Raw genomic sequence first — 72,089 nt, 5'->3', positions numbered from 1 at the left:
GCACCCAGTGAACATTGTTTCCGAGAGTTCTTGTCTTACTCTCCCCAGCAACTGCAAGCAATACACAGAAGTAAAAGGCCTTTTTCTGTTTTGGAGCTGCGGGACCTTCCTTCTGATCCGAGCACTCTGAGGTTACTGCACAGATGTGATTTATGCAGTAATTAAATCTGCAGAATATAGTTAGGCATCTAAATGCCTCTTAAAATGGTATTTAAAAGATGAATCCTTGAGGCCCTACATTCCAAAGCCCTGACTCCCCCTGGTTCTCACCGAGGCCAGTGGAACACTTGGTGCTTAAGCCACAGCGTGGCCTTGAGCCAGAGTTGAGTGCCATGATCCCAAAATGTACAGCTGTGGAATGATCTTCCAATGTGCAGCCATGTATTTTATGCTCATTTGTAAGATTCTGAAGCAAGAAGACGGAATGGGACAGTCTATCCCCTTGCTGAAGAGCACCCTGAAAATTATTGCATTACTCAGGTACAGGAAGACTGACAAAGGAAATGTTGTTTTCTTAGGCCTGCCAGTGCCAGCTCCCTGATACCTTGCTGTATTTGATCTGGCATTTGCCTGGTGTGACTCATTCCCTGTGGCCCCAGGAAAATGTGCTCTCTCTCACCATTTTAGAGGCTCTATTGCTCAGTGTTAGGAAAGAGAAGAAAATTCCCTCCAAATGTGTTCCACCAAAATGGTGGGCTAAACTGTCGTAAGATACCAAGCCTGTTCGGATAAGATATGGCATACTTGTATGACCACAAGAGAAGAGGAGTTTCATTTGCAGGCAAAGGCTGCAAGATGGTGAAAACATATTCTATTTTAAAAAATAACATTTTTCTATATATTCCAGAGAGAAAGGGATTTCATGCTGGCTCTTTAGCACCCTGTCTTGCTCCCTGCCTGTTTCCTGCAAAGAAGTGGAAAATTTGCTCTTGCCTTTAAAACCAGAACTATGTGTGCTATGGTGACACTATTACCTATATTCTGTTACTCTGTACTATACCCATGCAAGACCTGGCATCCTGTAACAGGAGCTGCATGGTGTGTGTGGACTGCTGCTGAATGGTCTGTAAAAAAGGATCCACCTACACTGGGGGAGCTGAGTTCCAAACACCATTTGTGTCTGGTCTTCATGGATCAGGTTTGGACAAGATAGCAGAGAAAACATCTGAAAGACAAACTGGCCTAATGAATTCTCCCTATTATTCAAAAGAGAGGTGGTTATATTTTAATGTAAAAAACTTTGCACTATTTGAGCTGAACTAGAAAAATGGCTCTACTTTATATTTGCAGTAGAGTGTGACAAAGTAGAATTATGACTACCTTTTTACCTCTCTTTGGGCCTGGATGGTGCTGAGTGTTCAGACCTCCTCAGCAAAGACTCAGTGTGAAAATCGCTTTGTCCATGTACCTGGGGAGGAGGGAGGAGATGATGAAGATATTTGGGCCAAATATGCTCATTAAGTCCTTTTTTTCTTTTCAGGTGTTTCTGGTTTGAGTACGAATCAGGACTGGGATGGGACAACTCAGCAGGTTTAAACAGCCCATGATGCTGCAGCGGGGCATGCTCTCTTACAGCATCCCCAGCTTTTTCCCATGCCATCACAAGCACATCCTGTGCTTCCATTCTTTCTTTCATTCCAGTTCCTTCAAGGAATTGCCTTTCCCAGTCAAGCACTGAGTACTAGGCAATGGTTAGATGAAGCAGGCTTGTTAGAAGATTGAGCTGATGAGGGATTTAGCAAGGAAGGAGATTTAGCAAGTTTCCCCTCTGTTGACCTCATTCCCAACTGATTTCTTTTCTCTGGAGCCAAGGCCCCACACAGGGCAGCTTCTCCTGCTGCTAGTCACCTCCCTACAGATAACCTGACCTTTTCTTTCTCCAGTACTAATAGCATTTAGAAAGAAATGATGCACTGGACAACAAACAGTTTTTCTTGGTGGTTTACAAGTATCCCATCAAAGTGGGACTGGGGCAGTTCTGGGGAGTGTAGGCAGCCAAGGGGCTGCTGCTGCTGCTGAAGTATGGTGCCCACTCCTCCCTGGGACAGGTGGGCACAGCTTCCCCAGCACTGTCACTGCAGAGCTGATCACACAGGGGGTCTTATCACACAGACTCCTCGAGCCAGGCAGGCATTTCGGCTTAAGTCCCCACCACAGAAGCTGACCAGAAATAATTTTAGTATTCTGCAGGTTAAATCAGAGTTCCTTTCTTCCTTCTTTGTGTGTTTTCTGATGAACGCTGCTTTGTCTTCGCAGGCGATTGCTACTCCTAATTTGTATAATAAAATCTGTTGTCTCCTTAGACAAGAAGTTTTTCTTTGAACTACATAGATGCCAATTGTTATTGAAATGCATGACATTAATTTTGTGTGTTTGTTCTCAGGAAACAAAATGAGCAGATTTTTCATTTTGTTCCTGTGGTTTTGCTAAGCTAGCAGGCCATACTTTATCAACACCAGACCGGTAAGCATCTGCTCTTTTGAAAAATTTAAACAGAATTCCTGATTTCCTCTGTGTAAATATGAGGGGAAAGGAGGAGGAACTGTGCATCTACTCTTTATAATGTCTCATTATAAACTTTTTATAATGTCTCATACAGTGAGTTGCATCAAAGCAGTCCTGAGAGGGAAGCACTGAGATTATACACTTTTATAGGTGAGGAGACTGAGGCAAGGCTTAGTGGTAAAGCAATAGAGCTGAGATGTGAGTCAAAAGCCCTGTGTTGCCATGCCATGCAGCTCCCTTCACAGTTCTTGCGTTAACAAGGCCTGACAACCTCTTCTTCAATGCTACTGAGTTTATCCCTGTAACATATCAATGAGGTACTGATGCTTTGCTTGTGTAGGTGGGATATTGAAGCAAATATACGTACATGTGTGTGTGCGTGTGTGTACACTTTATGAGCAAGGGAAAGAGTTTCATACACACACACATACACACATACACAGAAGGAGGGAGATACATATTGAAAACTGATCTACTGGGGAAAAAGAAAACTGTAATAATTTTAAACATTCATCTTCTTACTCTGCTTTGTTGGGCCCAAAATATTCCATTCTTACTATGGCTGTTATTGGCCTGAGGCCCTGGTCTTCAGTGAAATGTATGGTTCCTCTTACTGGCACTCTCAGGCTGAGTCCAGCAGCAGGCACTGCCCAGGGTTGAACATGGACTAAGAAACTTGCACCACATGAATTTCTACAGACCTGTGTCATTTTTCTACGGTGCTGATGGGGGTCTCTGCTGTGGAGAGAAGTTCTGTCACATCCTGAACCCTGCTCAATGAAGTGTCCCCTGTGCAATCACAGTGGCTCCCCAAAATAGCCTCATTTTATACTTTGGCCAATGGAGAATCTTTCTTTGGGAAGGATTGCCCCAGAGAGTGGAAACCACAAGAAATCTGCAGTGTAGACTAAACATGGGAAAACATTTGCTGGTGTCAAGGAGCTGACCCAAAATTTTGTACCCCTTTATTAACTCCCTGGGGAAAATAGGTTGAAAAACGCCACTGAAATACCTCTGAACACCAAGCAGAAGGGTTTCCTCCTTAAATTTCTTGCTGGAGTAAGGAAAGGGCACGTAAAGCCATGGATTTATATTTGCAAAGATCCAATAATCTCAGGGTTTTAAAAAACTGATACGGGAATGTATTTGCTGCATGCTGGGAGAGAGAGAGCAAGCAGATCTATAGTCTGGCTTGTGAATTTGTTTCACTCCTGCAAGCATCCCCTCCCTTCATGCAGAACCTGATTTTCAAAGGTTCATATGACTGCAGCAAATTTCAGCTTATAAATATATTAATTTTTGTGTTGTGCACTTTGTACATCATTGCAGTGCTTCAAATGTTGTCTCAGCATGTTGTTCATTACTGAATCATGCAGAACATATAGTAAGAAGTATGTGGGCTGAGAAACATTTTGTTTTTGTAATGCTTGGCTTGAGAGTGTGCAGCATTTAACTTACAGTCAACATTTGAAGCGTATGGGTTATAATAATGTTTGACATGGGTGTCAAATCTGTTCATCTAGCTAGAAAAAATCCCATTTCTCTTCTACATTTGTCTTTATCAGTCCAAAAGCATGGGAAGATTTCTGTCAGAAATGAAGGCATGGAGGTTTCTCTCTTCAGAAAAGGAAAAAAAGAATATCAATGTATCTATTCTGAGGTCAAAATACAAGACTAAATGCAGAGTTATCATAATTTTGACAGCTGTGTTAGCTTTCTTGTAGCAAAAACAAAATAAAACAAAACAAAACAAAAACCAACCAACCAAACAACAACAAAATTAGGATACTAGAAGGATTTTTAAAAATATTGAAATTTTTCTTTTTCATGCCAATATGTCAAACTACTTTGAGAAAGAAAATGAAAGAGAAGCAATGAGAAATTACTGTATTAGAATTTGATTTTATTTTTTGCTAACATTTCTGAAATCTACATGTGCAAGTCTATAGGTTACAATCTATCTCCATATTTATGCCTGGAAATGTAAATAAGATAATGCTATATGAGAAGTTGGTAGGAAAAAAAGAAGGTGGGAGATGGAAAACTATTGTCAAAAATCTGGACAGGAATAGTTGTTCAAAATATTTCTATAACAAAATATATGCTTTCTATTTTTGTGATTTACACTTTTCAAGCTATCTTAGAATTAAAAGAATGTTGTCAAAATATGTAAAAATAGAAAAAAAATTTCAAAAAATCCATTGTTTAGAGCCCTACCTTAAAATACCGAATAATCAATGCCTATCTGATATTTAGAATCTTCCCATATTTATGTGACTTCTGGTTATATTTTTCATATTTTTATTAGGCTCAGCTAATAGACAGGTGAGGTGAGGCTTACAGGCTCACTGGCTGAACTGCCTGTTTGCAGAGACTTACCAGAGAGGCTCCAGCCAAGCTCATACAGGCAGAAAAGGAGAATTTGTCTTGGCTTTAATCTGGACTGAGCTCCCTAGAACGTCAAATTGGAGCTGGCTAGAAAACGGAGACAAATTTTCATTTTAAAATTGGCAAGAAAAAAATTGTCACCAGTTTCTTCCTCCCTTGCCCTCAAATTTCAGCAGTGGTAATGTGGACAGAGGAATTGTTAAGCTGGGAAAATTTATTTAGAGACTCATTACAAAATATAATACTGGGGTTTTTTTTGAAAGAGTGGAAAAATGGATTTATACAGGAACACCAAAATACCTTGAAACCACTCCTCCTTCTGTGATATACGGGTAAATGCCAACAATCAGCTCCAGTACTTAAGTTAATGCTGACCTTGGCCAGCTGCAATTTATAGAATTCTTCCTTTATACTTCCTAATGCTGGGGAGATTACTGCTTTCTTATGAAAAAAATTGAAAACTTATTTCCTCAATTTGAAGCTACAGCTTAATGCAAATACAGGGTAGGGTTGCACAGGCTTTCAAGCAAACAACCAGGGATGAAGAAGTGACACACTTAAAACAAGGGCATCTTTCCTGAGAGACAGGTAAGTACCTGTAGGTGCTGTAGCACTGACCTGACTGCTCACACTGATGTTGCCACTGCTTTCAGTGGGATTTGTTACTCCAAGGGTGAGAGCTTTTGTGAATCAAGTTCTAGAAGCAGAGGCTGTTTCTCCCAGAGACTTCTTCCCCAAGCATCTCCCCCTTGGTCCCTCATCACTAAGATGAAAAAGATCTCAAGTTTCCCATTAATGCCATGCTCTGCCAAAGCCCACAGGCCTGAAAGCAAGAGCAGCAGGTGAAATACCAGTGGGGAGGGTCCAAATGCAGTTTAAGGCTTAGCAAAAGGAATACAAGAATGTAAACACCTGAACTCTGTTTTCCACTGGATTGTGAGCTCTAATATGTTCTTTGATAGGACATTTTGGGGCTTTGGGTTCCATTCTGGAAACTTTCATGTGAACTCAGCAAAAGCAAGTCCTCACTGGAATAATTAGAATCTTCTGGGACACAGACTATAATTCCTAATTATTGTCAGTGGAAATGGTACATGAAAAGTGAGGTCATAGGCTATTTCCAAGAGGTTTTTCATATCAAGGAAAATTAATTTTTCAGTGCCAACTAGAATAATTGCCAGGCCCTAATAATCAAGGAGAGATTCTTGACTGAAATATTAAATGTCCAAATACAGCAGATATAAGTCTGGCAATTTGAAAGGACCCTTTTGTATAGGACTCTACTGGGACATCAGCAACTCCCAAAATGAATTAAGTTCACAAATGTAGCTGGGCAGGATCAGTTGCCCACCTTAACTTATTTTCTTTATTTGAGGCTTTAAATATTGATCCGTGGAAAACTCAAAGTGCATTTCCAGGACTAAACTCAGTTCTGACAGCTGAATGACAAATTATGAGTTCAGTGACACATGTCCAGCTATTTTTTCTTGCATAGATAAGCTCAGATGGATCTGGCAGGACATTAATGAGCAAATCAATAATCAATGCAGAAGAATGAATAGAAACATGGCTCTTTGAATAAAACTCTGGCACTACAGAATTTCTGGATGAATCACATTGGAATTTGATGTGGAATTTTTTTTCACCTGAGCCTGGTTTGAGCACTCCAGACACTGCTGCCTTTCTTGGAAAAGAAGACATTGCTCTATTTGTTCTGTTATCTGTAAAGGTAGTTTTTTGGGAAGGGTTATGAGGAAGTGATACAAAATCCAGTCCACTTCCATTAAAAAAAAAAATAATCTCTCTCCCTTGCATTTTTATGTTTTCACATAAATCACAGTACATTTTTGGAAGTTCTTTTTTAAACTGAATCTCCATCTTATGCTTCTTTATGCAATTATAGTGCATAGGACAAAGACTGGGAGTTTCCTTTCTGCCTTTCTGCCAATCCCACATCAAGGACACTTTCAATGACAGAAGGAGATGGCAAAATCAACACTGCATAAAGAACATATTTCTTCATGCAGCTTTTATGCTTGAACTCACAGCTTCGCCATAGCATGGAGGCCAGAACTACACAGATTTGTCCCAATAAGGATTGAAACTATATAGGGATAATAAAATAGAGTGATATGAAATTGTAAAAGCTAACATTTTGGAACACATTTAGCTTTATTTTTCCCTCTTGGATTTGAGTCAATCAAATACTATTCAAGATTAGAAGGCACCAGAGATTGGAGGTGTATTAAAATCCATCTGCCAATTCTGGGTTGTCTTTTGCCTTCTGAAACAAGGGACACCATCTCTTATTAGAAACTGAACTGATGGACTGGAGCACATGGATTTTTGTTTTCCCATACTGATATGAAAAAAATAACTGCAGGCATTTGTATGTCTGAAAAAATGTATGCATATGGTCCTGGAAATTTAAATTTATTCATTAATTTATGAAACTTAGGACTTGTATTTGGAGCCCAAGCTCTAAAGTGGACTGAAGATGGACAACTTTCCATAAAGCAGCAAAGGAAGTTAGCTTGTTTAATGACACTGCTGGCTGTTTAGTTATGCAAAGGAATTATCTTCTCCACTTCAATGTTTGTAAAAATGAGCTTGCTACATTCAGATTTTAAGTGGCATATCCATAAATTTAAGTTTAATGCTGCTGTACAGAAGCTTTCCCAGATAATTCAAAACCCTATCTCCTTGAAGTCATAGACACTGTCATTCTGACTAACAGATTTTATGTTCTGTCTGTAATAGCAGAGATAGGTGATATGAGCTGTGCTGAGAGGGCTCTCAAGCTTTGGGAAGATCTGTGTGGATATCTGGTTTTGGCTTTTGATTCTTCCAGTCTTTATACACTAGTACCAGATATTTGAGTGCAGCAATGTTTACCTAACACCTGCTTCCTGCTCTGTTAGAACTGGTACAGATCAGCGTAATTACTTCATCTTCAATAGAGTCAGAGTGGTTTATACGGCCAGGACATTTTGCCCTGCTGAGGTGGAATTCAAGGCAATTCCTTAGCTGAACTGTTTTTATTTATCTAAAGTTTCATCTCTATCTAATTCAGTTATCCATTAATTCCACAAGGATAACACACCTTTTAAAAGTCTGAATTTCCCCACTCAGCTTGATCAAAATTTCTCTGCCAGACACAGAAAAGTTGTTGCCCAGCTCTTCAGCGTGGGCAGCATTGCATCAGTGAAATGACTCTCCCAGTTCTATTGGGACCCTTTGAGGTGAAGACATTGGTGACATGAATGTACTTGGAAAGGCATGGGAAAATGCACATAGTAGTTAACATCTGGAGGAGGAAAAACTTGTTCAAACATAAATATTTGTTTCAGCACCCTCTTGTTAATGTTCATCACAGTGCAGAGGGATTTACTGACTCAACTTCCATCAAATATATATTAATGGAAGTTGCGTAGATAAATCCCTTCGCTTCTCTAGGAACAGCTCTTCTGTATTTACTACTCCTCTTGAATTTCAATGCCCCTCAAAGCTTAAGGAAACTCAGATTTTATTTTACTTCGCTGGTAGTTTCAGTAAGTTGTGATAACATCCTGGGAACATGACAAGTGTGACAAAGACTGTACTCTTTATTGGACTGATCACATCACTTGCATATTAAGGGAGAATATTTCTGTTTCTCAAACTTCAGTATGTGTTGATACAATATTTGCATCAGCAGCTATCTGCAACCCCCTGAGAAAGGAAGAAACTGTGAGAAAGGGTTCTTGGGTAACTCATTCTTAATGTTGAATTTTTCCAGTATTGGTATGACTTCTCTTAAGAAATACAAATTGACCTGTCTAAAAGGATGAAGTAAACTGGGTAATGTCATTAGCTCTGGGACTAGCAAAGGTTAGTAAGATTAATTGCTGGTTTCTCCAGATACTGTCCCCCAGATTCCTCTTGATGTCGTCCCACAGTTACTGGGACCACCCAAGAGTCACTCTGGCAGTCACACGCCCACCACTGGAGCCTTTCACTGCTGGGATCAAAGCCCCTTTACATGAGACCCCACTTGACTCCCCACACACCCCCCTCATGCAAGTCACTGGGTTTTCTCACCAATTCCACCCTGGGTTTTCCATTGAGAATCTCAGATGTCTCATTCCAGAGAGCAATTTATTCACAGCACGGGAACACAGAAACAGCTCCAGCTGGTGCCTCCAAGTAGGGACCCTGAACACAAGAATCTCTGGGCTTTTATCCCATCACAGTTTGTTGAGGTCTCACCCTTCACAAACATCTAAGTTTGTGGAAGTCTCACCCTTCCTCCTGTGCCATTGGATCCTGCTGTGTCTCTGAGTGTCTGGTCACCTGGCCAGAGCCACTGATCTCTGCATCCTTTGCTGTGCAAAGGGTCAGCAATTCATGACCTCTTGCCTTGGGCTCCCACCACACAGAGCTCCATCTTCAGCTCACACTGCAGCTTGTATTCCTCAACACTAGCAGTGTTATTTCCTTCTGACTGATGACATTTGAAGATATAGAGTTATCTGTCAAATACGAGGCTGCTCATAATAGCTGCTAGGTTAGGAATGGATTTTACCTTACTATTGATTAAGGTCATGCTCTTCCTTTCCACAAGTTGCAGGGAAGAGACATGGTCTGTGAGCTGTCTGATTGCTTTACTCCTTTAATACTTTAGTACTCGGCCAGAGATTCAAAAAATATTTTTGTTCTTCATGTTCATCATTCTCTTCCATTCTCAAACTTTCAACTGAATTTTCATGTCTGCAGAGAATTGCCCCCATTCATCTCTGCTTTCTGGAACTGCTGTGCAAAAATGTGTAGCCCGAGCTGTGCAGAAAGGTAATCCAGAAGCTGCAAATGGTCTCCCTAACCTATTCATCTATGTATAGCATGTGTAGGTTAAAAATGGGTTTTGAAGAGAAGTGTGCTTTAGTTTTAGTGTCTCTTCAGTTTAAACCTACCAGGGAGAGGTTTCACCTGTTAAACCAAAATTGAATGACATTACATGACACTTTCACACTTTTCAGCTTGGTTTACCAGCATTCAAAGGCCCTTTCCCTCTGAGGCAGGAAATAGCATGTCACAGGAACAATCTCTTGGAAGCGAAGCAGTCTTTGTTTGTCAAAAAGGTGTCATACAGAGCACAACGAGTAAAGGCAGTAAAGATTTATATGATGATGATTCTTTCATCCAAACTGTAGTTTTTCTCTCAGACAGTGAACTATCTCCTTAAAAGCACGTAATGCTCAGGATCAGGCAAGTGCCTTTAAATTGCCTGGTTCCTCTCTAATCACATCTGCTTGACCTAACTGAATACCCTGCAACCTGAAAATTACATCTACACTGCTAAGTGCATATTCTCCTGGGAGTAAAACCTGGCTCTCAGGTCAGATGGTGTGGACAGGTTTTGGCTGCATTACTGTGGGCAGATTTTGAAGCACACTGACTGCATTCACCCTACACAATCCTTGGCCCCAGACCTCTTCTATGTCCCTTGTCACATCTCTGTGATTTTAAAATACAATTATATTTTTGCGTGCAATTTATTAATTTCAGTGTTCAAAAATAGTGACAAATGCCCAACTGCTGAAATTCTAGCAAGCTTTCCTTAAAGACAAGCTGTACTGTAACAGGAAGCTTTTAAGGTGTTAATTCCTTCTTTTTTCACTGGTGCTAGATTTAGTTTTACTTCCTTACTTGGCATTTCTCCAGAATTACCCGTGTTTTTTTCTAGACTTTTATTTTTATCTCTCTCTCTAAAGCAGGAGGAAGCTAGAAACAGAGAAACATAGTAATTAGGAGTACTGGACAAGTTTGAGTTTGTGGACACCTTTGCATGACACAGGACTAAAAGAGTTTTCTCAGCTTGAGTCTGTATGAATTTTAACCATGTTGCTATGGTGCTCTGCCTACCTAATAGTGTGTTAGTGCTAAAGGGTTTTTCCCCACCCAGGCTGTCGTGTAGAACCATATGAAATGTCTTACCTGTTAGGGATCCACTTGTTCAAGAATTCCTGTACCATTTTGCCTTTTTCAGGCAAAACTTACTGTTGAGGATCCAATGTGTTCTCTTGAATCATTACCACTGACAAAGATACACAAGAAAGGGATATCTTAGTGTGAGCTCTGATATTCCAAGTAGAGTTTGCATGGAGAGTTCCACAATGTTTATAAAGTCAGTGTGTTTGATCTGGAAATTGTGAGAAAAAGCAAACACAGAATCCTATCACACCACGTTTTTTTCAAAACTAAGCCACAATCCCTAGTGTAAAATATCCTAAAATATGTTAAAAATTCTTGTTATTAGCACTACAAAATGTGAAATGTAGAAAAATAGCAGAGTCTGCTCAAATCACCAGAGGTCAAGAGCACACTGAATATTCCTTTGTAAATAAAGAAGTAGTGTGGGATTTTTATTCGATTCTTGCAAATGTATTCTTGCAAAGAATTTTATTTTTTTAGCCGTGATCTAAATCAGGACTAACTCTCCTTTTATCATCAGTTGTGCCTAGCTATGTCTAAAAAAGGTCATTATATTTTAATGCTGTAGTGCATGTTAGAAAATGAATGCTCTTGGGAAAAATATCAAGTGCAAAACCCTCCTTGTAGATATCCCAAGCAATAATAAAAAATAACAAAAAGACACCAAATTCTTCATGCCTGTTCCATCAGTTCAGAAGCTTGCAGGAAATGGACAGCCTGAAGTATACTAAAGTGTTGCTACTACTTTAACCGAGGAAGGTAAGTGAGCTTTCAGAAAGTCTTGAATTTACTGACCTTCTCTTCCAATTCGAGCTAATTCATTAGCTTCATAAAAGCCTTTCACCACTCTCTCAATAATTATTTTTTTCCACATAGTTGAGTACTAAATTAGTATTCAGTTCTCTGAAGGAAAGAAGAGAGTGTTATAAACATTCTTTCTAATGGGTGGATCTGAAAATCACTTCTCCTGATGGCTGTGATAGATCTGTGGGGAGTTTTCCGTGATTCCTTTGGGTATTTTTTCTACAGGACCACTCAATGCTTTTATCTTGCCAAGTGTTCAATGAGGCAACATTAATATAGCACCAGAATAGATGACCAGTGATCTACCATGGCTACAGGTTTCCTTTTTGCTTTCAAAAGTATTAAGTATGTGGAGTTTTTCCTTTCCCTGAAGGCAACTTAGTGATACTCTGGGGATCCTCGGCCTGCCTTTATTCATAAAATGGGATCTATAATGACTAATATTTCCACACTTATGGGCTTCTAAGCTTTCTTAAATGACCACTTGTACTGAAAGGCGATTTCTGTTTCACTTCTTTATCATTTGGCTGAGAGATGACATATTTCCATTGGAGTAGGTGGAGTTCTGCATCTTTCTAGTGACAAATGTCACTCCAGTCGTTGGAAGCCAAACCATAGCTATCCTCTTGTTTGCTACAAAGCCACCATATATTATGGCTATGGTATCCAAACTATTTGTTACCAGAATGTCATTAAGGCTGTAAAGGTTCAGTGGAATTTGTTCACTTTAGATATACAAAAAAACTGTGATCTGAGCTCTATTGCCTGCAGAAGGTTTTTACTGCCTGAGATAGTGCCTGATAAGAAGATGTGTGAAACAGAGGCAAGAACAAGAGATGCCTTCCTTACCTGCATGCTGCTTGGCTGGGAAAGGGTGTTATGAAGTGGTTTGTTGCTGAAATAAGCAAGATTTTAGGTGCAAATAAAAACCTGAGAGAAGAATCCTATGTTGGCTTAAACTCCATGGATCACTTCTAGCTTCAGCCTGGTCTGCTCTCCAATGGCTATTCCTTATCCAATTTTAGACACCATTAGATGGCAATATCCCGGGACAGGTCTAAAACTCTGTCAAGGGTAAAAATAAGCTAATTTTTTTCAAAATTCTATTCCTACCTTTTCAAATTATTAATGTTTTCAACACTATTGTAAATCTGATTTGTTCCAGAAGTGCCTATTTGTAGTGGTTACACTATATCCAAAGTACTTCATAAATCCTGCCGTAAATGTCTGTATCCTTCAGTTTAGAGCAGTATTGCCTCAAAGTTGAGAAAAAACCTCAGGGTTTTGCCTACAAATCATTACCTTTCTTTGTGTCTTCAAAAAGTAGTTGCTTGTATATGCATTAGTGAAAAATATTTTTGTGACTATATCTGATTTTTGATTCTACTCTGCAATGCCATTTGTGTGTGCATGTGTCTATGATTGCTTGCATGATTATAATTAATACAACATTGAGTGTTAATGTTGTGGCTTGAGTGGGAAAATGGGTATAACCAACATCCATAAACTTTCCTAGTGATACAATTCCTAAATTGTGCTGTATTGAAAGGAGTTTGCAAATGCATCAGAAGACCAATATAATAGTATTTAAAGCTGTCAAGTCTATTTCAGCCTTCACTGAAGGTGAAGGAAGGAAGCCATGAGAAGTTTGAGTACTGAAATTGTAATCAAAAGTAAGAAAAGTCACTGCTGCAGGAATGGTGGCACCCAGTGATAGCAAAGCAACAGTGAGAATGGGAAAGGGGTTCCTGACACTGGGTATGAATTCAGAGACTAAGAAATTGTTTGAAAAATTGAATGTGTGGGAGGAAGATAGGAGAAAACCACCAATAAACTAGAGAAATAGCTGGGAGTGTATCCCTGAGGAAAAACAGCAGGAAGAGCTTTTAGGGAATGTAAAACACTGAGAAAGTAGGTTTGGAAATTGTGAGTGAGAGATCTGTGTGCAGTAATTTGGTTTTGCCTATTCAGAGGACAGAGCTGTGTTGGTCCCTTGCAGAGACAGAAGGTTACATCAAAAACTATACCAGACTTCCCTTGAAAAGGAAATATTCCCACAAGTTCCTATTTACTTACTGAGTGCTTTGGTCGAAGTGCTAACAGTATTTAAACCTTAAGGAAAAGTGCCAAAGTGACCTGGGGGAGACTCTTTTGATCCTGCCCAGCAGTTTCCTCTGTGTATATGTGCTGGTAATTTTACTGCAATGAGCACTACCACTACAATTGCTTAGTTGCCAGCTTTTGATAAATGAGGGTTGGGAGCTCATGGGGACGTTTTAACAGAGCAGTTCCTGCAGCTAACACTTTTCCATATTTCAAGCTTTTGTGGAATGTCTAAACTGCTTGGCAATGAGCACAAAGGATTTGCAATAAGGCTTACCTTAAATCACTTCTTTTTACATAGATATCACTTTTAAGTAATCACATGTCTCTTATTTAATTGTGTAGTGATTCTCTAAAAAGAAAACTATGCTCTTTGATTTACTCCAGTAGCACTTAAACAATACTGACTGAGTCTTATTCCCACTGCATAATATATGGACTATGCAGGGCAAAGAAAAGAAGAGATTTTTATTTTGTCTAATTATGCACCTTCTCTAAAAATTTGAGGAGGATCAAAAGGTCAACTTGAATGTGAATGTTACTGAGTATGTAGAAAGGACTTTAAAAACAAGTGATACAGACAGAAACTCATGACAATCTAATCAATATAGTTAACAGAGCATTCAGTGAACATGCTTCAGGAAGCAGCAGGAGCTCAATTCAGCGGGTGAGATAGAAATAAGTGTCCAAGGGCCAGCTCAAGCCATATTTGTCAGGCCTTTAGGGCTTCCTCCAATAACCAAAAACATGTCAAAGGGCTCTGGACATCTAGGCTGGGTGAGGCTGAGCTGTTAAACTCAGTTAAACTGCTGTATGTTGTTTCGTGAGGAGGACTTTAATTTAGCTCTCCATCAATAAGTATTTCATACAGTTTGAAGTATCCTTTATTGCTCTGCCTGGTCTTCATCTATGACTCTCAAAGAGGAAAGGTCTCCCATAGGTTTCTTGCCACATCTACCAGCCCCACACAGGTACCTCAGGCAGCCTAACCATGCCTTTATAGCTTTATACCTCTGTGCCTGGCCAGCTGAATTGAACATCAGTATTGATATCTTAATTTCATCTGCATCTCACCTCGTGTTTCTCAGCTCCTGATCACTCAGTGGCAGATGAGATGCCCAGTGCCATCAATGACAATTGCCTATCACTGGATTCCTCCTTCCTGACATGTGCACAGACATGCTGGGGGTGAAGGAAAAGACGGCCAGGTCAATGTACCTTGTGACATCCCTGAAAAAAAGCAAAACACTGAGTGGTATCAGATGAGGGCAGTTAATGATCAAAATGGGCTCTCATTTAATTGTACACCTCTTCTACAAAAATAAAGTTATGATCTCTGACTTAGTGGGGGGGGGCATTTAAACAATACTGATTGGGTTTTATTCCAAATTAATGAATTAAGCAGGGAAACATTCTTTTGAATGCATTATGTACTGTTTATTTATTTATTTTTAAAATTCTTTTAACCTTCAAAGCTTAAGTAAGCTTAGGGTGTTATGATGAAATGACATATGCTAAGGCATAGTTCACTCCTATAATGAACATTACTGCTGAAAATGTGGGGCATAATGACATGGGGCCAAGGCCAGGTCCCCACTCCCGCTGTGCTGGAAGTTCCCACCGTCAGGTAAAAATGTCAGGAAAAGGAAGAGAAATGCAAAGTAAGACTGCAGAGCTTCTACCCCTGAGCCTTCCCCTTAACTATGTTGCAAATATTTTTCTACATTGTTGATTTAAAACAGGCTTGACAAAAGATATAATGCTTTAAAAATTAAGGCAGTAAATAATGGATGCATTACTGGAAGAGCAACACTATAGAGGACCAGTGTGCCATTTACTTCCTGAAGGCATTTAAAACAAAAGAACCACGGTCCTAGAAAAAATAGGGGTAGAAACGTGACAGAAACCATTGCAATTAGTATCACATCAGTCTGATGGGCACGAAACACATGAAGAGGAAGAAAATGTGACATTTCAAACCACACCAAGGAATCTGGCTGAAATGAAGAAGACTTTCTGGAGAGATATTACTGATGTGAAGACACGATTCTTTGAAGTTGATTTTTCCATTTGGCGTATTTATAGTTCAATCAAATATTCTTATTGATCTGAGAATGTGGTATTTTCCTTAGGAAAGGGATAATGAGCATCTAGGTGTCTAGTAAATCCTCCAGAGAATTGAGCTGCCTGGATGCTGATTAAGGCTGACACTGTTGGAACACTGACTGTGTTGCTCTGCCTGGCTGCCTACTGTGCCCTGCCTTTAAAGATCAGGTGTAGACCAATTAGTTAATTTTAATTGTGCTTATATTAATTTCAATTAGTCTATCAGATGTCAGAGAAGCTAAGAGAGCTTTTTACTCTCATTCTAAAAATCAGTAGAATCAAAGAATGTCTCAGGGAGAGTTTGTATATGTTTCAGTATTTTGGAAAAATGCAGAGCATAAAGTCTTGCTGGTCACAGACAGAACTGAAATGAGACTTTAATAGAGTAAGACTTTTAAAAAAAGCCAATTTTCTTGACTCCTGGTTCTTTTTTTTTTTTTTTTTAAATTTTTTTTATTCCATTGCAAATAAAATAATTGGAGTTGTGTGTGTGATTTAATAACTTATATCTCAGAGCCACAGAAGAAACTAGGTTGAAAAAGACCTTTGAGATCACTGAGTCCAACCTATGGCCGAACACCACCTTCTCAACAAGACCATGGCACTGAGTGCCACATCCAGTCTTTTCCTAAATGCCTTCAGGAACAATGACTCCACCACCTCCCTGGGCAGCCCATTCCAATGCCCAATCACCCTTTCTGTGAAGAACATCTTCCTAATGTCCAACCTAAACCTCCCCTTCTGTAGCTGAAGACTGTTCTTGTCCTGTCACTGTTGCCTGGGAGAAGAGGCCAACCCCCACCTGGCTACAGCCTCCTTTCAGGGAGCTTAGAGAGTGAGACCCCTTTTCTCCAGGCAAAACACACCCAGCTCCCTCAGCTGCCCCTCATAGGACTTGTACTCCAGACTCTTCACCAGCCTTGTTACTCTCCTCTGGACACACTCCAGCAGCTCAAGAGCCTCCCTAATGTACAGAGCCACCCCTCCACCTCTCTTACCCTGCCTGTCTCTTCCAAGGAGCATGAAGACACCCGCTGTAGCACTCCAGTCATGTCTCCCTGGTAGTTACTATGTCATAGCTTTCCAGCTGTACCATGGCTCCCAGCTCCTCGTTTGCTGCCCATACTGTGTTCATTGGTGTAACTCCACCATTCCATTTCTCTTTCACTCTCCCTAATACTCCCTAGCCTTTCCATTTCTTCCTTAAGCTCTGGCACTAGACAGAGCAGATCGTTCACCTCCTCATACCACACACAATCCTGTCCTCCAGTACAAACACCAGGCTCAGACACTCCCTGCAGCCACTGACCTGGACAGCTGCATCCTTCTTGGGGGGGTTGGTTCTGTTTGGGTTAGCACACTCTTGCTGCATGCAGCAGCAATGGCTTTTGACTGTTTGTAAAACACAGCTGGTTCAATTCAAGGCAATGGAAAAAAACCCCCAAACCAATAAAAAACCCCAATCCAAACACCACACCCAGGTAACACCAGGCACACCACCAGCAGCCAGGGTTGTGTCTGTGTCCTTCCTGGTGTGAAAACTGCCGCTGTCATGGCCAGGTTTGCCTGCTCATGTCCCAGCACTCACGGAGCTGTTTAAATCTCCTGCCAATGTTCCTGGCACTGCCCCTTGCTTGCCTGTTAAAAGTTGGTTTTGACACAGTAGAGTGAGCCTGGAAATGACTTTTAGTGAAACTTTGGGTCCATATGAGTCTGTCTTAGACAATGACACTCATCTTTGCAACTCCGAAGTTCTCTGTCAAAGCCTCAACAGGGTATTTTTGAAGATTCCCTTTGCCCCAATGCTTTGAGACTGTATTCAGTACCTTGCAAGTCTGATGAAGTGAGATTTCCATGCATTTGGACTGAAGTTCTTGGCTTCGAGTATATGACTCTTCATGGGTCAGTTTATGCAGTGGCATGGATATTACCAGAAAGTCAGCAGATGAAGTCTGCTTGTCTTTGTGGGAAGATAGATAGGGATGAAACCAAGTTAACTTTGGTGCTGTAAAAAGACGCCCCTGGATCAAATTCCATCTTCTTTAATATCTTATTCCACCGGTTACTGACACATTTTATCCTGTATTTTGTATATGCTGCTTATCATTGGAAATACCACAGTGAATGATGTTGCTGTTATCCTGTGCATGGGAGAAAATACCATACTCCTGCAGGTGAGGGATATCTAGTTTTCATACTGTCCTAACTCCATGGAATCCCATGAAGCTAAGCCAGTAAAACTCTCCATAATGTTTAGCTCATTAACATTGATCAAAGCAATGGAGCTTGCTTTGGGATACTTGGGTTATATTTTGTGATAAAATTTTGCAGTTTTCTCTACCCAGACATTTTTCCATGTTTCTCTGGAACATAAATCACAGCTTGAACCAAAAAAGAAATTCGGTAGCAGTTAATTTTTTTTTTATACAATGCCTCTGTTTATGCTGACAAAAACTATTTTTCTTCTTGATAACTAGGTAAATAAATTTTAAAAAATATAATTTTCTGCCTGGGAAGAGATTCAGATGCAAAAAGCAGTAAATGAATTCACTTACATAGAGATATTTTGTGAATTGTTTTGAAGACTAGACCCATAGCGTGAAATGATGCACAGAGCCACTAGAAGATGTTTTGATGACTGGTTTGCACCTGAACTTGACTCATAGGTAAGAGATGTTTTAACTACCTTCAGATTACTATTTAAACTAACAAGCAGAAAGTCTTTTGCTCAAGTGCTGATAAATCTCACTAGTGAAATGATAATTTCATTTTCAGAAGATTTCTCTCTTGGAATTCAAAATAACTCGGGCCAAATCCAGAAAAAAACCCAAGAAGCTGCAGTCCAGAGTCGTCTCCAAGATCACAGCAGCTGGAAAACGCAAACTCTCAAGGTTCCACTTTGAGGACCTTGAGGAAGGCTGAAGAAAGTGGCCCCAGCCTCAGGCTGCAGCACACTTTTACTCAGCATAGCCCAAACACAGGCAAAATAAAGCTGTATCAAAATTCAGGACTGTTTTAATTTGTACGTGTTTGCAAATAACCACTAGTGAAAAAGAAAACCCAAGTGGAATTGCTGATGTCATATCCCCTTCACAGAGAGCATAGGTGATAGAAAAGTAAGAAGGTCATGTTCCAGCTACATCTCCTGAAAGTCCCACAGTTATGGATGCTCCTCTGACCAAGTGATACTGCTGTGTAATTTGTTCTGTGTCTGTTGCTGAAAAGGGTTTATTTAAATATTTCCTTTGCCCACATTTGCCTGTTTTAAAGCCTGTGCTAAACCTCTCATGCTTACAGAACTGCTCTGCCAGTAAGGTGGCTTTGCTGAGTACACACAGTATTTTACTAAATGGAATTTGTGAGATTCTAAGGAGAGAAGTTTCAGCAGCTTGAAATATAAATGTTTCAGGATGACGGTGATAATAAGGTGTGACATAAGACATGCTCTGATACACTGGGAAATAGTGAGGAACAAGTTTATGGCTCCAGAAGGTGTTACTGGAGAGGGATCCAGCTCCCATATATCTTCTCATCTATATGAGCAGAATTATGTGAGGATGGACTGAAACTAGTCTGAGCTCCTACCAGCATGAGTTGGCTCTGGATACCTTCCCTCAGAGCAAGGTCAAACATATTTAGAATATGGCAGCTCACAGAGAGGCAAGCTGCCATTTGGGCCAACATCCTGGGAAATAGGCCAAGAATGGCTTGGTCAAAAGAGAGGGCTGTGGGTTATCAGCCAACCAGACCACTGACAGCACCATGTCATCTGTATACCCTGGAGATCATGGATGGCTGCTCAGTTCTGCAGATCTTGTGCAGCAAAAAACTTTTTGGGGCTTGTTGCCTACAGGGCTAAAGCAACCTGGAAAATAAAAAGTAGAGAGAGAAGTGTGTGCTTTTCTGAGCCCTGCATGTGATACCTTTAGGGGTTTAATTTGGATGCCAGCTGTATGTTAGGATTTTAGCAGCTGTGATTTTCAAAGAAACAAATTAAAGCTACAGAAACTAGTCTGAGAGCCTTGTTTTCCCTCAAACCTTACTGTTGCTTTATTTATTTAGTCTTCTCTCTCTTTCCACCTATCATTTTGTCAGGTTTAATAGGGCCTGAAAATAAGGCATCAGAAAACACTAGTGGCAATCTGATCTATGTGTGATTAGCCCTTGGCTACATTACCTGCAAATTGAAATATATAAACAACATATAGCTCTTACATGAGTGTTCTGACCATAAATAGCTTCAGGTGCAGTAATGTAAAACAAAGCTGGAAACCACCATATGGTAACAGACACAGATAATACTGTTTGAAAAATCCCTGCATTTTGTAATACCATTCAGTGGGAAAAAAAGGCTTGAAGCTACCTTTGGAATATCAGTCTGAAGAGCAAATTATACACATTTTATATAGCTTGAATAAAAAAATGTTGTTCCTCTAAGCCATTTTTCACATACTAATTTTGCATTCATTTTGCTGTGCAATGTTAGTAGGAAAAGAAATCTTGAAGTTTAAAAGTCTATTGATAAACTGTTCCACTAAAAAAGTAATTATTCTCAGAAGCTTTTTCTTCTTTAAAATATACTATTTACTTAGAATGTCTCTTACATTGTTACCACATACATAATGAAATAATGGGCCATTTAGTGGGCTAATGTATTTTTCACTTGCTTTTTATCAACTTTTTTTTTTTTTTTAAAATCACTGCTGAGGGTGAAATAGTATAATAAGGTTAATGAGTAAAGAAATAACACAGAACTGCTTTTATCGTACTTAGCAGCTCTAAATCACAAACTGGGCGAAACAGATGCTTTGGAATGCAGCCGAGGAGTTGATCAGTAGAAGCTGATTATCTAGTAATGAGAGGTTTTTAGTGGTGTACCCTGGTGTCAAAATCACTAGACTCCATTCAGGCAGTCATCATTTGCAAGTGCCACGTATATGAATCACTTGATTGATGTACAAAATTCAAAACAGATTTCCCCTGGTGCCCTATGGGCTGTCATGCACTGATGATCCCCTATCTGTTTATGTTAATGAAACAGGGTTTTTCAGTAAATAAATATGTGTAGTATTTAATTAAACTCGCTGCTGAGCTCTGTGTGAAAATGTAGCCCCATTGTTCACAAGTATTTTTTGACTGCATTTCTTTGTTTTCACCCCAGCTTTCCTTCCCTGTTGCCTCAGTCCCCTGTCTGAAGATCATTTAGGTTTGTCCCATGCCAAGATGTTGTGAACACCACTGCTCACAAGAAAAAGATGCCTTTGACTTCAATAACGGCAGGAACAAACCCTCGGTTCCCATCACCAGCTCCACAGTTGGCAGGATTGCAAACGGAGGTCTTCTAGGAGTGAAGTGTGCTGGCATTCTGCAAACTGCCCTGCTGCTGATTCCCTTTGGGGTCTGTGCAGTGACTGGGGAGCTGGTTTTTTCATGCAGTTTGTTGCTACATTTAGGAGATGAAGATTTTCAAAGTATTTTGAGCCTGAATGGTTAAAATAGTTTTATGAAAAAATATACATACTACTAGAACAGGAGTGAAGCTCCTGATTCCTCCTTCAAGACCCTAAAGGTAGGCAGGATAATGCAAAAGAAGCATGAAAAGGATAAAAATCAGGCTTAAAATAGAAGCCTGTAAAAATATCTCCCTCAGCTGTAACAACGATCTTATGACTTTTGTCAATGAGGAAGCAAAAGTAATATTTAAATTATTATTATTATGTCATCTCAATGACTTTTGCCTCTTTTTTTTTTTTTTTTTTTTTTTTTTTTTTTTCCCTGAACAGAAATAGAGCAGTTGCTGATACACGCTGCAGCACTCACAGTGAGTCCCGGCATGATTTGTGGCCTTTTTTATTGAAGAGCTGGTTAATAGTTTACATTTATTAGTGGCTGCTTGCCCTTTACTGTGGCATGTGTTTGCAATTTAATGCTGCCATGTATCAGTAGTATTTGCATGTTTGGTATTTTATTAGGCACCAGCAGTGCTCATGCATTTTATTTAGGCCATCCTATAACTTTCCTCATTTGCTTGTGGGACTCCAATAAGAAAGGCTCAGTATACCAGTTCCCTTCTTCACATTTCTAAAAATCCAAAAGCTGCAAAGGCCAGTCTAGTTCAGATTTCTCTTCTTACCTGGTAAGATATCAGGGGTCTTTCCTGGACTAATAGGGCTGGGAATACTTTGCTGAATATGATCTTTTCTGTTGCGGAATCATTAATCGACTGAGAAAGCAATTTAAGTGGGATAATGGATTCTGCTTTGACTGTTTTATCTGGTTTTTTTTTTTCCTGAGGTTTGAATGAATATTGGTATATTCATGAAGAGGTGCTCTTTCTGCCATAGTCTCACTAACACATAAATAAGTATTCCAGAAATCCTACTTGATCACAGGTGTTTTTTGTTTGGTTTTTTTTTTGTTTGTTTTTTTTTTTTTTTTAATTATCAACAAAAAAAGATTTCAGCATCTTTCCAGAACAGTGATACAGAGCACATGACCAAGGGAAGCAGCAAAGCCACCTCCAGCCATGGCTGCGCCTACACTCTGTCAATATGTATGAGAATGATGGCTTTGTTCCTACAGACAGCAGACCTTTCCCCTAAATGAATAAACATGTTACCAGGAGGTTCTTCTCTTGTGCTGAAGTTCTGCTTTCACAGAACTGGAGGAAAACATCTCCAAAGGATTTATATTCTCTTTCTGGAAGTAGAGTAAAAGCACCAACTTTAAGATTAGCATCACTTCCATTCACTTGTTGTTTTACTGCCTATCATCAGATTTGTGGGAACTTTTTAGTCTGCTTGGAGATTGGTGGGCAGAGCTGAAGAAAATGCATGGAATATTACTTGCAAAATAGCCTTCAAATTAAATTCCCCAATTGCCTTTTGCTGTGTTTTTTTAATCACCTACTGGTTTTGTTTACAAACCTTCATGCAAATGGCATATCAAAACATGGTTATTTATGAAGAAAACAAATCATCCAAACCTACAAGTTCTTTCATATAAAATGGAATATTTTTTACATATTGAACGCATTCTCTATTTCCAGGCCCTGAGCTATCATGAGACTATCTTAAGGCTGTGGTGATATTTTGTTTGAAACATCACAGAGTCAGTGTTCTTTAGTGTTCATTTGTCTGGTTTCAGAGCTCTCTAATATTCACAACTGTAAGCTTTACTTGCGCCCATGTGCACTGCAGAAAGAGAGACTCTCATGGCCCTCTGGCTCCTGAGAGTCAAAACTCTCAAGGTAACAAAACCAGTGTGTTCTTAATGAGGAAATCATTAAATTTGGCAATTTCTGAAACCTCACGAGGTCGATAGTAAAATCTCCACTGATTTTTTTATGCAGCCCAGATTTTGCTCCATGTGAAATCAAATATTTAATCAAGTTTTGTAATGCTGTAAAAAAGCGCAGCAAAAAGAAAACAGCTGTGAGTACCTCTATAATTGTTTTTGGTACTGGATGGCTACATTCTGCATTCAAGTCTGACCTCTACTTCTTCAAAATTCTTTTGTAACATGTAAGGCAAGAAAGACCTGATATCACACTTTTTTGTTTTTCCTATCTCAACCTACATAGATTTACAGTTGAGATGATTTTCCACTAAGATTCCTGATTATAGGACCTGAACAGAGAGACAGTAGGTCTCCTTTTTCTGGTTTAGGCCTTAAACAAAGAATAACAGCAGAGGCACACTAAATAGTCATGCAACCACTAAGCTTTTTAAAAGCTTTGATTTAAATTCAGCCTCCAAACCTAGTCTTCCTATGTAATTCTTATGACAAGCTTTCAGCTGAGTGCCCCAGCCAGGTAAGGTATTCTTAGGTGGCTCTCTTAGAGTCTCTCATCTCAAAAGTATTTCCCATCTAACTAGTTAATCATCACTGCATATGGCACAGGAATATGAGCCACTGTGGGAAAGATGATTTTTCTAATGGAAAAATCCCCACATCTGTGGTGATTTTGGGCAAGTGGGGCCAGTCCTTAGCAAACCCATTACCTTGAGAAACAGATTTTTTTTCAGGGGCTTTTTTTTGTCTGAACTTTTTGGTTAATATTACACAGAGCTAAAATGAATTTACTTCGTGTTATGAGGACTAAAGCCTTTTGTTGCAGAGAAGAGCCAAACTGTTGCAAATGAATAAGATTGATTTGTCCATTTCTTCAACAGCATCCTGTTTTTATGGCAGTGGAAGTCCTTCGGCACCATTTCCTTCATCATTGCCTGTAATGGGAATAGGGAAATTTGAGGTAGATATTAAAAATTCTGAGCCCTCTGTGGGTAAAAGCAATACCACTGGAAAAAGAGAGTAATTCAGAAAAAACCTCATCATTTTCTTAGAAGTTACCTTAAGTCAATATGGCAACCAAATGTAATTTTCCATGAGTGCAAGAGTAAAATCATGAAAAAATCGACTGCAGCTTGATGTGTTATATGTTACAGGAGCCTGGTTTTCTAACAGGTCAAAGCATGTAGGAAAGTGAAATTAAATTACAACCCCATTGATGTGCCCTTGTCTGACAAGGTGTTGCCAGTCAGGAGATGTTTGTTTGGTATGTATTTATTGGAATTTTATATATATAAGCATAAAAGCATATATGCACTCTGAAAGTCTGTGTGCCTTGAAGAATTATTTTGTGTCTCTTTGATTTGGAGTAGCATGGGTCACACATACAGAAGAAAAGGTCAATTTATGTGTCTTTAATCTCTATGTTCATAATGGTAAGGAAAGGTAAAAGGGTTATTTGTAGAATTGCAGATGTTGAAAGAGGAGACTGGTTTAGACCAGCAGAGATGTTCCTGTGCAGTTGATCTGTAGCTTGAACATTTTGTATCTTAAATAACTGAATAATTAAGCCCCACCACTAGCATTTAAGGTGAGGAACACAGGAACTGACAATTGTCATGGGTGTCCTAGTTATCCACAGGACAAGGCTTTAGGTCTTTGGAGTGCCTGTCTGTCAGCTGCACCACAAGAATGATGGAGAGGAGGACTCCCATGCTTTGACTTCAGGAAGAAGAGGGATAAGCTGGCTTGGCTTTTAAGCACTGCAGGAGACTTGTGAGGCTCCTGATGCTCACAGGACTGTGCCCACAGGCAGGTTGAAAGCCAGCACAAGATTCAACATCAAAGACTTAATTGCATTACTTTTCTTTATCAGGAATATAATAAAATTGCTTTGGATTTTTACATTTTTAAGGCAGTGGTGAAGCTTTAGAAAGTGAATCTGAGGTGATGGCCTGCTGAAATATTTTATGTTAATTGAAAGAATCATTCTTCTAAATTTACGGTCCTCCCTGAATCATTCTAGACTTTCCATAAAAGGTGTATCATAATAATCTTAATTTTTTAGTCTTTATTTCTCTGAGTGGTTTTTCATCTGATAGAGCTTTTTTAAGAGTACCATGAGAGAAATTATCTCTTTCAGACTGTCTGCATTAGAGGGCAGTCCCAAGGCACCCAGGAAAAGAGAGATACTTTAACTGTGGCTGGTAGCTAAGGAGTAACCTCTGCATCTGTCTTTACAGGGAACACATCATTGGGTTTGTGAGTCAAGGAGGGGTCTGGGAGTGTGGATGTGTGCACAGCTGAGAGCAAGGGACTGGAACGTGCACAGAATGTTTCATATTCTCCACATAACCACCAGCTGCTGAACATCCTCTTGTGTATTGTAGAAACTATATCAGAAGAAATATTCTCCACCTAGGGCTCTGGTGTACAGGCCTGTCCCCTCTGTGGTCTTGCAGCTATTCCTGACCAAGAGAGTAGAAGTGCTGGGAAATCTAATTCCCTTTTTTTTTCTACTCAAAATGGATTAAAATTGGCAGAATTGGAGAAGTGTTCTGATAAAACAGCTTCTTCTAACCATTCTGTTAAAACCAAAACTGTTTAGCTGGGAAAGCTCAGAACAATTTTAGAAAAGTTTCTCAGATTTCAATCTTAATTTGTTTTTCTATATGATGTTCCAATTTGAAGAATGAAAATACTTTCTTTCAAAAATTAAATTGATTGCAATAATTAGCTATATCAACAAAGAGTAGTTGAGGTGAAAGCAAATGTTTGAACTAAACAAAAATATTTTAGAAAAAAGTAGTTTACTTTATCTCAAACTTTGATCTGTGCAGTAATTTGGAGAGATTAGCACGTACAAAAAGAACTTGAAACACAGGAAAATGTTGGGGTTTTTTTTTTCTCCAAATGAATGTGTTTCTGAATATTTATTGCCTAGATTTTCATTTTTCATTTTCTCCTAAAACCATTCTGATTATAATGCAAATGGTACACAACTGGGATGCATTTCTCACTATCTTTTTATCTGTATTTATTCTTTGTGACCCTTTTAGCTGTTTTGATATTATGTTTCTTCAAATTCAGTGTGATCACATCCACCAGGAAATTGTCTGACAGTGTCAAACTCAGTTTTAATACAGGCTTTGTTTCATGACAGGCAGCTGGAATGTACAAGGTGCAAGTCCAGATTTCCCCAAACATTGCTCGGCTGCTTTCAAGTCATAGTAAGCTAAATATTGGCTTGACAGTGATTCTATAACAGGAGCCTGTAGAAGTTATGGATCCTTTTACTCAATGTACTCTTACTGTATCTTGTGAGATTCCAGGAAAAAAACCCCAAGGAAATGCCAAGTTAAGATATTTTTACAGAAATATCTTTTCAGGATTGTTGGGGGTAGCCTTGATTCTTTTGATTCCCCACACAGACCTGAGCTCTTTCGGGCCCAGTTTTCATAAACTGGTTCTGATTTTTTAGGAACTTTCCAATAACCTACTTTTCTGTAAGGCTCAAAGACAGACATGGTAAAATCCATTTAAATTAATGTTGGGTGTGAGTTGTAGGTGTTTGTGTTAGAGCTAATCACTGGGTGGCTTTTAAAATCAATGCAGAGAAATGGGTTCTCTACTGCATGATTCATCTTATCCCAAGATAAAATGTAGAATAGACCAATTGTATCTTGCAGATGCCTATTTCTCCCCATTGACTCTAGGAAGAGGTTAGATGGCAGGATGCTCTAAAAGTAGAAGAAATGGTATTGCTGAAGGAGTCTTCCAGAATTGCAGTGAAGACAGATTTTTCTTCTTATCTGGCTCTGGCATTACTCCAGATATAGATTAATGCCTCACATTTGATGGAGCAGTGTGCAGGGAGGTTTTCACAAAAGTCTTGCAGCAACAGTTAACACAGCATGGTATTTCCAGAAGCTGTAGTATATTTCCCTGTCCAGAGTGGAGGTCTCCACTGTGCAGATAGACCAGGCTATATACCTAGTCTGAATACAGCACTATTAGTGCTTTGAGTTTTAAATCACTAATATTAATACCTTATTTTGTACAGCTTATTATAAAAACAGTTGTTGAAGAAGTTTGAAGCCTAAATTGGGCTTAAAAGGTTCCTCTAATATTATGTTTTTAAAAGACACAAAATATGAGGGTGAATACATGTACACAAACACACAAATTAGAAAGAAAAACTTTTTTTTTTAGCATAGCTACTTCTATAGCTGAACTCAGCACAGTGCCTGAGGAAATCTATAGTCATGGGTTATATTATCTGAAGATACTTTTCCACTGAAGGCTCATTTATTATAAGATCTAATATAAAATAATGAATATTTGCTTTAAGTCAGGTCAGGACCAGAACTTATCTCTCAGGGAATATGTGCAATTTTTTGTGATAACCAGAAAAGACTTTCTTCCCCTGGAGTGAACTCCGCTGGATTTAGCGCTGCATTAGTAGGCTGAGCATCTGAACTGTGCTTATTGGTAATTTAGCTTCTCTTCAGCAGAGCACTAGGGTGTTTCTTTTCTTAAGCATGCACGTTGTTACAGAGATTGATTTCAATGGAACTACTCAGGAAGTCAAGATGAAAATTATTTCTACTTATTTAACAGATCTAATACTTCTGATTTTCGAGGAATATGCTATTCTGAAAATTGGATTTTAAGACCACAATAATAATTTTTGGTTCTAACCATCAATCTCAAAGTATTACATAAATATTAGTACTAATAGAATTAGTATTAGGAAAATTAAGCTGCCCATCAGAATTAATTTGATAGAAAAAATTATGCCATTTACATTTGGATTAAGCTTGTAAATGTATAGAGGGGCTCTTGTACACTTAAGATGCTATATACCTAAAATTACTTTCATTATACTTTTTTCTATACTGTAGCCACAGTATTGAAAAAACTTTCAGGTTTCAGTTCTTGCTCTAGTTTGATAATTCACCATAAATGCTCTAACCCTCTAGGTTGGTTTTCTACAGCTTGAAGAAGAGGAATCTCACACTACAGATTTAATAACGTCTCACTTGGAGAAAGGCTTTTTTTTGGAGGTCTCTTGGTGAGTCCTTTACTGAAGAAAGCTAGTGGGGAAAGACAGGCTTCTGCTTTGTCCTGCATTGCTCCTACTCAGGGCTTGGTCCTGGGGCTGAAATTGTCTAATGCCTTCAGTAATGAGGGGGAAGACTGGACAGACAGACAGCAACCTAAGGAGATGGGTCATGCCAAACTGAGGAGCAGTATACGTCCAGGGCATCCACCTGATCTGATTCATTCAATGACTCCTATTTTTTGCAATGAACTGCAGAAGTGTTGTGCTTTAGGACAAAGCTCAGGTGGTACTAATCTCAGTTTGACAGCAAAGCTCCTAAGACACTGACTTTTATAAGTTACTCCCTCTCTATATCCCATAAAAGGTAGTTAAACAGCTTCATGTCCTTAAGTTGGTCCTTTTTGTTTGATGGATCCTAAAGTCTTCAAAGTATCTTCAATAGAATAGGTCCACCTATTCATCTGCATCTCATTCTACAGCTGGTGATTTTAGCAGCCCAGGGTTTCATTGTCATAGAAGACAAGCTTCTGTCTTCTGCTTGTCAAATGTCATGCTCAAAACAGGCTTTAGTTTTCCAAAGGTGAGCAGATGCTGTTGGAGGTAAGCTATGAGTGTTGCAACAACCAGGTTGCAAGGTTTGAGTTAGGCAAATAACACACTTTTAGATTCAGCACCTCCACCCCACAGAATATGGTGATCATTTATACAAGCTTGGGTCTCACATATGAGACTGACTGAAATATTTCCCATATTTCAAGTTCATAAATTGCTTGAAGAGTATTATATCACCATAATAATCCTAGAACAAAAATTTTTCCAATGAAATTGAGTCACAAAACAAAAATACCCTTATGTGGTTTTGGAAACACAAGGCCTAAAGATCTTGAGCAGGATATATAATTTAATGGGGAGATTAGGCAAAAACAGGTAATAATGGGGATATGACGATGAATACAGAATATTTTCATGAAAAACTGTGAAGACCATATCTCAGCAGAAAATGCCTAAAATCTGTTTTCCACAGATTGAGAAAATTCAGTTTTAGCAGATTTTTGTTTATCTTACAGATACTCAGCTTTAATTATAATGAAGCTGACAACCTTTGCGATGTCCTGATAGTTTCCAAAATGCAAACCTTCAAACAGAGATGCTGAAAGAATAGTAAGTGAGAATGTCTCCTTTTTCTCAGCACTGATTCTAAAGCCCAGGTATCTAATTCTAACATTTAATTTACAATGGTAATTGTCAAATAGTTTTTGCATGTTACTGGTAACAGGCTTGTTCTGCTGTTACATAGAGGTTACAAATGTTTACAAAAACCTTACCCAAATATTTTGAATATTCAAAACCAAATATAAAGAGTGATGAGGGTAAGAGACATAGTTTCTCGTGTTAGAGAACCCGTCAGGTTTTGATGTGTCACAGCAGTACTATGAGGAATATATGGAAGAACTTTAAAATCTCTGTTGACAGGAGGAAAAGTGCCAACAAAACCTCAGCTCTGGGTATGAGGAGAACAGACTTCAGGCTGCTCAGGAAACTAGTAGATAAAGTACCCTGGGGAAATGATTTTGTAGGTGCTGGAGTCCATCAGTGCTGGTCACTTTTTAAACATCCCTTCCTATGCGCACAGGAGTCGCAATTCCCAAATCTCAGAAATCAAGCAGGTGAGTGTCATGGGTTTTGTAAAGAGCATATTATTCTATTCTATCTGGGTGGAGCAGAATTGCTTATCTTTGTCCAAATGGGTCAGTGTCGCTTATCAGATGGTGGAGTGCTACTTATCTCTCTTCATTGTTTCACTATTTCCATGGGAATGTCTTCTGCTAATGGACCATTAAGAGCTCATCAATGACATTACACATTACACTGCACTACTGTAAGCTGCTCCACACAGGGAGGAGGAGCCAAACCATCTTAACCTAGATAAAAAGGAGCCACAATCCCACTAGGTATCCAGTTTTTCCACCGGATCCCTGGAGGAAGACCGGACACATCTCACCATTACTGGACCCTTTTTCTTCAATGGGACCATCTCTACTCCAACAGAACCACATCTGCCACTCCAGGAGGGCTTACTGTGGACTGTTTCCAACACCCTGACCAACAGGGTGTCAGGTTGTATTTCTTACTCTGTCGGGGTTTTCTAAGATTTCTTGTTTGTTTATTTGTTTGCTTGTTCTTCTGTACTACAACATCTGTATTTTTATATCCCTAGTAAAGAACTGCTATACCTATTCCCAAAATCTTTGCCTGACAGCCTTTTAATTGCAAATTTATGATAATTTGGAAAAGGGGGGGAGGGGCTTACATTTTAAGGGGGACTCCAACCCTCCCTGGCAGACACCTGTCTATCTAAGCCAAGACAGTGAGGCAGAAGACTGGCTTGGCTTTTGCCTTTGGAATAAGGCAAAAAAGGAAGGTGTATGCCCAGTGGAAACAAGGCTAGGTGATATGGGAAGAGTACTGAGATGCTACTTGCCACTGGAGGGAGAAAAATTGTGTGGCCGAAGTTCAGCTGGAGGTGCACCTGCCAGAAATTTGGGGGAGTTTCTTCATATACATAATTGGCAAAAGGCAGTGCAGAAATAACATTGGCCTGTAACAAGATTGTTGGGGAAGATGAATCAGGGAAACTTTATAAAAATGATTGTTTAGCAAAAGATTTTGAAAATATGAAACCTATAATCGAAATAGAAATAGAAGCTTACTTTGAGTTGTAGGATACCGAGTCTTAGTTACTATATAACCTGAAAACAATAGCCTAGCCAGCTGAATGAGAATCCCTTTTGATTGAACAATACCTTTCTGCTGGCTAAGGAACCAAAGGTCAATGTAGCAAACCAGAAAAGTCTAAAGAGTAGTTTTTAGAGTTTAAAATACAACATAGTATAGTAATGTAGTAGTTCTTATAGGCTATATGTAGATTCCATAGGATTTTGTGTCTTGTATTGGTTGGTCACTGTAAATTAGAATATTCATCACAAAAGGAGATATAATGCATTATAACAAGGACCTCGCTCTCTTACTTCTACCTCTTTTAGCTCTTACTTCTACTTCTCTATTCCTGGCTCTTACTTCTGCCTCTCTATTCTTGGCTCTTACTTCTACGTCTTTTAGCTCTTGCTCTCTTACCTCTTCCCCCTGTTCTCTGACCCCCGCCACCTTGCTCCCTTGCTCCTTTCTCTCTTAACTCGTACCCCCTTGCTCTTGCTCTCTCTCTCTCTGGGACTTTCCTTCAGCCAAGGCTGGTGTCTGAAGGCAAGGCCCTTTTTACCCACGACCCGTGCAATAAAACCACGTATTCTAGAATATCTCAGGTCAGCAAAATTCCTTCTCCCTGCTGTCCGCAGATGCTCCCACACAAGATGAGGATGGTCACCTCACAAACAGGGACATGGACAAGGCAGGGATGTTAAATGCATTCTTTGCCTGTCTCCAACAGGGATGATGGAGCCAGGGGGTCACAGAACCCCGAGCTTGAGGACTATGACCATGAGATTTATCAACTTGCAGTCAATCCTGAACTTGTGTAGGATTTCTTGCTCCAGCTGGATCTCTACATATCTATGAGGCCTGATGGGATTCATCCTAGAATCCCCAAAGAGCAGGCGGACGTTATTGCAAAGCCTCTTTCCAGGATTTTTAAATGATCTAGGGAATCCTGAGAGGCTCAAGCTGACTGGAAACTAACTGGTGATCACTGTCTCCATTTTCCCAAAGGGTAAAAAGGTTAACCCTAGGAACTGTAGGCCAGTCAGTCTCACCTCAGTGATTGGTAAAATTATGGAAAATATGGTTATTCTGGGAGGTATTGAAAAACAGCTGAGGGACAAATGCTGCCATTGGTCTCAGCCAGCATGGCCTCATGAGGGGAAAGTCCTACTTGTTGAACTTATTTTCCTTTTATGACAAGATAACCCACCTAGCTGAACAAGGGAAGCCAGCTGATCTATCTTTTTTTTTTGATTTCTGTAATGATTTTGATACTGCCTCTTATAGGTTCCTCTGGACAAAATGTTCAGCACTTACCTGGATAAACACACCCTGAGGTGAGTGAGCTGGGTCATGGCTTGGTCAGAAAGGGTTGTAATGAATGGGGTGACATCAGACTGGGGACCTGTAACCAGTGGGGTTCCACAGGGCTCCATCCTTGGCCCAGTGCTTCCTCAACATCTTCATAAACAGCCTGGATGCAGGTTTTGAAGAAATACTAAGTTTGGTGATGATACTAAATTGGGAGGAGCTGTTGATTCCCTTGAGGGCAGAGAGGACCTGCAGAGATACCTCAGAAAATTAGAGAGATGAGCAGTCATGAACTGTGTATGAATTTTAACCAGGGTGAGTGCCAGATTATTCACTTGGGACAGAGCAGCTCTGGTAGTGTGTACAGAGCAGATAATGAGAGGCTGGAGGGCAGCTTTGTGGAAAGGGCCCCCCAAGGAAATGGTCCCAGCACCAAACCTGACAGTTCTAGAAGCATTTGGACAAAACTCTCTGACATGTGCTATGAGTCTTGGTGTGTCTTATGCAGGGCCATTAGTTGGACTTGATGATCCAGATGGGTGCCTTCCAGCTCAGCATATTCTATGGCTCTACGATTTTGAAGAGGATAGCTAGATCACAGAGGTGTCAATTGGTGAATTCCAGCTGAAACTGGATCTAGCAAGAGCCTGAATATATTTGAAACTTTGACATGTAAAGACATGTACCAGATGCCTGCAAAATAATACAGGTGCTCCACTTGTGTGTCCCAAGAGACACTCAAAAGTAATTGATTTATCTTTTACTTCTACTTGTAATAGTAGAAAATAATAGAAAATTGTGCTTAGTATGGTCAGTTTTCAAAATGCTTGCTTGACTAAAATTAAATAGATATCACAGCATCCTCAGAATAATTTACAGAATAACTGTTTATTAGTTAGTAAACTGGAAAGAGGGACTGAAATTACTTTGCCGAAGCCACACATCAAGTCAGGATTAGAACTTGTATTTCCACATTCTCAATTTTGTGCTGTAACTGCCTGATTATACTGCCAGCAGTTTATCACCTCGCCAGTGCTGTACTGCTCCCCTAGGTCTCCTTCTTCCTAATAGTGCTTAACTCTCAGACCCTGTTAAATGCTCATTGGAAATGTGGATCAAGGGGACTGGCCAAAGCTGTTACCCTGACTTTTTTTAGAGTTTTTAAAGCTAACATAATTTTTTTTATTCCGTGGATGCCCAGAGTTACATTATCTGCCCAAATTAACGTAGACCTGATTTCTTCAGAGTTGTTAAGTACCATAATGCTTCATTGAATCAGTGAGTGTATTTATTGTTGGTGAGCATCCCTGAAAACCAAGAAACTTTTATTTAGTTGTCTGAAGGCAGACGCTTAAGTCTAAAACTCAAGACCTGATTTTTAAGTGGTAAGATTCATATCAAGTGAGAAAATACTTTTCTGTACAGTATGTTTCAGAGTAGTGTTGGGAGAATTTCTTTTTTAAAAGAAGAAAAGACAGACTTCCAATATTTAGTGTCACGTTCTTAAATCAGTGAACTAAGAATAAATGTGAAGGACTGTTTCAGATGAATTTAGTTTGTCCCTAAACTTTGTAGGCAATACAGAATGTCTGTTCTTATGAGAACAAGTAGCATGTATGAGATACATTCTTTTAGATGCAATGAGGCCATTTGTTAACACTTCCCCAGAAAAGTTCTGTAATCTTTATCAGTTATGAGGACTGGTTTTCACTGTATAAGGCTGACCCACTCCTATTACAGCAGTCCAGTAAAAAGAAAGAAACCACATGAATGCAATGAAAGTTCAAATTCAGACTTACAGTCTTATAGCCTTATAGACTATGTGCTAAATAAATAATAATAAAAAAAGGTTATTTGGTTTCTGTCCTGTATCTGCTTAGAAAAGTTGAGAGCTAGCAATCCAAAGCTTTAATGCAGAAGCACTTCTAGGGCCCCATTGTAAGTGGGCCCACAGCTCTGACGGACTGGTAAGGAAAGAGTAAGCATTCTTGAAATCGTTAAAGAAAATTCCGTTAAAACTCTCACACACCTTAGGTCTGTGGAATGACAGTATTAAATGTCATCCCTCTGCTTCCTGCCATCAGACGTCCAGTTAAGGACCTGACTTTCACAAAACAACAGGTTAAGTATGTGTGTTTTACTCGTGTTGAAGTTCTTTTCAAGAGGCCGTTATCAGCAAAGGAGTTTTTATGTTTATCTGTCCCAACCACACCAGGCACTATTGCTAAAAAAACCCATGAAATAGTAAAAAATGCGTACAGACATGGTCATGTCCATTAGGAAATTAGTCATGACAAAACAAGGACCACCGGGCAGAAGCAACTACACCACAACTGCTGGTACAAGTGGCACCAATGGAGAGCAGCCATGGGACTCAGACCTGATGAAAACGTCACCAGGGCCCAACCCAGAGCTCAGACAGCTGTAGTGCAAGAGACTGACGGGGTGGGAGGAGGAGAGACTTGTACCCACAAATCCAGTGCCAGGCTTTGCAAGAATCAAAAAGAGTTTATGCCATGTGCTCTTGGTGGTGTATTACTCTCCCCCTGTTTACAGGACCATCTGAAGTGTCTGTGCTGTCAAGTCTTCCTTCCTCTGGGCTGCGTAAGGACAGCTGTGTTTAAGAGAGATTAAAGCAATGGTCAGACCTCTCCACTGTGCCTCAGCTGCAGTGAATTTCCCCACTGGCAGTGCTGGCAGCCTGGTGACATGGCAGCAGCCAGTGCCCCAGGGACTGCTCTGTGTGTGGAAGCAGCAGAAAGCCTGAACAACAGACCTGCTGATTGAGCTGAACCCAGGGGCAGCAGCTGCCAGGCCAGTTTCATCATGTCAGAATGGGATTTTGTCAAAGACAGTGTGAATTTGGGATGAAACCTTTCTCCATTTTGCTGTGATGCCTGACCTAAGCAGAATACATGGGTTTGCTGCATTTACTGGAGCAGGTAACATTCCACTACCCCATCCTTGGCATAGGTGCAAGTAGGGGAGATCTGACCACCACAATCCAGCTTTTCCTGTTCTCCTCTTGCAAGCGGAGCTACAATATAAGCACAGCTATAAGGAGAGCATATTAAGCAGCCATGTAATTACAGTGACTTAGTGGTCCTTTGTAGTGGGCACATAATTAACTGTTGGCACAGAGTAGCACAGCCCCACTGCATACAAAGTGAGGCAGAAGATGGTGACACATGGCAGCAGACTGTGGCTGCACCAAGGACACCTACTGCTGTTTGTTTCTCAAAGCTCCTGCCTTACCAGGATGATGGCTAATGAACCCTTTACGCCCTCCATTATAGAAATGACTTATTTCTCAGCATTACTGAAATAAAGGAAAACCTAATTATCCAACAGTTCCTTCCTCTGCCCTATTTAAATAATCTTGCACATAGGAATTTTACCTGTTTCCCAAACCCTTGTTAATACAGTCTGATTTAAATTGAAAGCAGAAAATTCAGTGATTAGATACACCAGTATTTTAAATGAAATCACATCCCTATCTTTGCATCCCTTTTAGGCTTACTTACCATCAAACCTGAATAAACATGCCTGGATCTTGCAGACAAATGAACATCCAGATAGTGCTTTACATCCAAGATCTCATTCGAAAGGGTCTGATTATTCAATGAGACATTTAAATTAGCTGTCTGACTTGTCATGGCCTATCAAAATGTGTTGGGATAAATTCTGAGCTAACCTAAATCATCACAGATCCATGTTACCTGTGGACCATGGACCAAAGCTCACTTCAACAGCAGCAAATTTGTCTCACTGCTATTTCAGGCCTTATGAAAGAGTTCCTAGCCAAGAATTATTCATAGGAATTGGAAAATAACTTCAAACATAAAATAAATCAGACAGAATAGAAATCTCTCTGCATTCACTCCGTGAACACAACTCAGAATTCATCATTTCTGGGAGAAGTTTGCATTAGGCAGAAGTGTCTGCCAGAGCACTATCTCTGCTGGGTAGCAATACCATTGCCCCAATAACTTCATGGTCAGGGCATTCTTCTAGGTGCTGGGAAATGTAGATTCAATTTCAAGTAGACTGGGGACCACAGTGACACGGTGTCACAGTCTCCCTGTGACACAGCCAACAGTTGGACAGGTTCCCATGTGTTCCCTCAGTAATACAGTGGGTCAGTTTCAGTGTGCTGTGTTAAAATCTGTAGCTGTGTGATGGTTGACTTACAGCAAAAATGGGAACTTATACTCTTCTACTGGGATGCTGGGGCATTTTAAAAAATAAGTCAGAATTGTCCCTTTGTTTGTCAGGATGTTTGGCAACTCTGCTTTTAGCAGCTGCCTCATAGGCTTTGGTCCCAAATGGACTATCCAGAGATGCCCAATTCCTATTAAATCTAGGTCATCCGTTATTGACACTGGCTTGTTTTGTCCAAACTGCCCTTCAAGGCCATTGTAGCACTATTTCCAGATTATCATAATTAAAAAAATCTAAGTCTACTTTTCTTAAAATTGCCATAAATCCTTCAGTTGGTTTAGAATAACTTTACCAAGGGGACAGGACTGAAACAATTTGAATAAGCAGGTTTCTTATTTGCAAACTAACCTCTCTTTCCTCTGACTATCACTTTGCTGGAGTGAATCAATGGCTTTTGACTTCCACCAATACAAATAATCCATTTTTTAGCCAACTATATTTATTATGTCTATTTATACACCAAGCACACATTTATCTGAAGCCAATGGCACTTTATCCTTCATGTGAATTCTAACGTGTGGAGAAAATGAAAGAGATTGATCTTAGTCCTAGAAAATCCAAAATCTGAGAAAAAAAATTCTTTCATGGAGGGCCATCTGATATCTCAAGAAATAAATTCTGTATCTCTTCAATGCTGCTTTTGTGCCTATGTCTATTGTAGAGTCACATGTACAGTGAACTTTCTATTTCTATACATGACTAGGCTTCTTCTTTATTCCTTTTTTTCTGATGTCTAATTGTGAGATGCTAGTTAAAATTCTCTTAAAAATCAGAAAGTCATACCATGTGTGACCTTTCTTTGTTTTCCATAAAAAAGATACCTGCTGTTTGACCTTGTCATCTAGACATTTGTCGCTGTCAGCTTGGGATTCCAGAAAGGTTTGCATTTTCTTTGAAACACTGTCCTTCTCACGTTGGCAGTGAACCAGTTCTTGAGAGGTCAGTGTGGGCTCTTGATACTTGCATTCACAACAGACCAAAATTGTAAGTGTTTTTTGCAAATCAAATACTGCATCAACTACTGCAGCTGTCTCATCATGTTCTGCCTCCTGGGGAGAATATCTACTAATCTTTCAAAAAGTAGAGAGCCAAATCAAGTGAATCAAGAGATCTATCAGCTCAACCAGAGTTGCTATTTGGAATTTTCTGGCCTGCATTATGCAGGAAGACAGACTAGGCTGGTCTAATAGTTTTTTCCACCTTAAAACTGATGTCTCTGTCGTCAGCCATTTCATTTGAATTACCTTAAGTTGCATCAGTTGACATTCTGACCCATTTCTTTCTTTCATCCTTTTTTTTTTTTTTTTTTTTTTTTTTTTTTTTTTTTTTTTTTTTTTTTTTTTTTTTTTCCCCCCGGGGAAGGAACAGTTTCTATGCCTGTAACTCTATTTAGTAACTTTGAATTTTTTCCTTCTTAGAGGAACAAGTAAAGTTCCCCATACTCTGATACACTATGATTAATTATTTTCCAAAGATCAGTATTTTTTCTGAGAGAGGAAAGGAACAGATAAATGGAAAGGTCACAGATTTATCCTGTATCTCCTCTCATGAAGCACACAGTGTGCCTAACACCTTCTGGAAAGTCTCATTGTGTAGTCTGTTGGTATGTTACACACATTTTGTCTCAGCATTTCTTTTGTTCAGATTATGGTAGTATTCTGTTCTCAGTTACAAAATGGTGATCTTGAAACAGTTTATAACGGGATACTTAGATTTATTTTTAACATGCTTAAATATTTCCAATGCACTAAGAATTATAAATCAAGCACTAGCTAGACTAGCACAGTTATTCACAAGGCATTTGAAAACAAATTCTTCATTCTGTACACTTCCAGAAACAAACACATCCACACAAATACATATTTTACATACTGTAAAAATAATGGAATAAAATCAAAGTCATAATTTAAAAGTACAATTTAAAGTGAGAAAAATGTTAATGCTACTGTCTCCTAAACAAATTGCACAAATTTTGTAGTCAAAGTTAAAGTTAAATGTAGAAGAAATTAAAGGTATGGAAATGTACAGTTAAGGCATCCAGACAATCTCAATGTGTGCCTGTGTAATAGGAAATAATATCCATTAAAATCAATTTACTTGGGGTTTTGCCCCAATTTGTATTAATTTGAATTAGCAGACTTACTTTTCCTGTTAGTTTTCGTTTTATGATGTCACTCAAAGGTAGAACTGAGAATATTTTATTATCTTATCTGTGTGGAGTCTGGTTCAACATGTTTATTTTATTATTTTTTTTCAGAGTGGAATAATTCATCAAGCCTAAAGAGCAGACAAGAAGTCACTCAAAGGAAAAAAAGTTATATGGAGCAAAATGCAGAGAATGGGAACGAATACATGATACATGTATACATACATAATGGGAATGAATTCCCTGATCGACTTTCCCTTGTTTTCTTTTCCCATGATAACAAAATCGAACAGCTTTATGGACTATGGCCATATATAATCTAAATATCTAAAGGTATTCAAGCTGGGGTTAATAGCCTTAACCCATATTCCCTAAAGAGGGCTAGCTTATAAGAGAGCAGGACAGGGACTTCTTACAGGAATGTGTACAGACAGGACAAGGTAATGACTTCAAACTGAAAGGGAATAGATTTTGATTATATATTGCCAAGAAATTTACTGTGAGGGTGGTGAGGCACTGGAAGATGTTGTCCAGCTAAAATCTGGCTGCCCCATCCTTGGAAGTGTTTGAGGCCAGGATGGGTGGGCCTGTGAGCAACCTGGGGGTAGTGGGAGGTGTCCCTGCCCATGACAGGGGGGTGATTTTCATAATCACCAAGGAATGGTGAAAGTAATTATTAATATAAAGGTGTGTATAAAGTGACCATTCAATTAATTTTTAAAAATTAGGTATAGAATAGTGGGTTGTAATTTAGACATTTTACAATTTCTGAATCAAAGTAAATAATTAAATATTACATTACAGTTTCTGGAAAACATTACCTATATTGTAAGTAGAAAGGAAAAAAGAGTGTGAATATATTAATGTGGAGGTGCAAAGATTTATGCCTTCACTAAAAGAAACAGTAAACATTGCCATCATCATATGAATCATTTTTATCTAGAAGCATAAAGAATAGGACATATGCATCCATTGCATCTAAATTTTTAATAAATCTTGGCATATTTCACCTTTATGCATGCAAACATCTTGTCATCTTCTTGCTGTATTGTAAACTTCAAGATGGGTTTTTTAGCTAGTAGTCACCTGTTGAGCACCAACACAAGCCATTTATTTAGACTATATTATAAAATATACTGCAGTTTAGCTCACGGGTAAGTTAGAATTATGTTAAACAAATCCTTTGTGCTTCCCTGGTTGCTTTTGCATCAATGATTCAACAGCAATTTGCTCTTTCACTAGCTAAACAAAATTTTTGTCACCAGGTGCAATCTTTTGTATTTAAACTCATAAATAGTAAGTTTCTGCACTGTAATATATATTATATATATTATATATATATTTCCAGTTAGTGAGATAATTCTTTTTTTAAAGTACGTTTTGGTATCAAGTTGGTACAACAAACATTATCTGTTATGAATTAATTCTGTGAGTTCATATACTGCTGTTCAGACTTCAGTATTAGGATACATGGGGTTCCATTTTTTCCAGGGGTAAAACTGAAGCATAAATGTTTGCATCATAAATCTCAACACTGTAGATGCAGACATGTTTTGTCCTTAAATCATAGGAATGTGCAGGTTGTCACATCTTATTCTAATTGTATTTCAGGACTTTGGCTGTGTTGAGTATTTCACCCTTGTGAGTTAAGCAACTACACAATAACTTAATTCTCATTAGGGATTAACTGTGTTGCTTGTTTAGTTGCAACAGCAACTATGCAAAAAAGGGGAAGCTTAGACAGTAATTCTTTTTTTTCCCCTTATTTTTCTTTCATTTGTTCATTCAGTTTCTACTATTTTTCTTATGAAATATATACCCCCTGGCCTGAAAACATTTTCTCCATGGTTTAAATATTACAGGTGCTCTAAATTGAATTAGCATAAGGGAAAATAACAAAAAACCCCCAAACAAGTCCAAAATCATTGATAGCACAGTCAAACATCTTGCTGTTTTTTTTTTCTCAGAGGTCCTTTTTAATATTTAATGAGCTTACTGCTGTTCCTGGTCTTTTGGACTACAGTACCATTAGTAAGGAAAACTGCCATTTGACATTAAAGGAATGTAAAGAACAACCAAACAAAGAAATAAAATGGCCTTTTATGAAAAAAAAAACTGTGAGCTTTCTAGAATAACACTGGAAAATAATTTGCAAAACCATTTTTCCTGTTCCTTAAAGAACTTAAGTAGGTTCTGAATGAGTATAAAGAGACAATTTTTGTCTAAAAGTAGTATAACTCTTCATTTGCATCTTGTCTCCATGTTACAATAGTAAAATGCTATTTAATTTTAGATCGGTAGCATTGAAAAAAGGAATCTCTCTTGTCTTAGTTACAACTCAAGTGTAAACATCTGTAACGAATAATGACCATGTTCTAGGGCTCCTCCTGATGTGAATGAACCGTTTTGCTTCAATATTATAATGATTTACTTATGGATTCTTCTTTGCATCCCTGATGATCCACTATAATCTCAGTAAACACAAGTTTGCAGTTTCATACATGGTTAATACCAAAATATGGGTGCATAATTCTGCATATAAGCCAAAAAGAATTGTATTTTATAACACAGAAAAGAGAACATTTATTCTCTCACCTGGTGGTAGTTCCTAGGCATCCCTGTTGTGACCAAATATTTGACAGTGATGTGCAAATGAAAAAAGACATCTTATTTATAACAAAACTCTTACAGTCAAAGGACAGCCCCGCCTTAGCTTAATTCCCTGTGAAAGGGAAAAGTTTACTCCCAAGACATGTATAGCTTGATGTAAAATATTGTCTTCCTCTGTTAATTCTAAGAGATATAAACATGCTGATGTAATTATCTTCCTTCTGAATGTCTGATTTATCTAATGCACTCTTGCTTCTGGCAACACTGAGGGACATAACCTAAAGGATATTTAGATATGAGACATAAGTTAGGAACTTCAGTTCTGACACAGAAAAAACCTTGGAAAGTCACCTTACTTATTAAGTTTTCTCACCCAAGGTCTGTCTTTAGAGAGGAAGGATTTTGGTTTCTTAGCAGGTGAGGATGATATGTGAAACTGGTAGGTAAAATTCCTAGATCAGTGCACCCGCTGTCTTAGGTTGGATCAAAAATATCCATTATCATTCCACATATTACCACTATCATATTCAGTGAAAACCCCGTGTGTCAATAAATACAGAGGCCAGCACTTCCTCAGTAGTCTTGACATTTTAGCAACAGCAGCTTTACAGCAACCCAGAAGCCAGGCATGTCTAGAACTTTGAGGCATCTTGAATTTCAAGAGTGCCATCAAATGCACTTCAGTGTCTTTCAAATCTAAATTATGTTTAATTTCTTACATTACTTCCATTTAGTCTGGTAAAAAACCTGCTGCATCTGAAAATACACAGCATGTGGCAAAGTAGTAGAGAACTTGGATCCATCTAATAGATTTTTGAAGGGCTCTGGGTTTGCCAGCCCAGGTGCTGACATAATTTCACTGGAGGCCTTTAACATGGACATCATGCTTTTGTGATTTGTTTGGTCTGTTGTGTGCGTTTGGTACCCACAACAGCCATTTCCTCACTGTTGATATCTTGTGAACTGCAAATGCTACTTCACTGATGATCACTGACAGCACCTTTCTCTGTCTGCAAAGCCTCCTGTGTTCAGATATCAGTTTTGTCTTTTGTTCTGGTTGAAACATACTTTGCTCCCACCTCCCTCACATAACCTTGTGAAGAGGCACATCTGCTTTTGTTTATTTTGCCATTCACCTCAGCTGTGTTTTGCTGTACATTTTCTTGCCTTGGCTACATCCCAGCCTTTGTGTTCACAAAGGGAAGTCAAAGGGAACCTGATATGCACTAAGCCAATTACAGCCCTGTCTTGGGGACTCAGCTGGCAGTTCAGCTGCAGTACGTGGAGCACAGTATAACCCTGAGAACTGTCATCCATTTCTTCTCCAGGGCAGAAGAAATTGCCAGTACAATGAGAAAATGTCTTTACAGACACCAGAATATTCTGAAGTAATTTTCTTGACTGACTTTTCCCAGTTCCTGTCATAAAGATTAAAAAGTTAAATTTCTATAAAAATCATTCAAGATGCTCCAGGTGACTGTCAGTGGGATGAGCTCAGTACCTGTCCAAAGCAGGCACACACTAATTTTGCACTGGAGTATGTTAAAGGTCCACAGGAAGCAAACATCAATACTACATCCCTTGGGGTCATATTTGCTGTTGAACTTGGTCACCACACAGTGGTCTTTCAATTTACTCTTGATGCAGGTAAAAGATACCCTACTCCACAATACTTTCACCTGTCCCTGCTGCTAAACATCACGGGTTTGCAGAATGAAGCCTGGTTTGCACACAGGTGTCTCTCGGTAGAGAAAATGATGGTAATGACTCCCTGCGTGCTGCTGTTGATGCCCACACAGTGTGTCATGGTCAAATGTGAACTCAGGTGGGAGCAGATATTACCCAGCACAAGGAAGAGGTGCCAGACTCCCTCCCCATTGCACACCTGTGGCACCAGCCCATGACATCTTCCTGGCATGTGACAGGGCTGGCCATGATGGTCCCACTGCCTGGGTACAGCACCCAAGGATGGAAACATCACAGACAAGTCATGTCACTATTTTAATGTACTCATCCAAACCTGCTTATTCCAAGGAAATTGGGATGAGACTTGATTGCTTTTTAGAAAAATCATGTTCCATGCACTGGTTTTTGCTGCAGGAAAGGGAGAGTGGTGCTGGACACCCTGCTGACCCTCAAGCAGAGGGATCCAAAGACATTTTCCAGGAATGAACTTGTGTAATGCCACCAGATCAAGAGCATGCTTGGTGCTTAATTGTTGTAAATATAGAAAGTAAAAATATTAAAACCCAGATTTCAAATAATGCAAGGAAAAATTCTTCTGGTTGCTGTTTATATTGCAAGTGTATTTTAAATAACTTACTAATGGCTTCATAGGGGTTAGCAGCCTTTTAGAGATGTGAACAAGTAAAATTATACCTGGAAGATAAAATATGGAGAGCCTTAATCTCTGATTACAGCTGTAACCAGCTGGATCTGTGCAAGTATGAAACCCCTGCATCCTTATTTCACACCAGCAGTTTATAGGAACCATATCTGCATGCATTTGAGTATATGGCTGTCTGTACCTGTCTTTGAAAAGTGGAAATGTCTTCTTATAGCCGTTGTTCACACCACAGTCAGGGAGGTTTCTGGGTTATCTATCTGCCTGCAAAACATGCGCCCTGTTAATTCTGTTGTGCCAATGAAAAGATGTGGAGCTCACACCAGGGATCTGGTTGACTAAGATGAGAACTTCACATAAACTCACACTCTTTTAGATTTCAGGTAGCTTGAATGTCATACTCATTGTGAAAAGAAAACAAAATTATATTCTAATTACACTTAATCCACAGTCTTATGTCTTCTTACCAGAACTGTTTGAACTTTTTGTGGCTACTGCTAAAATGGTACTGTTTTTAATAACAAGTGTCCAAATAGCAAAAATTTTAACATCAGATAATTCTGTGTCATATAACTCTCTACTCATAACACCTTCATGTCCTTATATTTTGTAAGCCACAGAAGGAACTTAATAGGTCTCCCCATGATCTCTGGAAACTCAGCAGAGTAGACATAGAAGGTAGAAACAGAAAATATATGCAGACACACTCCAGAGATGCAGTGACTCAGAGCTGGGTACCAACAATAACCAGCATTAGAAAGTTTCACACAAAGTCCAAGAAGTTCAGCAAATTTGGCTGTAGAGAAGAGAGGGGAAAAAACCCTGATGCACATGATTCAGTTCCAGACAGTGACTGTAATTATAATAATATATAAGCCATAGGTAAATGCATAACATCTCCCCAGGTACTTAGAAACAATCCTGGGCCAGGGATTTCTGATTAGAACCAAAAAGTGCAAGTACAAGTAGTAAAGAAGATTTTTCTCAGAAGGAATGCTATTTCCTATTACGTACTTACAGCATCTCCACAACATTAATCCCAGACTATCGACAGGGTCCACTCTACATTAAAATCAGCAGCTTGGCAATTAGAAAAAAAAATGCTGTGTTGGCTTGCAAAAAAAAAAAAAAAAAAAAAAAAAAAAAAAAAAAAAAAAGTGATTTGTGAAGCTCTCAAGGTTTCAGTCCAGGGGTTTTGTTCTAAATGTGCTGCATCCACCACTTTCAATACTCAGATGAAAACAAAGTGCTGCTCTAATGTGACATGCCATTTTGCATAGTGTATTTTTGGGTCCATTGCTCTGATTATTGTCTTTCTAGGAATAATACCAATGTCTGCTTGAGATCTGGAAGATTGGCATTAACAGGATAGAAAAGAAGAGAGCAGCTTTTTCATGATGGCATTTAGACAGATCATCTGTCTGCTGCCTAATCCACATATCATCTACATATCCAGTCAGCACAATGCAAACTGCTAAAAAAGTTTATGTGAGAAAACACTCCAAATGTAGGTTTGTTTCCTTATCATGCTGCCCTTCCTACAGACAGAGAAAGATTTCTGTTTTGTAATTTCACTAGCCAGCCTGCTTCAGCTCTTGATGTAGGATAAAGTTTGGCTCTAAAAAGATATCCACACATGTGTGCATGAAATTCTGTAATATTAAATTCTCAGGCTTCTGAGGCAGAGAAAAGGCCTTTCTAGTTGAGCTTTCACACTTTGGGGCAGTTATTTCTAAAGACTCATAGAGTCTTGTGAAATTCTTTTGTTGTGATAGGCATAGTCACAATTGTTGTGGTACCAGATTTGATGGCTGTAGAAGGCTCCCTAGGGACCAGGAGCTCAAGCACAATTTAATTGCAGTGGGGTCTGTAAATCTCAGGAACTTGCTGTAATCTCAGTTTACCATGAAGTCTGCTGTCTCTTGCTTACCACTAATGCCAGGTGTGATCATGTTCTCTAGATGAAAACCATCTTGTGACTGAGTAAAGCTCACATTTTGTTGTGATTGTGGTTTGTTTTGTTTTGTTTTTCTGTTTGTCTTAACAAAACCATGTAAATAGAAAACTTGACATAACCATAAGGAAAAATGTAACCAGGTAAACAAGACTATTTAGGGGAAATTAATTATCAGTAAAAGAATGGAACAATAGGAGTTTTCACTCAAGTGGAAAGCTCTTAATTATACAGCATATTTTCAGGAAAGGAGACTGGAAGCTATTATAATTTACGTGCATTCAGTGCTTTGGGTTCTGTACCAGCCAACATTTCCATGCTTTATATCTTTTCAGAATATAGAATTTTGCCTGCTGAGAAAGCGTGTAACCTGGATTGACTAAAGCATGGAGCTGCACACAGACATCACTCATTCCTTCTTAACTCGTTGCAGCCTTTTTGAGAATTACTGAGAGTTGTTGCACTTCAAAAGCCTGTGTACCTCTCTTAAAATCCCCAACCCTCTTCCTTTTTACTGCTTAATCAAGGTGAACGAATACACTAATGAATAAGAATCGTGAGCCTAATGAGTAAGAATTGTGTTTTCCTTTCTGTAATGATTCGTTTATTGCAGCTTTCTACAAAGGGCTCCTGGCACGAAAAAGCCCGGGTAAACAAAGCAGACAAAAGCAGGCTTCATGCTGTGAGGAAACCAGGTTGTTTATGTTGGTATCCTTAGATGATATTTTCTTTAAAGCATACCTTTGGTTTAACGACATTTAAAATTCTGTGTATTATGATATTCTCCTCTTGTTCCTTGTGCTTTTGTTAAATTTTAGGAAGTTCCTTGAATAATGCATGATATCATACGAAGCACAGAGTAAATCTGTTAATCGATGAGTATGAAATTAGAGTTGAAAACAAGATAAAAGCATCTTTTCAGTTATGTACTCCATACCCCTGTCAGAAGGTGGTTTATTCCCCCTCTGCAATCACCATCGTTTTGTCCCATTTCATTTTCAGTATAGTAAGAACTGAGAATTTCATCATTGCATTTGTGGGAATGAATTGGAATTTATTCTTTGTCCAAACCCAGCATTTTTCCATGCTTTTTGTACAGCATTTAAGTTAGATCTCTTGAATATACCTCCAACAAATGATATTCTGTATGGCTTAATTCTATAGAAAAGGGTCCACTCTTCCTCTCGCATTTAATTTCTTCAAATGTAATCTCAATCTGCTATTTATGGCTCAGAAATCTGTGCAAATTTTGTGTCTACACAGTGAGAAACTCTAAATAATTAAAACTTAAAATGCTTTTCAGAGAAGCCTTTTGGAATCACATCTGTTGCTTCATGTAGAAATTTTCCTCACAGATGTTTCTTTTTTTTCTTATTTCTTTTAGGGTGCTAATGGCATTACAAGCTTGTCCTATACCAGACACAGCTAATAAAGCAAATCTTCATTATAAGCTTGTCTAGTCACAGGAGGACAACTGTGACAATAGACAGGATATGACAGATGCTCTGCCCCTCTTCCTCCAGTGGCCACCATCTTCCTCTAGATGTTTTTATACTGCTCTGGCATTGGCTGGATGACATAATTTAAACACTTTATAGAATAATTTGTGTTGGAAAGGATCTTAAAATCACCCAGTTCCCAATCCCCTTCCAAGAACAGGGACACCTTCCATTTGACCAAGTTGCTCTGATCTCAGAGTAACCTCTGATTGCCTGTTTCCTTTGGACCAGGAATTGCTTATATATAAATATATATATACTTCTATGTGTGTTTATATACACAGAGGCAACACCATCTGTGTATATAGAAAATCAGAACAAAATGCTGTCTTCAGAAGCATGTGTTGTATGAAGACAATGAGATAAAGCACTCCTAAGCAAGGCCACCCAAAACAGAAAAAACAGGGAACATATTTGTGAATTGAAAACTGTATTTTGAGAAGTTTTCTGCAAGTAGTGGGGAACTCCCCCTTGGCAGTGCTCTGGCAGAGCATATTGTTGCCTGTAAGACACTTGTTGGGGCTGGTGCTCTGTCAGTTTCCTTGCCTTAATGTTGATAATCTTAGAGGAAGTTCCATGAGCTCTGGATGAATGACCAAGGAGGGAGAAGGTAGAAGTGTGCTGTGGCAAGTCCTCCTCCAGACCTGTTCTAGTTGAAAAAGGGAGAACATACAATATGGAAGGAAAACTGAAAGAGATACTTGAGAGGGAAAAACCGACTGCAAAAGCCTGACCAGGGTTTCACTCACACTCTGTGGCCATTCTCTAGCAAATGTCCCTGAGTTCTGTTCCTCCCCACACTGCTGGGGCACAACCTCATCATACAGCCCCTGTCCACCTATGGCACATCCTGTGTTTTCCTAAGCTTACTTTGGTCCTAACTGGCTGCCCCAGGGAGCCCTACACTGACCAAAGTCAGGCCCCCTCCCTGGGTGAAACCCTGATCCTAGACAGTCTGGTCCTGACCTGCAGCCTCCCCCAGAAGCACCAGTCTGGGGTGGGCTCCTGTGGGGAGGCAGGATGGCCTTAGTGGTTATTTTGAAACCACCCAGAGACAAGCAGCTGCAGTTTCAGGCTTTACTGCAGATTTCTTTCATGTCTTCTTTCACGTCCTTCTGGTTCCAATGACATCCTGTATGTTACCTGAGGGGAGCCGTGGTTGGTGTGCTCTTTTTTTATGGGTATCTGTTTAGAACACCTGTTCCCATAGCATACACACCACCTGTAAATATTTGCATGTGGAAAAGCAGGTGTCTCACTCAGGCCTGTTACCCCTGGGCTTGCTCTTCTGTGAAAGGTCAGTTTACTTGGTGCAGACTGGCTCCTTGCACCTTTCAGCAGAACTGTATGGGTCCCTTCTGCCACTGTTTTTTTCCTGTTGTCTTATTTACAGGCCATTCATCTTTCACTCAGCATCTGGGTACTTGCACAGAGTGGACACTGGAGAGACCACCAGCCTTTGGTGGAATTTCTGGAGTTTTTGCCAGACATCAACATTAAATTCAGTAAAAGTAATTGTGTAATACAGCACCAATCCACAGGTTTTGTAGGAAGCACAGAGCAGTCACTAAATTACAACCAATAACACCTTTACTAGTAACAGCTTCCTGTGGGAGTAAGTGTCTCAGGGACAAAATCCTTCCTTAACCTCACAGCTAGGGCTGCAAGGATTACTGTCAAAAGACTAATATCCTCTTTGAGTTAGGCAGAAAAGAGAACAATTAAATAATGGCTTATGTTTGAAGAAGAATGTTTTCATGAAGAGATTTGATTCAGAAAGAATATACTTAAACTTTCTTCTGTATCTCAGATATTTCCATATCCATTTTCTCTTGTAAGTATTTCTTCTCTCTAGAAGCTCTCACTACAATCATGTCAAGCTATAGTAACCACCCAATACAAAACCCTGGATGGCACATATTCTTTCACTCATTCTCCTTTTTGACTTGACTATGACCTTGCAGCAATTTTCACTGTTCTTCTTTCCTCCTTCCCCTTCCCTGAGCTGCCACTTCAACAATAACCCTCTTCTAACTCTCTCTACCTAAAAAGAAAGGATGCCTTTCTTTACTTACTGACCAGGTAAAGAAAAGCAAATACAGTACAACAGTTAAATGTAACAAAGATGTGACAACCTGTTTTCAGTGCCATATTTCTACCATTATGAGACGCCTTTGGCAATCAGAATGTACTCATTCGGCTTGTATGAGTCCAAATGGCATCTCCATTACCCAGCATGTTTAGGAGAGCTTTTTGAAACACGTGGGTATGCCCACTGTGGCAAATGCGGAAAACAGAACAATCTATTGTGTCTTTAGGCTACTTTCTGCCAATCCCTTTCACGTGTGCTTTTCAGACAAGGACATGGATCAGCTCATGTGTTGGTTAATTTTTTCTTCCAGCCTGCTCCCTCATGGCCCTCTGCCTCCCTGGGCAAGAGTATGTTTGCATGACCAATGTGTGTAGGAGTTCCTTCTGTGGGACCTGTGCATGTCTATCCACAATGACAAATGTTTGCATGGCCCATCACCCGGCCAGCTGAAATCTGCATGTCTAGGAACTACTGAGGCACCTGAAGTATCAGTGACAGAGAGATGTAGGACAGAGGAAATTGCTTTAGTGAAAAACAAAGAGAGCTTTAAAGTACTTATGTAAGTTTACTTCATGGTACAGACTGTTTTTTTTGTGGGTTTTTGATCTTTTTTATTATTTTAATTGTGAATATCTACAGTTTAACTGGTAGGGTGAAAATATTACTCAAGGTAATATCTGTAATACCCATTGTGTGGTTATGATCACATCACTTTCTAAAAGTACATTTGTGTGTCTGCATTAAATTGCAAAGAAGGTACCTCATAGAATTAGGATAGCCTTACATGTTTATTAAGATAAGCTTTTTGCCAAAAAAATTACCTCCTGGTGAATAATAATGCAGCACTAGGAAATAAATTGAGAAGCTATTCAAATTTTTAATCTCCAAGGTGACTATGGCACAAGATACCGGCTATTTTTGAGGAGTAAGTGAAAGCTTTTTTAACCTGCTGGAATGCACTGGAAACACTAAAGGAAGTGGTGGGTGAAGGAGAATAGATGAGTATAATAAAATCGAGAACAAAAGACTGTTGAAGGTCTTCACAAGAGACTATTTAGAAACTTTGGTGGTCAGAGGTCAGATCCTGCCATGGATTAAAAGTGGTTAAAAGATAGACAATGAAGTCAAAATAAATAACCAATTTTTCAGAAGAAAAGAAGGTTAATAGTGAGTTGCCCCAGAGCTGAGCTTTAGGAACTACCACCCTGTTATGAAATAGGTGTAAAAGTGACCTGAAGGAAGAATTAGTTGCACACCAATTGCACAATTATTTTAGGTAATCAGAAGAAGATGGGAGAAGTCTGGACATTTTCAAGACATGAAACACTTAGATTGGAAAGCTTCAACAGACAAACCATTAAACTGTGAATCAGGAGGTGCTGACCCCAGTGTGTAGCCAGAAGAAAATCAGTGAAAGTATTTCAGTTCATATTGCCAGTATGCAGTTACGATTTTTCAAGCTGTTTGCACAGATCTACTTGTTCTGAAGAAATTTGTTTGGTAATATAATAAGATGGTTTAGCATTAGGATTTAATTTCTGTTGTAATTCAGGAACTTATGCAGACAAGAAAATAGCCTGGTGATTGAAGAAACTACCCAGTCTGTAGACCTGCTTTTCCTTATGTGGATTTTGGTTTGTCTTTATCTCACAAGAAGATGAAAGAGTCATCATATGACTTTTAGCTATTTTTAGTTGATATTTTGTGTTGTATGTCTGATGTTGGCTACAAATTTTTTATTTTTTTCAGTAGGAAATTTTTAGCAGTCTTGATATCATTATTGTGAAATGTTGATTTTTGAAAATTTGGAAAGTCTCAACTTAGAAAACAGTAAATGTAGCCTTTGATGAGCAATTTCCAGCATTGTATATTTGTCTCAGTCCCTGGAGGTATCTGAAATACTTTATTGATCTTTAGTCACCCATTTTCAAGAAATTCTCATTTTTATACCAAAGTTGAAGAAACAGGGTTTAGCATGAATAACTGGATTAAGTCTCTGCTCTTGCAGACCATATATTTGAGGTTTAGCTTTCACCTGGATCTTTCTCCAATATGATTCATTGAGGCTACATAAATGTATGCACACTCTGGAAAGGGAGGAGGGCTCTTCACCTCTTTTAAAACCTGACATGATTTCTACCTAATTTTAACACAATGAACACAGAGCCTTAAATCATAAGAATTTGCCTTGACTTGATCAGAAAAACAGCTATTAAAAGTACTACTACAGGTAAGAATTGTCATGAGAACTAATCATATCTGACTAAATTTAGATGAGAAATTAAAAGACTCTCAGATTTGAAGACCACGGTGGAGATCAGAGAAGAGCAAGAATGTGCTGAGGATGGAGTATGGAGGGAATCTGCAACTTCAGCAGGGACCAGTGGGGATGCTTAGAAGACACTGCAGTAGGTAGCCAGCCCTGACTGAACCTGGTAGGTAATGGACAGAAGCCTTTCTTGGGAGCCCTTTTCTAGAATTGGGTGCAACTTCTACAAACCAGGAAAGTACTGAACATTTCAGGAAAGGAGGGGAAAGACTGACTGACGAAGGGCACAGTGTCAGAGGCACTGTGTCTGAGTGTGTATGTGTGCATATACATGTGTGTGCCTGTGAAATCCGGACACTTCCATCTGCATCACCACAACAGCTACATTTTTCTAGTTAAAGAGGATGTGCTGAAACTTGTTTAGCATTGAGATGAAGGCATGGAGTTCCTCTCTGCTTTGAATTTCTTGGAATCTGGCCATGCCTCCACAAGATGCCCGATAAAAACCATGCAGATTTTTTTTCTGAGTGTTGTTAATAGGCTGTCTGCAACCTGGCTTCCACACAGATAGTCTTTCCTTGAGCTTATTTTGTGTGGGACAGGATAGGCATTCTTCACTGACTTACTCTGCCAGTTCTAGCACTTTTCTGTTTTGGATCAGCAATTTTATGACATTAGGTCTTTACAATGGATCATCTTTTACTACAGGTTTTATTGCTTGCATCAAAATAGGTCAGTGAAGGTTTTGAGATGCCATGATAATTGAAATGATCAAAATATGCAAAAGAACTCATTATGTCTACTGGTATGCTGTCAAAGTCAGAAGGCTAAATTAATAGAAAAGGGAGGACATAAAATAGCCATTTAATGTAATTGCATCCATTAGTGGTATAAGACGTCCTTTGCTTGACACTCATTTGATGTTGGTCCTCAGTGCTACAAAATGGACAAAAAAGCTTGATATAAAAATGCCCAGTGGCTTAGATGAACAATACAGGTGTTCAAAATAAACAAATATGAAAGAAGTTTAACACCTATGGTGTGCGGTCCTTAGTTACTACAGAGATTATAAATAATTTGTATTCTGCTTCTTCTGGGTGATCCCATGCATTTGAATATATTTACAAGTAGATCATGGTAATAAAATACCAGTCTGGGTAGGAAAGGGTCTCATTTGGAAGTGATAGGAGAGCTTCAGAAAATTGATGGTGTAGAGAAAGATGCAAAGATGTGGAAAATTGTTCATTAAAATGAAGGTTGTACAGATATTTGGGAAATCACCTGTGCTTAAGCATTGCCCTTTCCCTGTGGACAACCCTACCTACTGATTCTTCCCATCTCATTCCCACTTTACAGTATCAGTGGAGGCTAAAGAGCAATGAATCACCACTGAGATGGAGATTTATCTATATGATACCTGAAATCTCTTGGAGGAAAAAAAGAAATTAGTGTGTCATGAAGCCCTTCCCTTGGCAGGTGGCTAATGCCTTCTTGTACTGAGAACAAAATGATGTACTTTATATACTTTACTTCTCTGGCAGACCAGTATAATGTCAACATTTTTAAACCCTGCTGAGGAGATGGGCACCCAAGCCCCAGAGAGGGACTGTCTGGAAGGGAGGGAGGGAGCATTGTGGAAGTGTTTGTTGTTCAGATGGCTGCCCAGGATTGCAGATGTGCTTCTGGGACCCTCCAAACACCCTCTGCTCTTCTGTGATTCCTCTTTGCTCTCTGTCCACCCTGTGTGTTTTGTTATAATTCTTTTAGATATCTAAAAGTGTTCTGTTCCCTTTTTCATACTAGTGAAGAGCAGAACTGGAGATGGGGCAGATGTTGGGCAAAATAACATTCTCCTCTGGTTTAAAGTGGCTTATTCTTTTATGTTGCTGTTGATCTTGTGCCAAATATTGAATGCAGAGAGTAAAATTCAGCTTTTACAATGGCCACTGGGAACTTTCTTAAGGGAGGCATTCCCAGAAACACAGAAAATAGAGAAACCCTCCTGTTCTTTTCCTCTAGAGATTGTTTGCAGTACACCTGAATACTCAAAATACTCAGATGCTTCACTCAAAGACATCTCTATCTGGAAAAAAAAGTTAAGGGGATACTTTTCCTAATATTTACATAGAAACTGTGAAACTTCCTACTACAAGTTAAAAGCTTTGCAACATTTCTTAAGGGTTTGGTCATTTGGGTACTAATAGTTATCTCCAATTTCAGAGACAAATAACAGTTCATCTCTGGCATATCTTCTAAGATAGTTGATACTACATTGGAATTTCAATAGATCTGAAGGGTCACTAGTCTCAAAAGTTTACACAGGAGTAAAGCACAGTATAGGTCAAAAGTAGCTTGGGCCTTTGCAGAGCAGAGGGTGTGCTAGCATGAGCTGTCCATGAACAGAAGCTGTAAAAAAAAAATGGCTCTTCCTTTTGATTTTCAACTTTCCTAGTCTTCCCTCTCTCATCTTTTTTTTTTCTCCTCCTTTCCTCTTCAGCCCCAACATTTCAATCTTTCTCTTCTCATTATCCTAAGATGCAAAGATTTCTGCTCCTGCCATAAAGTCTGTGCTCGATGTATTGGTATTGCCCATATCAAACCTAAACAGGTGAAGACACTTCTTTATCATCTTCCAAGTATGAAATCGTCTCTGTAGAGTAGTCATCAAAAGACAGACTCCCTACTAAATTGGCTTCTCAGAGGGCTTTTTTTCCTTAATGTAATTATTCCAAAGGAGATATTCATGCATGCAAAAAATTGCTGTCTATGATGGTGATTGGACAACCTACAGGAGAGGAGGGATGGCTCCTGTCTGAGTACAACTTGTCCAAAGCTTGTACTCTCATTAGGGACACATCTCTTTCAGGCTGTTCACCTTGCTTCTGGCCCTGCCTCACAAAGTGATGAGGCCTTTAGAGAGTATTAGGTTTGAGGGCTAAAATGAGGTGATAACATCTTCTCCCTCAGAAAAAAAGATGCTCTCCTTTTTCTCTTTATTAGCTTGATTTGTTAGCATAATAAAAATCTTGTTCGGATAACTAAGAATAGAAGAGAAGCTTATAAAGAATTATGAGAGGTGAAACTTTGAATTTCTGTATAGACAAAACTGGAAACCAAGAAGGACTGAAGAATCTGAGTGTGTCAGCAGACTGAAGGAATTATTCTGGCAAACAGAAGTCTGTGTAGCCAATTCTTTCAGTGTGTTTATTGCTGATATTTTTATGCAGTAAAGCAGTTTCATATCACCGCTGCCCAGTCATTTTTCTTTGGGAATGTATGAATCAGAACAACTTTTGCTGAACCTTTTAAATGGGTGACGGTAACAGAGTATTGCTAGGGGTCTGAACTGCAGTGGGGTAGTGTGAGCTTTATCGTATGTTGTTGTATGCAATGATAATATATGGGCTTTTCCCTCCAGTTTAGATTCTTTAATGAAAGTAATTAAAATAGAGGTGATACAGTTGAAGTTATATCCTACTTGGCAGATGTAAAAGCCTCATACTAGCACTGAGATATTGATAACCGATGACTTAAATGTACTGTACTAGAATAGCATATCAGTGGGTTTGTTTTTCATTTCTTTTATGTGGGACAGCTAGTTACTTAACCAATCCATTATTTCTTACATTTATTGAGCATTTTGATATGACATTTTCTTTTATCAGTCTCCTTGAACTGATAAACAGACTTGTTTGCAATAAAGGAAGGATCCCTCCTTTATTGTAATGACTAATTATCTGTCTTTGGAGTTGTCAGGAACTCCTTCATGCTTGTAAAAGAAGTAGACAGAAAATTCTAGTGCATCCTACAGCACTTCTACAACAGGCCACATTAAAAGTTCTGTTTCCAAAAGATGAGTTTTCATCACATTGCATAGAAATCTTGTACATGAGAGGCTTTGGTGTCTTTTCAGAAGTTAACAAAAAAGATACAGTGATGCAAAAAATCCAGTTCTGAGAATTATTTTTATGGGTAATACCTGGACTACTCCCCAGGCTTCCGTGATTCCAGTGCCACGTCTCTCTCTTTTATTGCATCTTCATTTGTTCCACAAAGCAGTTGCAGGTGGGCAGGTGCTGAGCAACAGGTATTGTCCTCTATTTTCTTTGCCTTATGATTTTTTCACTGCTTTTAATCTTGGTAAATATTCCTCCCTTACACTGTAAACCTATACATAAGTCATCACCCTGGGTATGAGTTTGTTGTCATGTTCCTCATTTCAGTCCAACTCTCAGTCATCACTCCTGGCTCTGTGAACAATTTTCTCATCTTTGTTCACACAGAGACAGTTTGTAACAGCAGTTTCTCCTTTCCAGTAGGAAGCTGTGAGTTCCCACCTGGAACAAAATCGTTCACTGATTAGCATAAGAACACATCAGTCTCTGCCCTATGGAATTCAAAGTCTAGGTTAAAGTCAGGACTGAGACTGGCAGTGATTAATGTTTGGGACTAGAGAAGGGAGTTGAAATAACAGTAAATAGCATGGGGACTAGCACACAGGTTGTTATCTGCCCATCTCTTGTCATCTGGAAATACCCCTTACTAAAGTCATAGAAGAAATGGTAATTGATTGAGGGTATGGGGTGTAGGATTTGGGACTCATTGAGATAGGGGAGATCTGTGTTTAGGGACAGTTTAAAGAATGCTTGGGAATGCTTGGGTGGTTTCACTGTAGAAATTTTGTAGATTACAGGTCTGCTTCAGTCTGTTTCTATTTATTTTAAGTGAAGCTGTAACTCTAGATAACCATCTTCTTAACACATACATCTGATTGTGAAGAAAAAACAAATCCTGCTAAGCTCTTAGATTTGGTGATATAATGGGCTGATTCATATAAGGTGATTGTGTATAGTGGGTGAAATATTCCTCTGTCCTAAGGGCAGGCATAGAGCCTGTGAACTGTTGGAAGTCTCAGAAACTCTCAGGATAGGGAGTGACAGCTAAAGGAGAGCCTAGGCCCCTTCTGCTGACTTTCTGCAAGGGGTAGATTTCAACATATGCAAAAAAAATTGAAGTATTTGATCCATTTTAATTATGTTGACTTTCTGTTTGGCTGAGCATCTCCTCTTTTTGGTTTGTTTTGATGGTGTGGGGGTTTTTTTTGTTAGTTTTTATACTGAAATTGATATTTTTCTCTTTTGGCATGTGTAATATTTGCTGTTTTTCTACACCAAGAAGTCCTAACCTTTCCCTTAGGCCTTGGAAATGTATCTCTGCGTTTATTTCTAAAAGACTTATTTTTCTCTTCCATCTTTTGCCAAGGTAGAAAGAACCATTCTGAATACAGTTTGCCTACGGGGGCTGAAACCAGGAATATACTGCAACATTCCTCTGAAACACTTGCTGCTAACCACCAGGAGACGCTGAGAACCTCACGTGTGATCCAGTATGACAACTGCTGTGTTCCAGTACAGTTTTAAGACTTAGAGGATTCATTGCCTGTTCCTGTAGGCTTCAGGGATATAGTTCTAACTACAGTTGGACAAATGAATATGTATAAATTAATTGACCCTCCCTTTCTCCATTTAATGGACCAGTTTTGATTTTAGCTCAAATAAAGACTTATGGCACAACCCAGAGAGTCATACATGTTGATAGTACATAGTGTTTCCAAAAAATTTCATGAGCTCCTTCTTTTGCCATCTGCAAATGCTACCTGAATCACCTTTATGTTGCCTTTTATATAACCTGCCACCTGAATGCTGACTTTTATATAAGCTTTCATTCAACAGCCACCAAGGGATTAACACAAATAAAAGATGGCAAAATAATAAACATAAATGTGGAAAATATAAACATGAAAAATCTTAACTAGTGCAAATATCTGTGAGTATTCGAGGGTTGTAAGCACTAAGGGATGCATTTATTAGCTGGCTGAATTTGAATAAAGATTTGCAAGCAACTAATTTTCCCAGTGAATAGCTAGCTTTAACCTTTCAGGGAAAGAGGTGAGGCAGAACAAAGGACCTCTTGAAGCAAAGTTTTGTAATAGCTTTAGCTGACTTTAGGAAACTTTTGAGCAGCACATGGCATCATGCAGCAAGAGGACACCAAACATACGTGCTTTGGAATATATGTTTCTTATCTGAAGAAAGATTCTCTACATTGTAAATCATATCCTGGCAGAAATCAGAATGAAGGCTAGAAATAAACAATTCCAGAAGGAAAAGAATAGTTCTTCACAACTGAAATTTGTGTGTTACTTGTTTGGTAGCCGAATTTAAAACTATTTTTTGAGTGACAACTCAGGTTTTTACCTGTGATATGCCTTGAAAAAGCAGGAATCTTATTGAAGTAATTTCTTTAATGGAAGAAAGATGGTGCTATTATAAAATGTGACAGTTAACAGTATCTTTGGGTGGGGGTGAGAGAAAGAGTCTGCAACAAAATTACTTGACTTTGCATAAGAAATTGCTGGCTCACATTATGAATTCATAAATATAAACTTGCAGGGGGGCTACCTCATTAAATCAAATAAAAGCAGTTGGGGGGGTGGGGGGCGGGGAAGCACTGAGAATCACTTTCCCTACTTCAGGCCCACGGGAAAAGCAGAACCATGTGAGGTGGAACACATGCCGCATTCAAATTTTTGCTTCCTTTATGTGTGTGTTAATAATTTAAATAATTTTGAATGCATAAAGCCAAAATTTCAGTATTAGACAAAGCTGGCAAATAATTTATCAACTGCAGAACAAATAATTGCCTTTAATTGAAAGGAATCTTTCTGCATTCTGCAACAATAACCTAATGGCTGGGGCTGATAATAAAACTATCCAACTTCTTTAAGCCAGATTTCTAGAATAATGTAATATTCTAATATTTACATAATTAATTTGTTTATCCTTAAAATTCATTTTTGTACAGTTAACTGAAAGCTACATAGCTAATTTTTCTCCCTCCTTCTTAACTGTTGCATTGATCTGCACCTCTGTATGTGCACAGAGGCAAGGACACATGGCTGTATTTCCATATCAGAGCACCTCTTACTTCCCTGGTATGAGCTGTGTTATTTTATTACAATTTATTACAATTGGATTGTAAGCTCCTGACTGTGGATTTCACTGTGTGACCCTAACTGACACTGGCAAATGGAACTCAATGAGACTGCCTGAGTTCACTGAGACTGCTAACCCACTTATTAACACTAAGCATGTGCGCAAATCATCACAAGATTCAGCAAAAATGACAACAAAAAATAAACACAAGAAAGGAAGAGAGAGGAAAAATGGTGATAAATATTCAAACATCAGTCATGCATCTGCATAAGTGTCTTGTTGGAAGAAGCAGCTGATCATTGCCCATGGATATAGCTGAAATAGTTGAATAGCTGAATATAGTTGAAATTTGCAAAAATTTGAAATTCTTTCCTAAGAGTAAAAGTAGGATTTTGATTTTTTATTACTTTCTTTTTCTTTCTGCACTGGATTTCAGTGTGCTGGTGGCAGGCTGCTTTTGGAAGGACAGGTTGAACTTCACAGGAAACTGAAGACTATTGAGCACTGAGTACTGCAGCAGTCCAAGCTTTATGGTTGTCTCTGGTTAACCCTGAATGGGACAGTTAATGTCTTAGTGCCTGTATCCCAGTCTGTGAGCAGTTTTGTGCCTAATCTCTATGGTGAGATTGTAAGAAGTGCTAGGATGTTCATTCTACTGAATTTTACTCTGCTACTGCTTGTAATATATGATAGATGCAAAGATAAATACCTGCAGATAGGATCTAACATCCACTTGCATCTGGGTTGAGGCCACCACATACGACCATTATGATATGTCACTGATTTGCTCCTTCATCATTCCTATGGAGCTAAAACCTTCATCTTCCTTGTTGGCAAGAGTGAGTGGCAGTGCAGATTGATTCTTTGCATGTGAAAAGCAGGAGATTCAAATGACAGAAAGGTTAATGACAGGATAGACGATCTTTTAAAGCTTGCAGCTCATTAGCATTCTTTCAAACTTTCTATCAAGCTTCAGATAAATGATTCAGGGGTTTTTAGCTGCAGTCACAAGAATAGGACAGCTTTTGTGGTGCTTGCTGACTCCTATGTAAAAGCTCCAGGCATTGCTGGGGACATGTATTCCTCTTGTGTTTGTTCTCTCTAGAATGATGTTTTTCCAACTGAGAAATAGAGGATATCAAAGGGATCTTAGGCCTAATGTTGTGTTAGGCTGGCAGCCAGTACTGTGATGCCAGTATTTTGGTGCCTGTGAGATGGATGGCAGACTGCTGACCCTTTGCTGAAATGGCACTGGCAATAAGATGGACCAGGCACGACTACATGTTTCTTTTACCAAAGCAGCAGGGCCTAAGGTGGATGGAGCCAAAGACAATCTTAGAGCCAGCTTGTTCTTGCCATGAGGTTGGATGCCTTTCAGAGGGAGCTTCTTTCCAGACTAAGGCTGCAGAAAACTGTGGTAGAGAAAAAGAACAGAACACAGGTACAATGTCAAAACAAGGTTTGTGTAGAGGCAGAATCTCAGCCAATTATTAGGTGGTGTTTAATTCTTCAAGAAATGGTCTAAAAGATATGTAGAGGTGTGCCTTTACTTCCTCATAAGGAGGTCCTGCTGTGGCAGTGAGGGATAGTGGAAGTTACAGCAATTACAAAAGCTATGTGCGAAATCCTGATTGTAGCTGTTTTTCTGCAGCTGTGTGGGTGCTGCTGCTGGTGATGCTGTGGAAGTGAGATACAATGCAGAAACTGGTCAACAGACACAAGAGGGACGCATGGACACTGCCAAAGTAAACATGCAAAGCTGGAATCTTAGTACTTATCCAAATGTTTCCCTCAGTTACCCTTTCTCAGAATGTATTTCTTTTCTAGACACCTTTTGCTCTGGAGATTTTCCCAAAATTTATATTCCTCCAAAACACTCCTTCTTTCTAAATGACACTATCTTTCTGTGTTGGGCCAAAAGGTTGCTTGCTAGCTTACTACTAGCGATGTGAACTGTGGATTCATTTGTAGTCTGGACAGTGGAAATGTAACTGTGAAGGTTAACATAACAAGATATGAGAGTCATCTACGGCAGATATCTGTGGTGTTACAAAATCAGAGCCCAACTTTTTGCTCAAGAATACATAATGTAGTTAATTACTGTTTGTCTTCTGTTAGTAGCTATCTAGTAGTTATCTAGTTAACATATCAACAATTGTAGGCCAAATACAGTGTGGTTACAATACAGAGTTCCTCTCCCTCATTTAATATTATTTTTATTTAAATAATGAGGCTCCAACTTGAGCATGCTGGTTGACTCACACTTAAAATTTCAATACAGATAAAAATTTAAAAATGACTGAGGGAATAATTCCAAACTAAACTACATATTGCCATGTGAATCTTGGCCAGAGGAATGTTTCATATCCTTCAAAAATAAACACACTACCTGTGAAATTGACTGATGAGGCTTTGGATATTGTTTTTAAACAGTGGGATAGAGTAGCCTCTGGGGTTCAGAGAAGTTTCCAAGCTGCTGAATATTCATAAGGAACTTTATTGTTCTGATGAACAGATGTAGTGGTGTAGCTGTGTAGAAGCCACTGGCTTTGGAATCCGTGCTGCACAATGACGTTCGTATTTTTGTGATAGTCTAAACACATGATTCCCTGAGGCTGTGACATCTGAGTGAAGATTTTATGGAGATTTAGCAAGGAAATTCTGGCTGGGTTGTTTTGGTTTTTTTCCATAGGAAATTTAAAAACGTGTCAGAGACATGCAGTGAAAAATATATCTGCTGTGAAGATGGCCAGGAGTACAGAGAGCCCTGGGAAAAATCTGCATGATGCAGTTATATAGGAGCACATCTGAACTTCACTGAGAAACACTAAGAGACCATGCATGTAAAATAAGCCTCTTAATGATAATTCACACATCTAAACCTGAAGTTCTCAATTAAAATGATGGTAAGAAATATAGTGAAATATCATTTTGAATTTTCCAACCTGCATGAAAAGGAAGAGACATTTGTCAAAACCAAGACCTCCTCTAGGCAAACCTGTTTAATTCCACCAGAAATTATTGATGTATCCTAATGGAGGTGTCATTTCTTCATAACTGAGAATAAACTATGAGGTTTACGGAACAGCATATTTAGAGCAACATGATAATAATACTCTGCTAAATTCTCTGTTTGCACAGAACACCTTTGAGTACAGTAAGATGCAAATGAATATGAATAAATATTGAAAGGGCTGCTCTTCAAAACTCCTGTTAATTTGGCAACTGTTCTAGATCAACCTGAATCATCTTCACAAAAGTAGCAGATGTGTTCAGTCCTGAACTAAGACCTAACTCTAACCTCCTAAAATGCCAGGAGTTTTCATGTGTATTCTACTGCTCTGACTTTTTAACTGCTACAGCAGATCGCTAAAGCACAAAATCTTAAGATGAGACAGACATTCTAAATGTTTGATGACATTAAATCATAGAACCATAGAATCATTAAGGTTGGAAAAAACCTCCAAGATCATCAAGTCCAACTGTCAATCTAGCATCAGCATCTTGTTCACCACTAACCATATCTCTATGTGCCATATCCATACATTTTTTGAACACTTTCAGGATGGTGACTCCAGTCACCAGACTTCCCTGGTCAGCCTGTTCCAGTGCTTGACAACCCTTTCCATAAAGAAATTTTACCTAATACCTAATCTGAACCTCCCCTGGCAGGAGGCTACATTAGCCATTATTAACTAGATTCATGTTACAGGATGAACAGCTCTGCAGAAGTGCATCAACACCAATGCAAACAGCATGGGCAATGAACAGGAGGGGCTGGAAGCCACTGTGCATCAGGAAAACTGTCACAGCTGTCATCATGAGAACATGGTGGGATGACTCACACAGCTGGAGTGCTGCAATGGATGGCTGTAAACTCTTCAGCAGAGACAGGCAAAGGAGAGGCGGTGGGGTAGCCTAATCCTGTTGGGGAGTGTTTTGGCTGTCTAGAGCTTGATGATGGTGATGAAAGGGTGGAGAGTTTATGGGTAAGAATCAGGAGGAAGGCCAACACACAGGTGTCATGGTGGGAGTTTGTTACAGACCACCCAAGCAGAATGAAGAAGCAGACAATAAACTCTATAAGCATCTGGAAGAATCATAGAATCATAGAAAATGTTGAATTGAAAAGGACCCATCAGGATCATTGAGCCCAAATCCTGGCCCTGCACAGGAAACCGTAACCCTCACACCATGTGCCTGAGACTGTTGTCTAAAGACTTCTTGAACTCTGACAGGCTTGGTGCTGTGAGCACTTCCCTGGGGAGCCTGTTCCAGTGCTTAACCACTGGGTGAAGACCTTTTCCTGATATCCAACCTAGACCTTCCCTGTCTTAGCTTCATGCTGTTTCCTTGGGTCTTGTCACTGGTTACAAGACTGAAGACACCAGTGTCTGCCCCTCCACTCCCTCTTGTAAGGACGTGGAAGACCACAGTGAGGTCTCCCCTTAGCCTTCTCTTCTCCAGGCTCAACAGAACAAGTGACCTCAGCCACCCCGCACACACCTTCCTCACCAGCTCCTTCACCATACTCATGCAAACCTTTGGATGGTCTCTAATAACTTAATGCCTTTTCCCTTGTTCTTGTGTTGTTGTCATTTCCCTTGTTCCCTTCAACTTACCAGATGTATGTCTGCTGCAAATACAAGACAGTGGAGAGGAAAGAAATCTGAAAATTCTTGGAGAATGTGGAAGAGAACTTCCTGAGACAACTGGTGAGGGGGTCCACTTGGGTAGGCATCAACTGGATCTGTGGTATCTGTGAAGAGAGAAGGACTTTTGGATGATGTGGTTGCCAAAGGCCATCTGGGACAAAGTGATTATGAGATGACAGAGCTCTCAATTCTTTAGAAGATTCTCAGTTCTCAAAGAACATTAGATTTCTGGATGGCAGACTTTATACTGTTTAGGAGATTGGTGACAATCCCCTGGGAGGCAGTCCCAAAGTGCAAAGGAGTCCAGGAAGGCTGAACATTCTTCCAGAAGGAAATCCTAAATGTGCAGGAGCAGTCTGCGCTTGTGTACCAAAAGACGAGATGGTGGGGACGAAGACCAGCCTGACTGAACAGAAAGCTTTGGCTGGAACTCAGGAAGGACGAGTTTTGACCTTTGGAAGAACAGGCATGGAACTCAGGTGGACTACAAGGATGTTGTGAGGTTAATGCAGTGAGAAAATTAGAAGGGTTTTGCCCACAGAACTTAAGCTACCCAGTGCTGTAAAAGGCAATAAAAATCTTTATATAAATACCTTAACAACAAAAGGAGACCTAAGGAGAACCTTCATCCTTTATTGGATGACTTGGAGACATAATAACAAAAGATATAAAAAGTCTGAGATGCATGGCATCCTGCTTGTATTAGCAATAGTGTGGCCAGCAGGACCTGGGCAGTGATTGTCCCCTTCTTCTTGGCACTGGTGTGGCCACACCACAAATCCTGTGTCCAGTTTTGGGCCCCTCACTACAAGGAAGACATTGAGGAGTGTCCAGAGAAGGGCAACAGAGCTGGGGAAGGGTCTGCAGCACAACTCCCATGAGGAGCAGCTGAGGGAGTTGGGGGTGTTTAGCCTGGAGAAAAGGAGGCTCAGGGGAGACCATATCACTCTCTACAACCACCTGACAGGAGGCTGTAGCCAGGCAAGGGTCGGTCTCTTCTCCCAGGCAGCAAACAGAGGTAATGGCCTCAAGTTTCACCAGGGGAGGTTTAAATTGGATATTAAGAAAAAAAATCACCAGTAGAGTTATCAAGAATTGGAACAGGCTGCCAGGGGAAGTGGTGGAGTCCCAGTTCCTGGAGGCGTTTTAAAGATGTGTAGATGTGGCATTTAGGTTTAGTGGTGAACTTGGCAGTGTTGTATGAAGGGTAGGACTTGCTGATCCTAAAGGTCTTCTCCAAACTAAATGATTCTGTGAGTCTATGGTTCCATGGCTAATATAAAGTGTTTGAGAAGTGATTTTCTGAGGGGTTTTTTTGTTCTTCTTTTTTTTTTTTTTCTTTTTTTTTTTCTTTTTGGAGAATGTGCTTCAATACTGAAAAAGCAACAGAAGACTAGAAAACACTAATTATATTTACGTCACAAAAGGGAAGAGTCTGGGAAAGATGATGAAAATTAAGTTCATTAAATCCAACAACAGTATTAAGACATTTTTGAGATAATGTTCACAGAGAGTTTAAAGCTGCATTTGGAGAATGAAAATATAATAAGCATGAGTCAGCGTGGGTTTGGGAAGAAGAAATTATGACAAACAATTCTGATTACATTTTTAAATGGAATAAGGATTGGCTTACATAGAAAGGAGCCTGGTAGACATTTTACAGATGGATTTTCAGAGAAGCTCTCAACAAGGTTTCACATGATGGATTACTGCCTAAAGACTTCTAAATATGGATTAGGGGATGAATGTTTAGGATGTCTAAGGAATTGCTTAGAAGATAAAAATGGAGGAATCAAAAGTGCATTTTTGTTCACCCAAGCTGGTGTCTTTCATGGGAGTCCTTTTAGTGTCTTCAGCAGGACTTATATCTGGACTATCATGTGAAGCAGAGGCCCACAGGGCCCTTCATGGATGGTTGTGTGCCCTCTAATTCAAGGGGCTCTGAAGTTCTGGACACTCATACTTCTATATTTTTAGCACAGGAGCAAGCAGGGCTCATAGGTAGAGCTTTTGAAGGCATAAGCTAGGCTTGCCAGGGATAAGCAATGAGATGGCAACCCAAAACTTAAGGAACTGAGCGCTAACGCAATCTTACAATCTGCTCCATGAAGTGTTCTCTACAATGAAACACATTTGAGTTGCTTCTATACCAATGCGTGCAGCATGAGGAACAAGAGGAGTTTGAACCTTTGGCCTGGTCCCAGGGATTTGACATCCCTGGCACAAGCAAAATCTGATGGGATGAGTCCTGTGAGTGGAGAGACCTGTTGGATGGTTACAGGCTCTTCAGGAGGGACAGGCAGGGCAGCCAAGGTGGGCGGTGGGCCTGTTGGACATTAGGAAAAGATTCTACACCTAGAGGATGGTTGGGCCCCTGGGGGAAGTGGTCACAGCACCAAGCCTCAGGCACATGGTGTGACTCTTGGGGACGGTCCTGTACAGGGCTAATTGTTGGACTTTGTGATCCTTGTGGGCTCCTCCCCACTCAGCATGTTCTGTGATTATGTGAAATGAATTAATATGAGAGAACCAAGAATCTAAATCTGTTGTAAATGATGAATTCACAGTGGGCTTGTAGGACTCTATTTTAAGGAATTTGTATTGCTGTCCATTTAAAGTTTAGGCCAGTAGGCTGCATTTCTGCTTCTTCAGTTAGATCTCTCTGGGAAAAGGTGTTCTTGGTCTGGCTTGAAGAAGAAAGATGAATACTTTAAAACATTATATCTAAGGCTCATCAGAATAGATCATTAACTTCCAATACAGCTAAGGGAACCAATTCATAGAGAAATGAAACAATTTGCCCCACAGGTCCACTGCACAGCTGGGAACAGAATTAATGTCTTATAAGGCTGGATAAAATGCCCCATTCACTACTCTAATTAGAAAATTATATCAGTTTAAGAATGATGAATGATACAGACTTGAATATGGTAAGAGAAATATGCACATTCAGCATGTAGCCTTGTCTTCAGAATGAAACTGAGCTTGTGAGAACTGGTGTGACTTTAATTTGCAAAAAAAACTTAATTGATGACACAATATTTTTGAACTACTTAAGAACTTGTACAAATTTTGGAAGTTTCAAAGGAATCAGAAAGAAAGAAATTAAATTATCACTCTAATCTTTTCAATAGCTTTTACATGTACATAGAAAGTAACTATATTTTCTCTTCTGAACTTGTGTTTTGAGACATTGAAAAATGCAAGCAAGTATGTGGGAGTGTCAAAATTCCTTTGGTTTCTCTTATGGAGTTCTGAGCATGTTTCATACCATGAAACTTGAGCAGGTTTTTTGAAAAGAAGTTTATTTTACTAAAAAGTGTCTCTTGGTTGTCTCATCATCTTCTTTGCCTTTTCAGTTATTTCTTTAAAGGTGTTGTGCAGTTTGGGGATAGTTTTGGTCTAAAAGCATAGCATGTTTTGGTCTATTTAAATACTTCACATCTAGAGCAGGTACTTTGGAAATATGAAATCTAGCCTTTCCTAAAATATAAAACAAGGATTAGTGGGATCAGAAATGGATGGCGAATTGGCAGGTAACCATCATAAGTGTTAAGGAAAATTTAAGGATTAATTAGTCCAATGAGCATTAACTTAGATCCAAAGTAGTGGGGAACAGGAACAACTCAGAATACTTGCAGAGAAAATAACCTGGGAAATATTGACAGAATAAAAAAGTGTCTCTTTGTTTCCCTCTTGTAACGACAGTGGCCACACTGCGTATAGAGAATTTACTTAGCTGTTGGTATTTTTTTTTTGGGGTACAATTTGTTTGATTTAAAGACCAAAGATTTGTGCCTGTAAATAGAAACCTTCATGTTTTACATCCTCTTAGAAGACCTGACTGTTTAATATATAGATCCAAACTCTATAAATACCTTCTAACATAAATCCCGCTTTGACTTAGCTTGTACATACTTTTAAGCATTGATGATCATAGAACTATGCTTTTTGATTAGAGGAACAAGAAAATTCCATTGATATTCAAACTGGTCATGAGTTTAGGAAAAAAATTATAACTGTAAGAATGGTTCAGCACTGGATAAGGGGCCCAGAGAGATCGTGTAACCTTCATCCTTAGATGAAGACCCACATCCAGCTTTCAAGGTAGTCCTGCTTTGATCAAGAGATCTCCTCTGATATTAATCTTTATATGTTTCTGTGACATCTGATTTTTTCTGATTTTTGCTTTTCAAACATATCAACGTATTTGATTCGGTTAAGAAGTAAATGATGGTAAAACATTTGTAGGGTAATGTTGACAGACAAATTTCCTCGGGCTTGTAAAATTTAAAAATATTTTGAGATATTTCTTGGGTTTGTGGGACAGTAGCCATCATTAAATTGTCTCTTAGTTTGATGTTGAAATGTTAGGAGTTATAATATGATCAGTAAATAGTAAAACCTACCTTTCAAAGCTTTGAGTTAATCTAACATTTCCTCTGCATGTAGAGACTTTCAGAGGGATGACTGTAATAGCAGTAGTGAGCTGATCCAGCAAAAACCTGGTGATGCTGTGAATGTGAGAGCTGAATAATGAACTGGCAATGAAAACATAACAGCCCATGGCCAATGGCATGTCTCCCACAATATGTTCCTCTGCAATGGGTAAAACTGTATATATTTCAATTTCTCCTTTAAAATGTTCATTCCCTATTTTCTCATCTTTCTCCTTGTCAAATGTCTTACCCAGTAAACTCAAAATCATCTTTAATAAGTGCATCTATATAAAGAAATTGAAGACAGAATCACATAGTGAAAACGAACTTTTTCAAGTCAAATGGCTGTAGGATTATATATACAACTCCAATGTTTGAACCCTCACAGACAGGAACTTTAGAAGAATCTCTTGTCAAATTGCAGTTGTGATAAAAGTTTTAAATGATACTCAATTTTCACCAGCTAGCAATAAATATAGTGCAACACTCTGTGTTGACCTTGCAAAGGCATCTGATAGAACAGATTGTAGTCAGCTGTAGGGATTTTCTTCCAAACTATAGCAAACTAGATATGGAAAATGCAGTGCTATAACATATACTCCCCTCTCTAGATTTTGAACAGATTGAAAGGGAATACAGTCAGCATTCAAATACTTGTTTATTTCCATGCATATTAAAAGCCCAGGGTAAAACGTTGCATTTTTATTCCTGACTGTGTACATTGATAGGACTATTCTCCACCCAAATGTGCAAAACGAAAACTTATCTGTATCAATCATTTTGAAATAATTGCTTTAATTTGGATCTGTGGCTGAAAGTGAACACAAGACTGGTGTCATCTCCTAGCAGTTACTTTTCCCAACAATTTCCCTTTGTCCAGCTTGGTATATGCTTGGTAATAGCTATAAAGTTAAAATTCATTGTCAACCAGCTGATAAGAGACTTATCAAACATTGGATTTCTCTATATTAACAGGCATATCCAGAAGTACAAAGTAGATTCCAATGACTTTCATTTGTTGTGCTACCTTTGTTATCATATTTCCCACTAATCAAAGCTTTCACTTCTGACATGTCCCTGACAGCTTTACATATCATATTTATTTATTATACACCTCTGTTTATCAAACTTTTATTAACAACATATCTCCTGTGGAGGAATGATACCCTGCATACAGAAATGTAGTGAGTATTTGAGATTTTGACCTCCAATCTTGTGAGTTTTAAGCTAAGATTTAAAGGATGAAGGAAAATTGCTATTGTCCGTGAACATGAGAACAAAATGCCTTTGCTTACTCTGAGAGATTTTGCACAAGGATGGCAGAGTCTGTAACACAATGTGCTTTGAAATCCCATTTGGTGAGTGGTAGAGAGCTAAGAAGCTAACAAAGGACTTTGACTGCCCACATAGAATAGGTCCTGAGTTTGCCACCAAAATTTGGTACTTGAATTTTTAAATGGTTTGGTGTCATTTGTAGGATTAACTGCATCTTTGGAATATTTGTTTCCTCCTTTTGTTCCTCTGAGGTCTCATCTTTTGTTCTTTCATATATCTTGGAATGATCTCCCTTGCCCAGTCTCAAATGTGGCTCACAGGAGAGCATTCCCTATAGTCACCAACAAAACAAATAGGGGTTTATGGTTTTCTGGGCAATGACCCAATAATAGGTGCTTCCTAAAATAATTATTTCGGCAATGGAAAGAACACAATTAAAGGAAAAACATGTAAAAGCAAAAATTGTTACACAGGTTTGTCTTGCCTTGGTTTACTTCATTCCTTAATGGAGTATTTCATTTTCCATCAGTTTTCTATACTGGCACTTGCACTTTCAAATGACAATTACGTTCCTGAAAGCAGTGAAAATAAATTACAAACAGATGCCTTGTTTCTTTTTCCCCTTTGAAAAAAGTGTCTGTAAGTTCATTAAAGTGAAAAAAAGAGAAAATGCTTAGAATTAATGGTTGAAATAAAATTAAGGTGCTTGCAACTATCTTCCTTGCTCAAAACTGGAAGTTCTTCACTTAAAAAATGATAATGCAGAACACTGGAAATAGGAAGTGTCTGACAGGACTGAATGTTTTTTTTCAGAGTTGATGGGTTACTCAGTTTTCTCATCTCTCTTAGGTAAAATCTCCAGTTATAAACACAAAGAGCCTGGCACTTGAACTGGCAGATGTCTCTAAAGTCTGCAAACAAGCCCTGTTTACACAGCTTGCCAAGCCTGGGTGTTGAGAGTGAATTTGATTATGAAGATGGCAAAAAGACCTTGTGGAGGGGTTCAGGCAGCTCCTACAAGAGAAAGAAGCTGTGTGGCAGGGAATGTGACATTGGTAACTTGGGGTTTTAGTTGGGGTGCAGGAAACCAGCAAGGACACTTGCACTGCTGGGGTATTAATGCTGAAAGGCATCCAAGTCACATTTTTAAAGAGAAACTAAGTTTCTCTTTAGTAAGGCGGCATTCTCAGAAAGATGTTTTGGGATTTGTCCCATTGCAGAGGTTTAACTCTTGCACTACTCACCAGGGGTACCTAGTCTGAGAAAAGAGCAGAAGCTTTTACTTCTGCAATACATTTTTAGTAGAATTTCTGTGGTGATAAATTATTTCTGTGATTAAATCTGAAAGCAACAGCAGATGTCTCATTAGTTTTATGCAGAGATGGATCTGAGTCAGTATGAAATTTCAGTGATTTTTGATCAGCCCTGACCATAAGCTGAGAAAGAGGATTCTTGTAAACAGGCACTTATGGCTACTTAAAGTAGATCTGTCGGGCAAATTCTAGCAACTGGGGGATCTGCAGATCTTAATGTGGGCTGCTATTGAATCCGAAATTCTTATTTTTACATACAATTTTGCAGAACTACAGTTCCTGGAAGACCCATTATGTGATCTGGGACTCCAGGTTTTCTACCGTAACACGATGTGGCTGTAGCCTAAAATAAGGCAGAATAATTTCACCTGTGGAAATTGCATTTACAATTTTACCTCATTTGTTTGCACTCTTTCAGTCACTGGTTTCCATTTGTTAATGGATATTAATGGATTTTAGTAGTTGACTGTATAAAGTTTTAATTTGCCAGCACTGAGTTAAAGCTGGTAGCTGTTTAATCCTAAATTTCCCTCAGATCATGAACATGCCTCTTTCAAATTTATTCTCAGAGGAAATTTTCAAGACATTTTTTTTCTCTGTTAAGATCAGTCTCTAATAATATTTTTTTTTTTCATTCTTAAAGATGTCTCAAATTCATCATAATCTAAGACAAGAAAAATTTCCTTTCTTTTTCCGGCCTTTCTCTTCTTTGGTATAGCTGCTGATCAAGAAGAAATTTGAAGGAGCCCTCGTTTGCAACAAACGCTTTAGCTTTGTAGTGCTTCTCTTTTTTTTTGCTCCTTTACGCCATCCTTTTCTACTCATTCTAGAGGCTATAAAACCATAGCAAACAAATTACAGTTTATAATGCATGATAATTTCTCTTGCATGATAATTATGTTTTATGAACAAGCAAAGTGATAGGTTGATCTGCTGCAGAGAGGCTAGTGAAAATCAGAGAGTGAGAAGCTCTTGATACTCCTTGATTGAACTTTTATGGTATGTGCATTCACTTAATGGGTCATTGAACTAAGAATCAGGGTTTATTCCAAATCAGAAGCCACTTTATTTTATCCAGCCATGTACAACTATTCTATAAAACAATAGAGAAAACCTAGGAATGCAAAACAGGGGAAGAAACATTACTCAAAGAGTAGTGATCAGTGGTCATTTTCTAACTGTAGTTTTCCTGAGAATGACATTGGTCCATTTCCAGAGGTCAGTGCCATTTAATATATTCGTAACAGTTTGATTAACAGAATTAAAAACATTAACAGAATTTAAAATATGTTGTTAAAACTACATAAGATATGGAGCTGTTTAAGGAAATTAGGGGCCAGATCAGAACTGAAATTAATCCTAACAAACTGGAGGAATGGTCTCCAAAACAGGGCCCAGAGATTGGTGGTGGTGTTGCCTGCAGTTGGCTTCCAGTCACCAGTGATATCCCCCAGGGATCAGTGTTGGGCCCAGTCCTGTTGAATGTCTTTACTGATGATCTGGATGAGGGGATTGAGTCCGCCATCAGCAAATTTGCAGATGACACCATGCTGGGTGCAAGTGTCAACCTGCTGGAGGGTGGGAGGGCTCTGCAGAGGGACCTGGGGAGGCTGGATAGATGGGCCAAATCCAACAATATGAGGTTTAACAAGACCAAGCTCCAGGTCCTGCACTTTGGCCACAACAACCCCCGGCAGTGCTACAGGCTGGGGATGATGTGGCTGGACAGAGGCCAGGCAGAAAGGGACTTGGGGTAGCGATGGACAGGAGGCTGAACACGAGGCAGCAGTGTGACCTGGTGGCCAAGAAGACCAATGGCACCTGGCCTGTGTTGGGAATAGTGTGGCCAGAAGGAGCAGGGAGGTAGTTCTTTCCCTGCACTTGGAACCTTGAGTGCTGTGTCCAGTTCGGGGCCCCTCAATTTAGGAAAGATGTTGAGATGCTGGAGTGTGCCCAGGGAAGGGCAGCAAGGCAGGTGAAGGGTATGGAACATAAATTAATCAGGCAGCTGGGAGTGTTT

General features: G+C 39.2%; 1 long non-coding RNA gene across 1 annotated transcript; it reads left to right on the top strand.

Annotated features, from left to right (window-relative positions):
* Window positions 1-30,265: 30,265 nt before the first annotated feature.
* On the top strand, window positions 30,266-38,822 carry LOC136301332 (uncharacterized). The gene is made up of 3 exons (XR_010723852.1): window positions 30,266-30,349; window positions 32,234-32,283; window positions 38,736-38,822. It is a non-coding gene; the product is annotated as an uncharacterized lncRNA (long non-coding RNA).
* Window positions 38,823-72,089: the final 33,267 nt, after the last annotated feature.

The sequence above is a fragment of the Chamaea fasciata genome, unplaced genomic scaffold, assembly GCF_029207755.1.
Source record: "Chamaea fasciata isolate MVZ Bird 193981 ecotype frontalis unplaced genomic scaffold, bChaFas1.0.hap1 SCAF_1, whole genome shotgun sequence".
Lineage (NCBI taxonomy): Eukaryota > Metazoa > Chordata > Aves > Passeriformes > Sylviidae > Chamaea > Chamaea fasciata.
The sequence above is the reverse complement of the archived record's forward strand: the minus strand, read 5'-3'. Positions and strand labels throughout refer to the sequence as shown.